Source organism: Salvelinus sp. IW2-2015, linkage group LG36, assembly GCF_002910315.2.
Source record: "Salvelinus sp. IW2-2015 linkage group LG36, ASM291031v2, whole genome shotgun sequence".
NCBI classification, from domain to species: Eukaryota; Metazoa; Chordata; class Actinopteri; order Salmoniformes; family Salmonidae; genus Salvelinus; species Salvelinus sp. IW2-2015.
The window spans coordinates 24048243-24120331 of NC_036875.1; the positions used below are offsets into that span (position 1 = coordinate 24048243).

The 72089-nt window shown below is 42.1% G+C and overlaps 2 protein-coding genes across 2 annotated transcripts in view; one reads left to right on the top strand and one right to left on the bottom strand.

The window, feature by feature from the left end:
* Nucleotides 1–5344: 5344 nt before the first annotated feature.
* Nucleotides 5345–57247, bottom strand: LOC111959703 (anosmin-1). The gene is made up of 14 exons (XM_023981470.2): nucleotides 56977–57247; nucleotides 50077–50124; nucleotides 24397–24459; nucleotides 23753–23975; nucleotides 19743–19927; nucleotides 19181–19310; nucleotides 16395–16600; nucleotides 15129–15276; nucleotides 14734–14877; nucleotides 11508–11596; nucleotides 8485–8656; nucleotides 8013–8230; nucleotides 6794–6935; nucleotides 5345–6545 (listed from the first exon to the last, which is right to left on the bottom strand). The coding sequence occupies exons 1-14, from the start codon at nucleotides 57169–57171 to the stop codon at nucleotides 6487–6489; spliced, it is 2022 nt and encodes a 673-aa protein (XP_023837238.1). The 5' UTR covers nucleotides 57172–57247; the 3' UTR covers nucleotides 5345–6486.
* A 13625-nt stretch (nucleotides 57248–70872) lies between these two features.
* LOC111959423 (F-box-like/WD repeat-containing protein TBL1X) overlaps nucleotides 70873–72089 on the top strand; it is a 29631-nt gene continuing 28414 nt past the window's right edge. Inside the window, exon 1 of the mRNA XM_023980951.2 lies at nucleotides 70873–71145. The gene's annotated coding sequence lies outside the window, so the exon portion shown is untranslated. The remainder of the gene's footprint in view (nucleotides 71146–72089) is intronic.

The window sequence follows — 72089 nt, forward strand, 5'->3', positions numbered from 1 at the left end:
GCCTAGGAACACACACACGATCATTCGCTATAGCATACATATACACACACGCAAATGGGGCAGGACTCAGACTGGGGATTCATTTTATAAACACTGTGGTTTGCCAGAGCCATGTGTTGGCTGCAGCCTGTCTTATATTTAGAAGCAGCAGCGTATGGGTACAATATAAAACACGTAAAATTACCCTGATGATGTTTTATTAGTGAAGTCAATCATTTCAGAGYGCCCCCTCCCTGTTTCCAATGACTTAATAGTTTAAGTGCCGAATAGTTTTGACATCCACGCTATTCTTTTACAGTGTAATCAATTTCATGCACCTTCTCTGTTCCTGCCTCCTGTTGGGTTCTCAGAAGGTAAAATGGCTTTAGCAGAGGTATAAAGCACAACAAAGGCTATAATTACAATATTATGAGTAATATCAACTTCTGTAGACCTCTTAATACACATAAACAAGTGACATTAATTTGTCTGGTTTTGAACCAGATGTGACCTGATCCTTAGCAGACCTTACATAAGGAACACCCAATTCCAAGCAGTGCAGACATGTGGATTGTATATTCTGATAGGCAGACTGTTCCTGACTGGAACAATCAGAAGTAAATAGAACAGCTTTTCTTTCTCTCTGTTACTTAGCAGAAACACAATGCTCTTTGAACCAACTAGATGTTATCACGGTGTATTACCTGTTTCCAGTTGCATGAGACAGATGCCAGATAAACAGATGCCAGGTTGCCCAATTCATTAGTTTATCAAAAGAAAAACAGGGAAGAAAGAGATGAACAGATGTTGTTGAATTGTCAATCATCTTTCCAAGCATTTTAAAGTATTTTCCATACAATCTTAGGACCAAATCCCTCCTCTTACAAGACAACCTCTCACGTAACAACAATCTGCTTGATATGATCACTTTGTGATTCAGGTGGAACTAAGGAGGTTGATCTTCTATCCATTCTAACATCCCGTGAGTGGATTCCCAACTTCTGAAGTCGACGACTGACCCGGCTCCTTGTCCCCCAGCCCCCACCCCAGGTCCTGCCCTGCCCCTTGAGCCTCCCACGGGCCCCGGCTGCAGTGTCTGTCCTCTGGGGGGACGGTGACCTCTGACCTGCCTTTGAGGCTCCTCTACCGTCCAGCTCTGTGACCCGGGGTCCTGCCACTGACTTCAGAGGACAGAGAGGAAACACTAGATCTAAAGTTGACTCCCTGGCCACCGGTCACTCCTAAAGCTTTAGGCAACTGTGACATGATGACAAGGGGAAATTATTCCATGACTAGTGGCTGTAACATGAGTTCAAATCAAATCACAGTTCCCTTTATCTAAACTTTCACTTAGCTTTACGGTACACATAATCTTACCTTTCACCTAGTACTACAGTACACAGAATTGTGTATTGACATTTACAGTATGTATTTTACTATCAATATCTGAACGTAACTGTGCTGAATGTTTGAGGAAGTGAGCATGCAAAGATAGATGGAATAGGCCAATAGGGCCTATTCCTAACCTCCTAAAGTCCTAACCTTCTAACCTTCAACATCCTAACCTCCTAACATCCTAACCTCCTAACGTCCTAACCTTCTAACCTCCTAACCTTCAACATCCTAAGATGTTATTAGGATGTTAAAGGTTAGGACGTTAAGAGGTTAGGATGTTAGGAGGTTAGGATGTTAGGAGGTTAGGATGTTAGGAGGTTAGGATGTTGAAGGTTAGGACGTTAGGAGGTTAGGATGTTAAGAGGTTAGGATGTTGAAGGTTAGATGGTTAGGATGTTAGGAGGTTAGGAGGTTAGGATGTTAGGAGGTTAGGATGTTGAAGGTTAGGACGTTAGGAGGTTAGGACGTTAGGAGGTTAGCTAACATCATTCATTATGAGCAGGTCACGTTGGTCAATATTTTTTCTTTCACAGGAAGGACCATTAAAAGTCCAAGTGCAATTCTGAGAAGATTATAAACCGCTATTATTCGTCTGGATGACTGATCTCAAACTGATCTCTCTCCACTATGTATGCCTGTTAGTTGAGAAGGATGGTTGGTTAGGAGAGAGGGATCTGGATAATGATTTCTCAGGGGAGGCTTTCTTAGTAAACACTTCTCAATGGACCTCTTGTTTACCTTTGACCCGAAGCTCGAGGAACTCAATGGCAGGTCCTCCTAACATTTYGTGTTTGTAATTCAACACATTAGGCTAGTGGGTGAAAAGTGAGAAGTGTTGCTCCCACAAAGAGGAGGATCACCTGTGTGATTAGAGAACAATATATAATTTATAAATKTAGAATTGATATAAGACCATAAACAGAGGGGTAAACAATGACTACTTTTTGTCATTTGAAATTTGTGTCAAATATAGGCTCAATAAAAACCTCTACCCTTCTCCACAAGTGTGCTGAGTTCTGAATATAGAGCTATCCAAATAAAGGGAATTCAGAAAGACATATATTAATATTATTTTTGTCTCTTTATGGGACCTTGAGGATCCATACACTATTATGTGTATAACAGAGTTATGTCCTGTGTGTGTCTACAGTGAAAGTGTGCCTTACAGAAATGAAAACTCTTGAAATTGGAAGGTCATCGAATCCGGMATGACCACAATACATTTGTAAAGTTACTTCCTAAGCCCAAGTAGAACTCCTAGTATATGTGCTAATCCTCCCCTCAGAAATATTATTTTGTATGTGTCATATAGTTGTATAATGTGTGCCATGCAGGTCTACCTACATCCATACATGTTCTGGTCTTCATTAGATTATGGCTGAACATCCTCCCGGCCTGACAGAGGTCTTTCATCTGCACCTCCCCAGCCTGGTCCTGCTCAACCAGAGTATAACTAGTAACACCCCACAGCCCCAGGCAAGGTCAGAGTTTGCACCAGCACACAACATTACAGCAACATTGCCTGCTCTAATGGAAAAATAACATTCAAGTTACCTTGCATCAATCTCATAGACAATGTATTCCAGTCCAACCATTCATATAAGTCCCAATGGAAATGGAATAGTTCCAGGTGGTTGTGATCTAAAAAGAATTAACAACGTACTCCGTCAATGGCAATGGAACTGATCTGGAACTCACATGGGAATAAACGTGTGAGCATTCAAATCATTAAGGTTACCAATCATAACTGGTAACGTCACGAATGACAATGAATGGGAAATTACTGTTTAGTGAGATGTCCTTTTAAGTTTGCCTAATGAAATGTAAATACTATATTAGGAGGGCYCCAACCCCAATACAGCAGGGCATGAAAACCATCTGAAATCCATTGATTTCTTATGARGTACGGCTGATATTGTTTGGGCAGTAGGGTGTGTGCATGCGTTAGGACGTGGCGAGTCTATTGTAAGTGAAAAGGGGAGACAGAACTAGCGTGCAAGGTTTGATAAATGGCGAAGCACGGCTCAGTGCAATGCTAATCTGCAGAACGGGTGCTGAGGGGTCAGAGGAAATGTGTGGGAAACAGACTATCGTTGTTGCTGTCCACTGAAAGGAGTTAGTGTTTTACATACCCCATWTTAATCAAAAAGACAAATGTCATCGAACAGAAGGGTAAATATTTGACTGATCGTGATTATGAGGGCCTAACGGACAATAATTGTTTACCAAAATATGTTTCAATTGGAAAACAATATCCCCTAGCCTGGAACAATGAGCTTGTAATGTCACGCAAAATGAATAAATGCTATCTGGGCTTGTAGAGTCTGAGACAAGCTTTGTGCCCGACAACGAGCCTTTTATTTAGTTGCAGTTTTTCTTTCATTTTATGTCCTCAGAGACTTGGACTTAGTGCAGAGTGGCTCAAAGGAGGATGGAGGCCTTTGTTTTTACATTTTCACACTTGAGGGCTGTGGTATTTGGTGTGTGTGTAGAGAGGACTGTGACAGGCTGAAAGGGAGAGGGGCTGGCTCACAGAGAAAGGAGGCMTTGGCTAAACACTGGCCATGGTCCTGGAGCACAGAGCAGCACAGGGAAGGATTAGTGTGCATGGACTGAGATGAACTAATCTCTTGTGACATAATAGAACTGTACATAAACAACATCCTGAGAGGAGAGTGGGCTGCCACTTCCATAGTCTCAGCCACATCCAAAGACAGCCTCTGACTGACTGGAGAGGAGAGGGCCTGAGTGGGTGAAAAGCAGGATTCTGAATAATTAGCTAGCTGCCGACTGGAAAGACCGGATTGGTTCTTGACCACTTGGAAATTTGGACGTCCTTAGAGGCCCAGCAGCCAATCGTCTACAGTCTAGACTTCTAGGGTCTCGGTTGTCACAGAGAAAGTTGTTCAAGCACAGTGCGCACACACACACACGGAAAAGCATACACGCGCACATGGCAAYTGGGATTGAAGACTTGGCAATATACAGTACACTAATCCAATAATCTTGAACATGAATCTTGATATACCACAAAACAGTGCAATCATACTTTTCACAGATTCATGATATTGCACTAATAAACAGTAATAGATCCCATAATAGCTTGAGACCATACCATTGTATAAAACCCATATGCAGAGAACACTTAGCGGTCTGTGGGAGAGCTACAGTAAATCGGCTGTCTGTCAGTTGAGTATATGAAARGCAAACCAGAATTTGAGGTCTAAAACAGCACTGTAGACATTACAAGGGACATAAGGGCTAACCAAGTGTAACATGCTGCGTCGTCCAAAACAAATGTCAGGATGTCCAGACTATGTAAAACTACATCAGTCAACAGACTTGGCCAGCGCTGATGGGTGTTGTATGGGTGTTACTGGCACAACAAGCGTAGAAGGTATGAGTCAGCCGCAGATAGCTGACTAACTCGTCACAGCCAACAAATAACCATTAAGTAGCACTAGCATCTGTGAGGTATGATTAATATCAAAACTCAAGGAAAACACCTCAAACCTCTGGCCTATCCTAATTTTAGTCGATTTCACACAGTTTACTGTATTCTCTCTCATACCAGAATAATTTAAGTACTCACAAAAATTTCAACATTCCACAGCGTATTGAAAAAGTGAAGGGATTGAGACAAAAAGGATTTAAAGCTGTTCRAATACAAACAGCACACTTTACGCAACTGGCAGGGCACAATACTGTAGTCTAAAGGAGAGTATTATGTCCAGGGCACCCAACTCCAGCCATGGCTTGCTGGTAAGCTCTGAATGACCTGTTTATTTGGACTATATGTCTCAAGCTTCTGGGGAGATCAGTGAATATGTTGTGTTGGAGTCTGGCGTTATGGACTACACAGCCAACATAAGCACCAGTATCTGCCAAATAGTCCAATGTTTAGACAATATACACTATTTCATATTGACTCCTCACAGCAATTTTAATTAAGCGGATAAAGCATAAGGAATAGGTTAAGGATTATTTTATTACTTACCAGTTTGTACAGTTTCTACCATGGAAAAATAACATGTAACATGAGACTATATTTACAATTCCATTTTTACAAAATGTCTTTACAAGATGTTTTGCCGGTTCAAAAACACTAGACTAAAACACAACACAAATCAAACTTTGTAATACACACACAAATAAATAGACATTCACTGACTGTTCCACAACAAATATTTCTACAGTCAAGAACATAAAATTCCATAATTTCCACATAAAAGTTATAATTTCATTAATAAACATGACATATTATTCCCCATATAATTATCTGTTAATGAAACATTGCTAACATATCCAAAAGAGGTAACAGACATGTTCATGCCTACAGAACACTAACGTTTGACATGCAAAACCATTACAAGCATTCAATTTGAAGCTTGTAATTTATTTACAGTTTAAATTCAAATGTACTTCTACATGCAACATACTATGAGAAATATTCTGGGTTAAACTACACTGGTTTTAGTTACATTATTCATCAGTACATAGGGTATGTCTAAGCGACATCTTTTTACTTGGTAAAACAAAATAAATAGGTGAACACGCGCCTTTCTCAATGAATACATGATTGTGTTTTACAATTGTATGCCGTTCTCTCCACTGTTATTAACGTGTCTTCAGTTTAGTTACCATGATATTCAAACAAAATGTGATTTACTTTTTTCTTGTCCTTTTATAATCTAACAATCTTTGAGTTCTAGATATACAAAGATAAACAATTGGAATTGATAATATACTGTTGGTTTGTTATTGTTTCTATTGGAACAAACAGTTTGAGAATTCCTAAACTCCTTAACCAACTTAGTCTTAGTGTCCCATAAATAACAGGAGAATGAACCAACCAGTCCTAAAGAAAAGAGTCCTACATATCAGTATGCATCTAACCGTATGGTGCAGAGAGTCCAGTCAGTGGATGGAATCAGGAAGGACTGAGGGAAAGCATATGCTGTGCAGCCTGAAGATGAACCCATTTCACATAGGTTGGGGTCAGATTTCATGGTCTGCTGTGTTGCTGTTTGGTTCCACACTGTATTCCCTCCCTGGGTGAAGGTGCTGAGAGACATTGGTTCCTGTCCCACTGGGTCTGATGGGTCAGGGGTCTCAATGTCTCTCCGCTGAGGACTTCTGGTGATGTGGATGGTGCTGCCTGAGTCTGGGTCCTACAACACACAAAATACATGTCAATTTCAGTTCCTAATGGTACTACAGAATAATGATCAAAATAGAGCAATGTGTGGTCATGCAAGAAATATACTGGTCATTGATGACCTCAGAAGATGTCACTGGAGAGTCACAGATTTGCTCAAATGAGCTATGGTATCTCTGTTTAAATCTAGCTGGACACAGTCATGTGGCTCACTAGAGGAGAGCAACAGTTGTAGTCAGTGGTCAGTGAGTTGGTACTTACGGTGTTGAAGGACTGGTAACACACTTGGGGTCTGGAAGGTCTTAATGGTGGCAGGACCCTCACCTCCTGACGTTATYACCTGGACCTCCAGTCTGTAGTACGTGGCTGGCCGCAGGTTAGACACCACCAGCAGACTATGGTCCTGAAAGGGTTAACAGCACAAGAGAAGACCATTAACCCTCGTTGGTGCCACTGTAGAAAACATTATTTGACATACCAAATGTTGTATGTAAGAAGCATTCAGACAAGGATAAATCAAAGTTGATCTACTTTTTGGGGTCAAGAACTCACACTAATGACATTTTCTATCAGCTTCCATTTTCTTTTGTGAAACATTTTCTACAACTGTAAAGGATTTGAGCAGCAATGTTGTATCAACTTTTAATTGTCCTCCAAGACTGGCTGAATACCTTTCTCACAGGCAGACAGTTGTTTAAAGCTTTAATCTTGGTTGGACTTCAGGGCTAGTATCACTTTCTGGTACCTGTATAACTTTTTTCACATAGAAGTCTAGAGTTTTTGTCCGTTCTGATGTTAACATGTTGAATTATCTGTTAGGTAAACCTGGGCTATATCCCATCCACCATCTGCTCTCTATTCAGCCACAGAGGTAAATAAACACATMTTCTGTTTTCTCTCTTTCCCTGCCTGATAAACTGAGTGTAGTGATGAGTGTTTTTATTTTTAGAGCTGCGAGCGGCTCACTGGGTGGCGCAGACAGGCGGAACGTGTTGTTGATCGATTAGATTATGTAAAACAGTGGGTTTTTCAGCACGCTCATACAGGATGAAAGAGGAAGCAGGGAAGGTAGATGAAACACAGGAGGAGGAGAACTTCTAACGGGACCCCTCCCTCAGATCTCTGTGTATGATTGCACACCACTGCTTATCTAGTTCTTCATGTAAAGAGGGCAATGCAGTGTATCCTTAAAATACCTCCACTCCTGGCAGGCATTGTATAATGAAATGCTGAAGATCACACTTATTTTTTCAGCACACAGAGGGCAGTGTCCCTGGGAAAAGTACAATATATTCTTGATAACATTTTCCTTCAAATTCTTGCGAAGCTTTTGTGTCCTACAGCAAAAGCAAATACATTACAATAGCCACTTCCTGGTATAACCAATTCTAAAGTGAATGACTGCATGTACCTTTCCAAACAAGRATTATCGCTACAGGAATAATAGTTATTTGAATATAACGGAGTTGAATAGACTTACTGGAGGCAGGATCTGGGACTGGGAGATGATGCTGTTGGGCAGGCTGTTTTGTCGGCTCTCAGTGGTGACCTCGGCCCAGGTGACCTGGAAGCCTGTGATTCGTTGATGGGCCAGGATCTGTGASACCCGCCACAGAAAGTTGCCCGTGACGTTTCCCTCGTGGATGGAGAAGGACGCCGTCAGATTCTCMGACTTAGCCAACACTTTGGGAAGTGGGGCTGCAGAGAGAGATCGGAATAACTATGTTGAAAAACACTCGTCTGATGGACATGTATTCTTGGCATAATGTAAACTRTAAGTGCTAGGCTGGGAAGAAAGTCATAGTAAATAAATAAGGCAAAAATCTACTATAACATGAGAAGAAGCCTCTTTCAACAACCGTGTGGAGAGTCGTGGAGTCGGRCACATAATGCAACATGATAATAAGAGTATGAACATAACATGACCTGGTTGTACTGGGCAGCTGACTCACCTTCCTCCCCAGGACAGGGGATGTGTTTGTGGCTCTTGCTCCTGATGGTGGTGCAGGACGGGGTGAGGAAGGTGGTGCTCTCGTCCTTGGCGCGCCTCTTGGACTTGAGCATGTGAACAGTGACTTTRTACTTGCAGGAGAAGAGCAGGCCTGGGAGGTTGATGTAGTTCTCCTGAGCCAAGAGACACATTAAACGTTCAGAGCCCTGACATGATATCGCCCAGGTCACGTCCCAGGAAACCACCACAGATAATTAAATCCATGGAGCCAAGAGAGGATCAGGTTCCCTCCCTATGCCCTGGAACATGGCCCACATTACTGAACCACTTTGAACATTCACATGTTAGGGGTTAACCCACTASTCCTCCATWCAAACTACAATGAAAAAAATATTWGATTATTTTGATGGGTTYCAAGTGTAACACAAATATAAAAGGAGGTATCTGATAAAGACGAGGGGACAAGAATGCATTTCRGGGTCATTTGAAACGAAAATGACATGTTAAATGAATTATTCCAGAATTTTTTTCCAGGAAACATGAAGATTTCCTGCTGAGTGGCTGATCTTTTTTATGATGATTTCTTCAAATTAAAACAACAACAATACAATATAATATGAATGGCCGCTCCCATCAGTCTGTTCATTGGGTGAGCTCGTCCCCAGACGCCAGCAGGGCAAAGCCCCCGCCCCGAAGGGATTTTCCAATGGCGGGAAGGACCAAGCCCCGCCCAACGCCCGGGAGGGCATGGAAGCGAGCATAACCAACGCCCGGGAGGGCATGGAAGCGAGCATACCCAACGCCCGGGAGGGCATGGAAGCGAGCATACCCAACGCCCGGGAGGGCATGGAAGCGAGCATACCCAACCACCAGGACCAGCACACACACTGCTCACAGCGTGAAACCAAAACACAAAACAGAACTAAATGCAAAACATACAATAATCACAYCCCCACCCTCACACCTGATTGGAGGACCTCAAACATCATACTGTGCATGTGTGTATGTATTTATTCCCACACTCATTAATTACAACCTTCAGATAGCCACAGATCAACCCATCTTTCTCATTAAATCATCATTCTACCATTTCCTCTTGCAATACATAACTTCATTCTACCACGGTGTCTCACCAGGGACTTCAAACTCTCCATCTGCAACATTTCAGTCCAAATGTTCCCAAAAATAAACATTTTACCCAAGAGCACAATAATATTTCCTATTGACTGACTGTGGTCCAACCGGGCTCTGATAGTATGACATAACAATCATTCCTGGACCCGACTCCAAAAACAAGCCACCGATGGACAGTACCAAAAGATGTTCAATTGCTTCGGTTTCCTCGTGGCATAGTCTGCACAAGGCTGACTGACTCTTTTCATAGTCTGCACAAGGCTGACTGACTCTTTTCATAGTCTGCACAAGGCTGACTGACTCTTTTCTAAGTCATGCACAAGGCCTGACTGACTCTTTTCATAGTCTGCACAAGGCTGACTGACTCTTTTTGTAGCAAGAATTTTATATAATAGCTTAAATTGAAAAGAAAGGATTGATGTGTCAATTGTTGTTTGGTATATCAGTTCATAAACCCGATGCCATGGTATTGGGACATCGTAAATCTGTTCCCAACCATCTTGAAMTTTATGTGRSATAGTTGTTAACCCTCTTGACCGTAAGTGAAACTGACACATTTTACATTGGTCATTTTAAGCCATTTATGATTMAAACATTTTGGCAGACAAACTAATTATCTCTTTTCTATTTAAGTAATTGCCTCTTTCAATTTTGTGACAGAACTGCGAAGAGTTGTTATCATTTTGTATTGAGCATACATCTCCATACACCTTGATTAACTGCTGGTATGAGAATTTTAACATAGTTGTTTCCAAGGTACATTATAAACATGATACCTTATACTATACATTATCTTGAAAACATTGGTTTACCCTCTATCAGTACATTGAAGCCATTTAATTTGCTGTAATAAATGTTCTGCCTCTTCTGGAGGATAACATTTGAATTGTAGCCAACTCTGTATGGCTTCATTTAAAAAGGAGGATACTTTAAACAGGGTTCTATTGTCAATCCACCGAAAATTGATGGTTTTAATCTGTATAACAGCAAAGAGACCACTTTTAAGGATTGGACGTGCCTCTCTTAGTGGCTCACTGGAATTAAATCTTCCATTTGTAATAATGACATTCTACACTAATAGTCGTGAACTCAGAGGGCGAGTGTTCTCTCTCTGATATGCAACAGCCCTGATTAAAAATGAACCAAGGCGCCATGTTCACACACAAGAGACAAGGACAGCGCTGTGCTGGAATCCTTCCCAGGGACCTATAGAAAAAGGATGTGTATTTCCTAGCAACCAGAGAAGGGCTCCCTGAAGAATGTGTTGCTTGCCAGGCCTATGCCATCCTGGAACAGCGCTGAGTTCAATCAGCCCCCCCCCCCCACACACACACACACCCAGCCCCTGCACCCAATGTGCTCATGCTGGGGGTGCATGGTCCATCATTCCCGAAAACATTGTTTTAGTACAGCGCACCATGTTTGGGCAGTGCACCATGTTTGACCACACCGACTGAGTCATAATCAAAACAACAGTCGCTGATTTACCCGCTGCAAAGCTGCACAGCAGGACTGAGGCGCTGAGTGGGGCCCTTTTCTTTACACGAGATGTCTTTTCTTAGTGCCAGACAAAAGGCTGGCGGGCACTTTGCATACCACTGAGTTGTAGGGCTGTGACGATACCAGCATCGCTATATTTTTTCCTTGACAAAAATGAAAACACAAAGCAGACCAAACTCTTTGGTCCTTTAAAAACCTACTGTACGTCAAATATATTGGAAAATAAATACATGTGACTCTAGGTGACAACATGATGTTTGGTTCCGACACTAGAGCTGCTTTCCTAAAGAAATKAAATCTGCTTCATGTTTTGAACAAGACACAGCCACACACACACTTGGAGCAATGAATGTACTTTGATAGAAGGATGATTTGGGGTATGAGACAGACCTGTGTGACTGACTTCTCTGGTCCTCTGGTCTCGTTGTGACTGCAGTACTCAGGCATCCACTGGACATGGTAACGACTCACCAAAGGATCTGGGAGTAGAGGAGGAAGAAGAGAGATGAGAGTAGTCAATGACCTGGTGCAAAAACAACAAAGAACCCAATGACAAAGACAATATCAGACATGATACTTGCTTGTTGGATAAAATGATCTTATCGTATAATACATTATCTTACAATAACACCCAGTCAGACTGTCTGAGTACTCTCTATTAGTGTCCCACCATCAGTCTGATCTTATCAGGCATTAACAGATGCTGCTGATACACTAGCTGGTGAAACGCATTAAAACCCGATTCTTACATTTCCTACTGTGACTCATCTCAACGTGACATTAATGTCAACATAATAAAATAAGAAATAAACTAAATACGTACATTCAAATATTTCTCCTAAATGTTGTGTTGAATCATYTCATCAGCGGAACGTGGCCATGTTTAAAGGCCTACCCTCAGCAATGCTGAACCAGCGCCAGTCTCAAACCCCGGGTCCCAGCCCCAGTTCGCTTCATTACTAAACCGTAGACCCTCATTGGCTAATCAGCGCTGTTTATGCTCCCATTGCCCCCTGATATTTTACAGGAATTATTATTCATCTGGCTGTGTGCGTTCAGATGTGAAATTATACTTCTCCGATTAATAATTGAGTTACGCTGTGTTAGCCCTTGGCAGGGGCCTGGATTGCGGTCGGGAGATAAAAGGAGGCCTTTGAAGGTTTCGACACGGATTTGGCGTGCTCAGCCTCCCAGCAGTTTGGAAGCAGAAGAGAGGAATTAAGGGGAAGCGGGAAATTAGGGGAAAATAAACAAGATATGCGTAGCCGAGCTGACAGAGAAGAAGAGGTACGTAAAAAAAGGGAAGGAACATTAAATCAGGTATAGAGCAGCACGGCAGAGTTACATAAATCAAGGCTGAGAGCTCGCCTCAGAAGTCTACTGATCACCGTCGCTTCTGTCTGTCTGTCTGTGTGTGTGTCTGTGTGTCAGGCAGTGATCCACTATCTCACCCTCTGAGACAGTCCTTTATAAACCTATGTCTCATGAAACAGTACAGATAGACATTCCTACTTGACCAGATGTGTCCCAATGTTGAGCTGCCTCAGAATGAGCGAGTGCAGTAATCAGCAGCGTTGAGTTAATCTGTCCCTCAGTCTGAAGTTCTGAACACAGTCTGATGAAGAGAAACCTGATCCTAGGCTATCAGGGACCAGGTTTCTCTCTCTCGCTCTCTTTCTTCCAGTATAACCCGGGTGGTCAGACGCAGACCGAGAGGCAGACCCAAAGGCAGGCATCCATCATCAGCCCAGTTAGAGGCTGAGTCTGAGCCCACCACACCATCACCCTGTCAGACTAGGACTGCTGCAGCGTAGTGTAGTGTAGTCATCCCCCCAGGCTAGTCCATGGAGCGAGCCCAGAACTAACTCCACAACACTGGGACTGAAAGCTTAGCCGACCCAGTCACAATCACTCAGCCTCCGGAGCCCGGGSCAGCCCTGCTAATCACTCTGGACCAGGAATACTTCCGTCTCTTCTCGGTCTCTTTCTCTCTCTGCGACTCAGCAGATGGCTTCTCCATCAGAAGCACCACTGGGCCTCTCCTCTCCTCAGCCAGGCCAGCCTGGGCATTCCTGCCTCCACTCTGTGGAGTTTGGCTTGGCGATGACATACACTACCGTTCAAAAGTTTGGGGTCACTTAGAAGTGTCCTTGTTTTTGAAAGAAAAGCAAAAAATTTTGTCCATTAAAATAACATCAAATGAATCAGAAATACAGTGTAGACATTGTTAATGTTGTAAATGACTATTGTAGCTGGAAACGGCAGATTTGTTATGGAAAATCTACATCGGTATACAGAGGCCCATTATCAGCAACCATCACTCCTGTGTTCCAACGGCACATTATGTTAGCTAATCCAAGTTTAGCATTTTAAAAGGCTAATTGATCATTAGAAAACCCTTTTGTAACTATGTTAGCAGAGCAGAAAACTGTTGTTCTGATTAAAGAAGCAATAAAACTGGCCTTCTTTAGACTAGTTGGGTATCTGGAGCATCAGCATTTGTGGGTTTGATTACAGGCTCAAAATGGCCAGAAACAAAGAACTTTCTTCTGAAACTCGTCAGTCTATTCTTAATTTGATAAATTAATGCTATTCCATGTGAGAAATTGCTAAGACACTGAAGATCTCGTACAACACTGTGTACTACTCCCTTCACAGAATAGCATTAGAGTGTCTAGTTTGAAAAAAAGACACCTCGCAAGTCCTCAACTAAAAGCTTCATTAAATAGTACCCTCAAAACACCAGTCTCAACGTCAACAGTGAAGAGGTGACTAGCCTTTTAAAATGAATAACTAACACAATGTGCCATTGGAACACAGGAGTGATGGTTGCTGATAATGGGCCTCTGTACGCCTATGTAGATATTCCAGAAAAAAATCTACCGTTTCCAGGTACAATAGTCATTTACAACATTAACAATGTCTACACTGTATTTCTGATCAATTTGATGTTATTTTAATGGACAAAAAATGTGMTTTTCTTTCAAAAACAAGGACATTTCTAAGTGACCCCAAACTTTTGAACGGTAGTGTATATTAGCAACATAACATAGTCCAGTGAATGGGACTTGACTGGCTACCTTTGGAGCATGCCTTTCAAGGTTTCCATATTTTCGTAGGGGAACGTGGTCTAAGGAGTTTGTGGACAATGCTGTGCGGTGAATGTTTTAACTCTTTCATGTCGTCCGTGTGTTTCTGGAGGGTGACGTCAGGTCTTGTAAAACAAAATTGACGGTTTCAACACTAATATATGAGAGAGGGCTCATTTTAACTACAGCTGTCAATAAACCCCAGCATACAGAGCCCCTCTCGTTCCCTGTGTTTACTGTTCTTCAGCTAACAGAACATCCTAGGCYGCCGCTCCTCCTGGTCCACAGTAGATTTAAACTCACCCTGAGCTCTTATTGCCCTTGTCAAAGACAACCCGTTTCATTTAGTTGATCTACAATATCCAGTARCTTTTCCTACAGATTTAACTCAATTGAGAACCAATCATTTCCCGACATTGATTAGCCAATAAAAGGATGCAGGATGCCTGATGAAGGGCAGAATGATGTGGTAATTACAGTAGGGTCGGCGCCAAGGCCCAAACACGCTACAATAATATGGTACGTACCCCCTCGGTTCTTCCAGTAGATGCGGACCTGTAGCTGGCCGTCCTGGTAGAAGGGTGTGCCCACCTCCAGAGGGCCGGCCGGGCGCTTGCCAAGGGTGGAGCCAACAGGCATCATAACCTCCTCCTTCTTGGACACTGGTTTCACTGGGTTGGAGAAGGAAAAGAGAAGTTAACATCAGATTTCTAGTCCAGCTAATCTCATAAAATCTCCAAATGCARCTCAAAGCTCTAATATGGGAAGGTTACAGTATGCTTAAAGATCTATGATCATATCAATAGTTATGCTAATAAATACTGTAAAATGAATTCATAAAAACTATTAAACAGTGTCATTATTTATCACTAAGTCAGATGGGTGCAGCCTTGTTTAGACTCGATGTCCCATGATGTCTTACCAGAGTCATTGTTCTGGGCAGCGGTGCTGAAGTGGAGTGATGCCTTGGAGCTCTTCAGACGCACCTGACCCCAGTAGGTGACTGCCTGCAGCTCCACTGTGTAGCTACTGTTGGTCAGCAGCCCCTCCAGATCCACCCAGCTCTGGGCCTGAAATCCCAGAGACAACACCACGTCAACCACAGCCAGAACACAATGTGGCCAGACCACAACCWTATCACTCAAACCAGATGACTCAGATCCCTGTCCCAGTCTAGTCCATTTCAGTCCCAGCCCAGGCTAGCCCAGTCCCAGCCGAAGCCAGGTCTGTGGGAATAAGAACCATCCTTATTGGGAACACGTGTGCTGGTCTAAACCAACATGGAGAGAGGAGATAGTAATAGAGTCTTAGGCCTGAGGCTTTACGCTCTGTGTGAGGGAGCAGTGTTATTCCCATCCCCTGGGGCTTCRTTACGGTGTGTTTAGGTCTCAGCATTCCTCCAGCAGCATGAGCCTGATAGGCTCCAGTTATGGACCAGTGCTTGTTTTGATATTCCACCATCAGCAGGTAGCTTTCAAAGCCCTGAGGTGCCAAAGTATCAAAATATATCTGGTGTCTCCCAGCTTTCTCACCTCCATGCCACATCTGCATCTGGTTACCAACACTAATTCCGGATCCTAAGTCAGCACAAGTGGAATGACTGTCTAGACAATAGCGTTTTTGCTTTATTCTTCATAGCGATGCTAAGCTAAACAGACATTTGATACTATTGCACTTGTTAAACCACTTCATTTGACAGCTTGTTAATCGTTATTCAATTAATAAGAAACCACTGGGCTAAAAGACCTTGACTTATCCTCGGTTACCAGTAGTCAATCAAAATAACAGTAACCTTGACAAATATGGGTTAGGTTATCCAAGGAACACATCCCTGTGACACTATCTAGCCGTAAATGAGGAATACATTAGATGTTATGTTTTCTTTCAAAGCTTAACCAAGCGTTTAAGGGGAATTTAATTTGTTTGAGGAAATAAAACAATGAAAAAGGCCTGCAGTGCGCCGTGCTGCATGAGCGATTACTTTAAGAGTTTATGTATTTAAATGCCTTACGTTGCTGATCTTTTTCCATTGTGGGGCCTGTGGTTCTTATTTACAGTGCAGAGACTAGGGGAGCGAGGCTGAGCTTGAGATGGGTCTGATCCAACCAGCCCATCCAGGCCCTCGGGTGTCTAGCCTCCCAACCTGCAGACACATCACCCAGACGGGAAGAGAAGAGCCGATGCTTACCCCGTTGGTGGTCTTCCTCCTCTTCTTCTTGGACGGCACCAGCGACTTGCCGGGAACAGTCCAGCTCCAGAAGACTTTGTAGTGATGGACGGGGATGTCGGGCTCCGAGGGCAGGGTCCAGTTAAGATGGGCTGTCACCGTCCCCTCAGCACCCAGCGTCATGTTAGTAACACGCAGGCTGGTTGGTCTGGGAGGGGCGGCGGGATCTGGAGAGAGACCAGGAACACAGTACTCTAATGTCATGTAATCCACAGCAGTTCTCCTTCTCTCTCCCCCCAGCTGTTAAGCTTTAATTCAGGGACTGACTGAGGAGGATAATGTTAGACACAGAAAGACTATTGTTTCATAATGGAAGACAGCAAGAGATCATGATAGAGCTGTTTTTGTTTGTACAATTTGGGAACGACCACAAATAACGGCGCCGGCAGAAAAGTGACAGCTGCGATGTTTTTTTGGTGCTAATAAGTGGCTGGAGGCTCACAGACCAATGAAAAAACACAAATCAACAAAATACTGAGATTCATTCAAATGGACGATCACTTAAACCACATTAATGTGTTTATCCTTGCTTAAAATCATATCAGACGTTTGGTTTAATGTGTCTAACCAGGATACATTTGCACCAGTTAAGACAGCTTTGCAGTGCAGCTGAGAGACCAGAATAAGGAGGGGCCCATATGAGAGGCCCAGCCAGTATGATGGTGTAAAGTCATTAGTCCACCACTGACAATCTGTCATGAAATGTTATGACAGGTGTCACGTCACGTCTACGACAGCRTTACACAGGACAGAGAGCTCGGCTCAATGGTCACCAAACACATGCTGCTCACTTTCACATTCCATCTTAACTTGAGTCTACCTAGCGTGCATGTGTGTGTGCATACGAGTGTGTGTGTAAGATGATGTTTCAGAGCTTGTTTAGAGCCTGGCCAGATGGGGTCTGCCCCAGGATTGCTGCCGGCTGCCGCATATAGTCAGTACTGATGTCAGGCCAGGGGTCCCAGGAAGGGCCAGGCAGAGGCAGGGCCAGGCAGAGGCAGGGCCAGGCAGAGCCAGGCAGGGCCAGGCCAGGCAGAGGCAGGGCCAGGCAGAGGCAGGGCCAGGCAGAGGCAGGGCCAGACGCCAGACCAGAGGGAAAGGCCTATTAATGAGAAAATGGAGACTACAGCCCTGTTACTGTTAGCTCAACTCCCCTTTCTTCCTTCTCCCACCTGAAACACATTTGAGGTGGTTTCAAAGCGCAATTGGACGCATCGTTTGAGTGAACCAGCTAATGTTATCCATGCTATATAAATAAGCAGTGAGTTTTTTGAAAATTGCCCAAACAAAGTATGGTGGTGCGAAATTGCAATCAGATGATCAGGCTGAGCTATGTAAGTAACAATGGAATGACAGAATCAATCGCTCATCAAGTGAMAGCTCTCATCCATCCATCAGCGTTGTGGGACTGATTGGAGGTCAGTTTCCAGGCCTGCAGCACAATCCTGTTTCCACCTGGTGTCTGGTGATGTCACGCAACCTGTCAGAACACCCAGGGGACTTCATGTTAGAATATAAATGACAAGGAAGGTCATTCAGGCAAGGTACTTTGTTTTGGTTCCCTGGTGAATATTGCACCACAATCTTGTCATAGACTATGCAAAAAAAAAATGCCTTCATTACTTCCTCAGCTATTCATATTGAAGATGAAGACAAAGGTGGTCCCTGCTAGACAAAATCTCTACCCAAAGCCATGTTGGTAAAGCAAACACACCACAAGAACTCAGACGAAGGGCCAAATCCGGAGCCAAATCAACTTGATCCCAGTGAACTGCAGAACGTTGCTCACAGCTCTGCCTCTACACCTCAAACCAAACTATCTGCTCTACCTCAGATGAAATCTAGACACAATATTACATTCATAAACCTGTAATCCAGACTAAAGGGTTGTTTAGAGTCATTCAACATAGAARCACTCAGAGTAGTACAGGCATCAGCACAGTCTCAGCCCACTATCAAACACAATGCTAATCTGTAACACAGATCTGAAGCACTGAGCAGCCTACCTTACCTCATTCTCCCTGGAAGCCAGACAATAACTTACATGCAGTTGAAACCTGCAATATCCTGACTAATTTGGACATATTACATTTTATACGGCTGTAAAGAGGGAAAGCCCCACCTTTGAAGAGTTAAACGTACAAAGGTGTGGTTGCATCGCTATGGAGAAAAGCACATGTTCTGCACGCACAGTGGTTTCTGATGACTTTCTGTGCTCTGTTTGGCATCAGTGTGCATCAATTTCCATTTAGCTCAGAGGACAACTTTAGGGACGGAGGGGCGAGGAATGCTTAATAATCTGACTTAAGGTTCAGGTTTGTTAGGTAGGGGAAAGAAAAAGAAACAGATKACATATGGTTGTGATGGATATTTAAAGACACCGTGCCAAAACCTTTTTGTTATTTGCTTTTAATAAATGTGAGCATTACGGGTGTAATCTTGCAGAATATTCCAGCACAGGAACAATGTTACGTTCCTGCAGTGTGGGTGTTTCCCCTCACTGCAGGATTGATTGAATTTCAGGCAAAAGTTAGACACACACAAACATGCAAAAAAACACAATTTGTCCATGAACAAAAATGGGGAAATTGGCCGTTACTGAGACAAATCAGGCTGTAATGGATTGTCCCAAAGTCTCCACCTGTTCATAGCCCTTGACTGTAGTAAATGGAAGGATAGGGTGTCACACAGGAACTGAGTAGGGGCCACACACACACAACCCCCACACTCTCCCAGACACAGCCTACCTCTGGAGGAGCGGAAGTGCTTGCTGGGGGCAGTAAACCCGCGGGTCCCGTGTACATTGACGGCAGCCACTCTGAACTGGTACCATCTGCTGGCTCTGATGTCGGCCAGTTGGATGCGCTCCTCTGTAGTCTGAGCGACAGATGGGAGAGAGCAGCCACACAGGGGTTAAAGGTCACACAGGGTCGCAGCTCATGTGAGTGTTGCTGCCACATCAGTCATCTGTCTGTTTCTCTTTGCCAAACTTTCAAAGACACTGCGACTAAGGAATGTGCAACAGTGTGCGACAGTGTGATTGAGTGCAGTGCTTCCACAGCTGTGGAGTACCACCCCGACATTGTTATGTCTCTTTTGTGGAGAACATATTTTGGTTTAGTTTTAGGGTTGGTTTTTCCACCAAATAATGCATCACTAATTCTTCATCTTCGTAAAAAGCAACCGTGTAATTAATTTAGGATAACTAAACATGAAATTATTTGATTATAATATACTGTATGTGAATGAAAGAGCAATCCTCCAGCAGCATTGAGGTAGTCAGAGAAGGAGCCTGGTGTGGTGCCCTACCTGTGCCACGGTCTCCCACTCTGTGGCGTCGTCCTCACTGGGGTGGATGCCATAGTTCCAGCGGCGCTGCACCACGTACAGGACAGGCTCCACAGAGATGTTGAACTTAGAGGACCAGCGGATCACCAGGCCTCCGGACGGCTGCTCCACAAACACCAGCTCCTTTCTGGGCTTCAGGGGTGCTCCTGAAAACATTCATTGACATCACTGTGAGACAGAGTTAGGGAGAGAATGGGGCATGACATCATCACTGTGAGTGACTTTAGRCAGAGAGGAAGAGGCGAAGCCAGATGATTTAGATAAGTCCTTTTTTTGTATGGAGGTCTATGAGCGTGTCGAATTACGTGATGCTTATTTGAATGAATATAAGTCTCGTAATGTTTAGGCTGTTAATGTACTAATATCACATGGCATTATGGCAACTTTGAGAAAAAACACTTAGTTATGCCTGTTGTTCACACCTGCCCTCATTGTCTAGAATTGTCCCACCTGATCTCGCCTGCCTTCAATCATTGAGGACATGTATTTCCATTGTCAGAGCGGTCACTTGGCTATCTTGTCAATATAATAGATMATCTTTGCTTGAGGACAGACATATAACATCATCACTGTGTGACTTTGGGAGAAACATTACAGATTTGAGATTGACAGACACTGTCCGAGACACTGTCCACTGGGTCAATATCATGGTCRTTGTGCTGTGACGGACCGTGATATACTCTTGGATAGAGAGAATGTGGTTTACCAGCTGTCTCTTTGGGGAGGACACAGATAGTTAGCCTCTGGGTATGTGAGGTAGTGGAAAGCCGAGGAGCTTAAATTATCTTCTCTCCATGTCAAAACACACTCAGATGCACACACACACACACACACACACACGTGTACAATCCATTTGCCTCATTGTCCCTCAGATTCAACCCATTTAAACTCTGTCAATGTGCCCATGTGCGATAAATCCGATTTATTAAGTGCGCAGTGTAGGGAAAAGTGAGTGTCCATGACAGACTAACTCTCTCCTGGAGGATTTATTTCAGCTGAGATGTAGTGAGTTGTTGATTGAGCATCGGGCTAAGTGTTAATGAGATGGAGATTGGAAACGCAGCGTTCAGGAGWACAGAAGAACACTGAATAAATCCCACACCTCTCAATAAATCACCTGCCGTTCTCACACACTTACTTACCCAAGGACCTCTCCCCTCGATCTGAGGAGAGCGAGCGCCTAGCGCTGCTCTGTATTCATGAAATGCACACAGTATAAACACACATACTCAAGTCAAAGTAACTGCAAACAAGGTGCTCAAAATAGTGTTGAATTGCCTGTGCTGCATAAGCAGGCTGCTTCAACGTGTTACATCTCTATTGAGTATTTTTAACGTGATTGATTGATACTCATTGTATGCCGGGTGGGAGATGAAGGTGGGCCCATTTGCCAGACACATATAGAGTCAGTCTTGAGTCTCATAGATAGAGGCTCGACACAGAGGAACAGCTGTGTGCCATTGTGCTGAGGTGTGTGTGTGTGTGTGTGTGTGTGTGTGTGTGTGTGTGTGTGAGACAAACACAATACCACAGCATTCCTACTCCCTCCGCCATGATTCATCTTCCCTCAGCTACACACACACACACACACACACACACATCCCGTCTCTTCATCCAACAACCATCCACACGCAGCAAAGTGACAAACCCTCTCTTAGCTCGCACCCCTACAAAGATTACCCCTATGCGGCTAGATCCCATCCAAGAATCGTACTAACAGGATTCATCTTCCAATGGCCACATGCTTGCTCTGCCCCATCCAAAAAAACATAACCATGAAGTTCGCCTTGATGAACAGTTATCAAGAGCGGAGCATTCATTCATGTATTGTGCATTCCAACAATAACGCTCCTGGATTATAATGCTGAGTGCTCACGCACACACTGTCAAAATGACCTGGCTAATTACAGGGGCCGTAGCAAACAAGCACCAATCAAGGTGGGAGGAACACATCCAACARTACATTCTTCAAAAGGTGATTGTAGTACAATGGCATCCCATAGTCTTCAAACACTGATGAGTGCTCAGTGTCATGCCATGGTTCCCAGAGTCATCAATATACATGGTTACATAGGTCTCTGACGGTTAACAATGAAGATATGCGTCATATTTTATGTGCATCAAATGACTGTCTTTGTTTTGGAGCACAGAGGCAGCAATACATCCATACCCCAGGATGGTCATGCACTGTTCAATCTTTTAAATACATTAGTGGTGTGGAGCTGTGAATGGCTGGGGAGGACGACGGCTGGCTGGCGARTGTGAGGATCAAGCATCACAGCGTCTCAAGAGGGAGAGAGACCATAAGTAAAGACTGACAGATTTACATAAGGACACGGGCTGAGAACAAGACTGCCTTTCCACACTGGTCTCTCAGTGATCACTATTATGGTGACAGAATAACCATCTATCACAAATGACTGCCAACCCATCATGGCTGAGGGAAAAGGGGGAGAGACATATCTTATTCAAAACTCCACTTTGCTAGTACAGCTTTGAACAAAAAAGAAGACGTTACAGTCTCGTGAGTAGTATGTAATATCACTGGGTTCTATTGATGTCAAGAGAAAAGCTCTACATATGGGACCAAGGCCCTGTAGTCATCTTCTGTGTATTTGTGTTCAAAAGACATAACACACACACAATGAGCTCTGCTTTCTACAGCGCACTCTTCCGCTGTCACACACTCGCTGGGGACCTTCACCTGCACACACACACAGGGCACACAAACACATCTGAGAGCGATCTCCGCGGGGGAAACGCTCCATTTCACCCGGCTCTCGTCAGAATAATGGCTTCCAGCATTATGGATCATCCTGAACACACACTTGTGCACATACAGAAACAATTACTCTCTCCACACTGTGAGCACATAATTACACCTTCAACAATGGAGATCAGGATTGGAATTCAATCATGACTTAAAGCAGACTGCTAATTAAAACATGTGCAAATCTGATACCAATACAGATCAATCATAGGCTGTGTTTGGATTTACAGGACAGTCAACTGTTTGGCTCTATATACGTTTGTCTGTTCTCTATGGTGAATGTATCTAAATGTACAGTATATTCAACTCCTCAATGATACCTCTCCTTTTATCTTTCTCCATCCACACAGGCTGTGAATCTCCAGGCCATGACACTGCCTTTACTGTACATCCATTCTTTCAGAATATATTAATGCATGCTTCAACACACCACCACCACCCCCCCCCCCCCCACACACACACACGTGTGTGTGCACTTCAAAAATAGCCACAGCTCTGTCACTGCATTGCTTCAAAGACTGAAAGAGGCAGGTTCCAGTCTTTCCACTGAGCCCAGTTCCACTTCTCCTGCCTTGTTATCAGTGTGCTGCTGACAAACACAACTGAAGAAGATCCAGCTTCCATCTCCTGGCCCAGAGGCACTGAGAGAGTCTTCTCTCGCTCTTCCACAATGGGCTGTGCACTCTCCTCTTGTCTCTGAACATCSAGACACCTCAGGCAGTGACATTAAAACAGTTTTACTGGAGGTCTCCCTCCCTCTCTGTGCATCTGTTCTTTTGTGAGCCTAAAGCTGATTTAGAACAATTTCACACACTGGATGTATCATAAAATACAGCATGTACAGAATGTGGGGATTGCGTGGAGACAAAGAAACTCAAGTGAAATATTGGTCTATTTTGAATAAAAATTAAATGTATGGTTCACTGCATAGCTAAATGGATTTTGCAGCACTACTAGTGAAACTTGGTATATCGTGTATACACAAACACATACCGCTAAAAAGGCATAGCCTTGCTAAATAATAACCGAAGATGATTTACAATATTCAAGGACAAAAGTTAAAGCACAGAAAGCTACTACTGCATTTGAATAACCGAATATGACAGAGTTCTGTGTACAGTAACTAGCTTTAGTGTTGTACCCAATGATGTCACATACGGCGCCTGTACAGTACATGTCATATTATGATGTGTCATTGTACCTTTGTAGAGGTTTTTGGGGGTCTGACAGGTGTGTCCGCAGCCATTGGAGCAGCACTTCTTGACAGCGGAGCACTCTCCATCCTCCTCACAGCTCTCCACGCAGGCTGCAGCGAAGCCACTGGCCTTCTCAGGGGCCGAGCAGTCCCCCTGTTTCACCCCTTCTACAGACTTCAGGAACTCACAGCTAGTCAAACACTCATAGTGCTTCTTGGGAAAGAGGGGCTGGAGGGTAGAGGGGAACAAGGAGGTGGTAGGAGGAGGAGAAGAGGAGGAAGAGGACGAGGTAGGAGGGGGAGGAGGAAGAGGAAAGGGAAGAGGTGGACAGGAGGAAAGGCAAATGAAAAATGTGTATCAGGTGACTTGTAACGTTGAGTGTGCCAGTGCTTGAACTGGCAGGTCAGCGAGCTAACAGGGATTGTCCTGTTTACATTGAACCTGCTGACTAATTTGAGTGGTGAGTAAGTTAAACAGCTTTGATTCAATCTTACACGGAGTGCCATTACATTACAGTAGAGAGAAAAAAAGAGCCTCCACTTTACTTTGCTTGACGCTCTTCGTTCCCTCAGACTTTCCCCTTATTGAATTTTCCCACTCCAGAGGGAGCACTCAAAATCCGAGGCGGTGGCAATAGTGACATACGTACCTCGCATAAGTCCTGGCACTGATTTTCCTTCAGGTCCCAGGATTCCTTGCAGGGCTCCAGGCACTGTGAAAGGGAGAAGGAAGGGTGTCAGTGCTTCAAAGAGCCAGCCACATTAAAGAGCTTAGTGTGAGCGAAGCCTGAGAGGGTGCTCTCTCTCGCTCTCCCTTGCTCTCTTTCTGTCTCACTCCCTCTCCTCTCTGACTGCCAAGCACCTCACACAGCCACTTCCACGGTACACACCACAATCAGCATTCACACCTCTTTGTTACAAAATCCCCACATACTTTCAAAGAACATCAACAATTTTCTACAAAAGAAGGTAACAGGCCAATGGCCAAAGCGGATTCGTTTCAGAATAGAGCAAAGAGCACAGTCGCTGTGACTCCCAAAATCCATTCAATAGCTATAATTTTTTGTCTGGCTCTTCTGCCCTTGACAAATTCCTTACGAAAATGCATCAGCATAACCCCCAACCCACCCTCACCAGCTCTCTCCTCCACCTCATGTCTGGACCCGATACAGCCCCTCTCTCTACCGCTCTCTCTCCCTCCCAACCTCTTCCAGTTGTACACAGAGAGGACGGTTAATAGATAATACATCCAGTTAAAATGTTCTTGGGATTCCCTTTTCAAACATGTGGAACTTATTTACTGGATGTTTGGCGCGGGCATGGGATCAAAGAGGATCCTAGAAGAGACTGCAGCGCAAGTCGTTTAGCCCAACATATCGGATGAAGAATTTAAAATGAAAATACACCAATAATGGTCAAATTCCTCTCGCTGTAAATWCAACAGCTTGCCCTCAACTAATCAAACTCAATAAGGCTAAATGTAATAAAACATGAAAGTTCATGCATGTCCAAGGGAATCAGGCATCAGATGCCACCGCAGAAAAAGGGGCATGTGTTCAGAACCTTCATAGGATAGAGTGGCTGGAGGCTGATGTGTTCCTGGTGCTGCTAGCTGGCTGCTACAGAACCAGTGGTACTGCTATAGCCAGTRGGAGAGTCTCCCAGAGAGGAATCACTGCTGGGCTGCTGCTTCTGGGCAGCCACTGGGACAGGCCCAAACCACAGTGACCATTCAGCCCCATTCAATTTAGACTCTCTGACCCAGCTAAAATACAGAGACCCAGCAGCTAACTGTCAGACTCCACCACCGCATTCCTCGTATGGGAAAGTCCAATATGTTGGTCAGCAGGGGGGAATCATCTTTGATGAACCAGAGATGGAGACCTTYCGTGAGAGGAGAAATGAGAGCTAGGGAGTGAACTTTTGGCCAGAGCATTCTGGATGTCTCACATCAATCTCAGAGAACATGACCTATTAGATATATATAGAGACAGTCATTCGATGAGCGTAAAACACAGTATGTGCCCATGTTTTACTGGTATGGTACAGAGACACTTGCATGAGAAAAAGATTGTCTTAAAAGGCAACAACATAAGAAATTACACCTGAGTCAGGGAGCTGTGTTAATGAGTCTTTAAATCAGCTCATTAGCAGCCTCTGTTTTTATTATGCCATTGCCAGTGAAAAGTTTACTTGCTTTTTATGGAGTGCGTAGGGCGGGCACATGTTRAAGCGTAAACCTGGCTTCTGGGAGGAACATGGAGCAATCAGGGCCCTACACTTGGGTTGCCTGACAGTTCTCAAACACATTGTGGTCTCTCAGTTAGCACTCGCTTTTACTCCACGGAGCAGGTTTGGGAGACCATCTGGACACAGGTGTTGAGGAGATACAGGGCTGAGAAAAGGGAGACAGGAGGCAGTGGGGAAGCAGTAGTTCATATTTCCCCTAAAAAAAGTATAGGCTATGGTATGTGATGAGCAGGAGTTCAGAATGAACCCCTGGAGATTCAAAAGAAACCATTGTGGGTTCCACAGAATTACACAGTGGGAAAAACTGAAATAAGTGTCTTGCAATGTCACTATCCCCACATACTGCATGGGAATATGATTTGATGAACACCTACAGTACATGAACGCTGAGTCAATTTCCACTGACAGTACGGTAGGCTTTACCTGGCGGTAGTAGCACTAATGGGCAGCCAGWCTTCCTTCCAGAGACACCATGCTGACACATTGAGGTGTTGAGGCAATGGCTTTTGCGCCAGCAGTYTCACTAGTCTAAAGGAACCTCTGCCAACAGACACAGCACATGCCAAAGGCCTAAAATCCCCTCTACAAATCACTGAGCATACACATGTAAGCTGCGGAATCAAGCCAATTTTCCCAATGAAAGATCTTGTGAGCATGGCAATGAATGCATTCCAGTTGTTGAAGAAAGGCTTTTCTTTGTGATCAGGCCCCTTTATGCTTCATCACAATTAGATCTATAGGGAAAGTGAAAATGGATTGAAACCTGCATTTGAAATGCTCGAGCTCGCGTGTGAAGGCAACCGGAATTAAGATTACATACCACGTTAAAAGATCMCAGATTCGACCTTGTATGGTTAGTGCATGAAGCCTACCCCTTCAATATGTTTCTCACACACACAACCCCGTCGGATAAATTATTTAGTCCAAAATAGATGTTTTCAATACAATAGAAAAAACGAAGGCGAATTACAAATAAAGGAAGTGCATTCCTATGGATTTTGCAAGTCTTTGCACTCTTTGAGGGAGTGGATATGAGGATCACAAATGAAGATAAGCATTCGAGTTCYTCACTGTGAGAGCTCTCCACAGGTGTGCTGATAACTGACAATCTGTCAGCGTTTTTCTCAGCCACACCCACATAACTGACATTTTAGTAGGAGGGGGCGTGAGCGACGACAGATGTCKTGCCAAAGCAAATAGGAGACGCTCCGTATAATTACAAAAAGGTGACTCAATCAAAAACCACAGTTGTATTGACACCGTTGTGCTGCTGAATCTRACAATATCTGCTTCTGTGAGTCTTTAACATGGGGTTTAACCATTACTGAACAAAAATATAAACGCAACATGTAAGGTGTGGTCCCATGTTTCATGACCTGAAATAAGATTCCAGAAATGTCCCATATGCACAAAAAGCTTATTTCTCTTAAATTTTGTGCATAAATTTGTTTACATCCCTGTTAGTGAGCATTTTATCCTTTGTCAAGATAATCCATCCACCTGAAAGGTGTGGAATATCAAGAAGCTGATAAAACAGCATGATCATTACACAGGTACACAAGTGCACCTTGTGCTGGGGACAATAAAAGGCCCCTCTAAAATGTGCAGTTGTGTCACACAACAGTTGAGAGAGCGTGCAATTGGCATGCTGACTGCAGGAATGTCCACCAGAGCTGTTGCCAGGGAATTTAACGTTMATTTMTCTCCCATTATCCGCCTCCAATGTTGTTTTAGAGAATTTGGCAGTACGTCCAACCGGCCTCACAACCACAGACTGTGTAACCACGCCAGCCCAGGACCTCCATTTCTGGCTTCTTCACCTGCAGGATGGTCTGAGACCAGCTAACCCAGGGATGGGCAACTCCARYCCTCGAGGGCCTGATTGGTGTCACACTTTTCTCCATCCCTAGCAAGCACAGCTGATTTAACTAATTGCATTCTAAACTGAAGATCATGATTAGGAGATTATTGGAGTCAGGTGTGTTAGTTGGGGCAAAACTGTGACACCAAATCAAGCCATCGAGGACTGGAATTGCCCACCCCTGAGCTAACTGGACAGCTGATGAAACTGTGGGTTTGCACAACCAAAGAAAGTTTGTGCAGACAGTCAGAAATCACCTCAGGGTAGCTCATTTGCATGCTCGTCRTCCTCAMCTGGGTCTTGACCTGACTGCAGTTCGGCGTCGTAACCAACTTCAGTGGGCAAATGCTCACCTTCGATGGCCACTGGCAKGCCGGAGAAGTGTGCTCTTCACTGATGAATCCCTGTTTCAACTGTAYTGGACAGATGGCAGACAGCGTCTATAGCTTCGTGTGGGYGAGCGGTTTACTGTCAACGTTGTGACAGATAACCCCATGATGAAGGTGGGGTTATGGTATGGGCAGCTATGGACATTGAACACAATTGCATTTTATCGATGGCAATTTGAATGCACAGAGATACCGTGACGCAATCCTGTGCCCCATTGTTGTGCCATTCATCCGCCGCCATCACCTCATGTTTAAGCATGATAATGCGCGGCCCGATGTCGCGAGGATCTGTACACAATTCCTGGAGGCTGAAAATGTCCCAGTTCTTCCATGACCTGCATACTCAGACATGTCACCCATTGAGCATGTTCGGGATGCTCTGGATCAACATGTACGACAGCGTGTTTGAGTTCCCGCCAATATCCAGCAACTTCACACAGCCATTGAAGAAGAGTGGGACAATATTCCACAGGCCACAATCAACAGCCTGATCAACTCTATGCGAATGAGATGTCGCACTGCATGAGGAAAATGGTGGTCACACCAGATGCTGACTGGTTGTTTTCTGACCCACACCCCTACAGGCACTGTATCTGTGACCAACAGATGCATATCTGTATTCCCAGTCAAGTGAAATCCATAGATTAGGGTCTAATTCATTCATTTCAATTGACTGATCTCCTTATATGAACTGTAACGCTGTAAAATCTTTGAAATTGTTGCATGTTGCATTTATATTTTTGTTCAGTGTAGGAGATCTCAGCTGGGCAGAGACAACATGGAAGGGAAAGTGGGTAATTGGGATAGACATGCTGCATCTGTCTAGTTAACCTGGGTGCCAGCCTGAGATGGTGTTGAAGCTAAAGTCTAAGACTGGCATCCAGGCTAACATATGTTGGAATAACAACACCACATGAAAATGTTCTATGATGCGTAAACATGCAAGTTAGTACACTAAATGATGTTGAACTGTTCTCACTCCCAGATGTATACAAGGACTTTCGCTATTGGTTGAGGCCAGAGCTCCACCAAAGCAGTTGGCTCTAGCAGTTTCCCAACAAAAGCATTTGTGCTCCCGACTCTCCCTTTGTGTCCTTATCGTCCTTCCAAAAAAGTGACACATTCTGCATGGGTAAGTAGGGCCAGCCTTGGAGCCCTTTCACTCCCCATTTCACGCTGTAATAAAACACAGCAGTTGTTGCACTGTGGAGCCCTGAAAGGCTTTCTGTGGGGCCGATGTGAGAGTCAGAGACTGAATGGCTGCCAATGCGACAGCACCGTCCTCACTTTGTCACGGCGAAGGGGGAGAGGGGGGAGAGACAACTCGGCTATGTGTGTGTGTGTGTGTGTGTACGCGTGCTTGTACGCGTGCTTGTGCACATGCGTGAGTGCATCTTAGAACTTCCACTTCCCCAGGCGGCTGGGGTAGGGGCGCGCTGGTTCTCGGTCCATCGTAAAAAAGACTCACTTCCCAATGGGGACAGCTGAAAAAACAAACTCTGACAAAATGTATTGTATAAAATGTCACAGAAAGTGTTTTGCTTCAGTTAATGAAGTGTGAACCGCTACCAGTCGAGATTGCCTCGGGCTTCACAATATGCACTGCAGACATAACAAAAGGCATGAACATCATTCATACTAATGTATTACRTATAGGAGACATTTTCCCATACCGCCTGAGCATATTTGTACAATCATAGGGCGGGTTTAGGAGAGATGAGTGGTTTTCCGACGACAAGCTATGATTGATTCCTTCATTTCGTTACCATACTGCGATCCATCAAATAATTTGCTATTTTATTAGGATCCCCATTAGTTGTTGTGAAAGCCGCAGCTACTTTTCCTGGGGTCCACACAGAACATGAAATATGACAGAACATTAATAGACAAGAACAGCTCAAGGACAGATCTACAGTGCATTCTGAAAGTATTCAGACACCTTGACTTTTTCCACATTGTTATGTTACAGCCTAATTCTAAAATTGATTAAATCGTTTTTTTCCAATCAATCTACACACAATACCCCATAATGACAAAAAAATGGTTTCTAGAATTCTAGAAAATATATTAAAATGATGCTACAAGCTTGGCATACACGTATTCTCCCATTGTTCTCTGCAGATCCTYTCAAGCTCTGTCAGGTTGGATGGGAAATGTCGCTGCACAGCTATKTTCAGGTCTCTCCAGAGATGTTCGATCGGGTTCAAGTCCGGGCTCTGCCTGGGCCACTCAAGGACATTCAGATACTTGTCCCAAAGCCACTCCTGTGTTGTCTTGGCTGTGTGCTTAGGGTCGTTGTCCTGTTGGAAGGTCTTTGCCGCAGTCTGAGTTCCTGAGCRCTCTGGAGCAGGTTTCATCAAGGATCTCTCTGTACTTTGCTCTGTTCATCTTTCCCTCAATCCTGACTAGTCTCCCAGTCTCTGCCGCTGAAAACATCCCCACAGCATGATGTTGCCATAACCATGCTTCACAGTAGGGATGGTGCCAGGGTTCCTCCAGAAGTGACGCTTGGCATTCAGGCCAAAGAGTTCAATCTTGGTTTCATCAGACCAGAGCATCTTGTTTCTAAWGGTCAGAGTCCTTTAGTTGCCTTTTGGCAAACTTCAAGCGGGCTGTCATATGCCGTTTACTGAGGAGTGGCTTCAGATTGGGCCTCCTTTTATAAAGGCCTGATTGGTGGAGTGCTGCAGAGATGGGAGAACCTTCCAGAAGGACAACCATCTCCACAGAGGAACTCTGGAGCTCTGTCAGAGTGACCGTCGGGTTCTTGGTCACCTCCCCCGCTCTAGGAAGAGTCTTGGTGGTTCAAAACGTCTTCCATTTAAGAATGAAGGCCACTGTGTTCTTGGGGACTTTCAATGCTGCAGAAATGTTTTGGTACCCTTCCCCAGATCTAAGCCTCGACACAATCCCGTCTCGGAGCTCTATGGACAATTCCTTTGACCTCATGGCTTGGTTTTTGCTCTGACATGCACTGTCAACAATCAATAGAATTTACCACAGGTGGACTCCAATCAAGTTGTACAAACATCTCAAGGATGATCAATGGAAACAGGATTCGCCTGAGCTCAATTTCAAGTCTCATAGCAAAGGGTCTGAATACCTTATTTACATAAGTATTTCTTTTTTTGTTTTGCAAAAATGTGTAAACCTGTTTTTGCTTTGTCATTATGGGCTATTGTGTATAGATTGATGAGGGAAAAAAGTATTTTATCCATTTTAGAATAAGGCTGTAACATACCAAAACGTGGAAAAAGTCAAGGGTCTGACTACTTTCTGAATACACTGTATATACACACACACACACACACATTTAAAAGCAGCACACATAGCCTACATATCACACAAAATATCTAGGTCAGATACGGGAGTGGCGCTGTGCAGTGAGGTGTTGCTTTATCTGGGTTTTCTTTTTACCAGGTTTGCTGTTCATTTGAGCAATATGAGATGGAAGGGAGTTCCATGCAATAATGGCTCTATATAACATGGTACACTTTCTTGAATTTGTTCTGGATTTGGGAAATATGAAAAGACTCCTGGTGGCATGTCTGGTGGGGTAAGTGTGTGTGTCAGAGCTGTGCGTAAGTTGACTATGCAAACAATTTGGAATTTTCAACATAGTTTCTTATAAAAAGAAGTGATGCAGTCAGTCTCTCATCAACTCCTAGGCAAGAGAGACGGGCATGCCTGGTATTTAAATTATATCAGCCCTCTGATTACAATGAATAGCAAGATGTGCCACTCTGTTCTAGACCAGCTGCAGCTTAACTAGGTMTTTCTTAGCAGCACTTGACCACATGGCTGGACAATAATCAAGGTAAGACAAAACTAGAGCTTGCAAAATATGCTTTGTGGAGTGTGGTGTCAAAAAGCTCTATTATGGACAGACCTCTCCCCATCTTTAAAACCACTGAATCTACATGTTTTGACCATGACAGTTTACAGTCTACGGTAATGCCAAGTAATTTAGTCTCCTCACACAATATTGACACTTTGGGCCCAATTTGGACATTTTCACTTAGGGGTGTACTCACTTTTGTTGCCAGCGGTTTAGACATTAATGGCTGTGTGTTGAGTTATTTTGGGCCCAATTTGGACATTTTCACTTAGGGGTGTACTCACTTTTGTTGCCAGCGGTTTAGACATTAATGGCTGTGTGTTGAGTTATTTTGGAGGGGACAGCAAATTTACACTGTTATACAAGCTGTACACTCACTACTTTACATTGTAGCAAAGTGTCATTTCTTCAGTGTTGTCACATGAAAAGATATACTCAAATATTTACAAAAATGTGAGGGGTGTACTCACTTTTGTGATATACTGTATATGGTTGAATCATCAGCATACATGGACACACAGGCTTTGTTTAATGCCAGTGGCATGTCATTGGTAAAAATAGAAAAGAAAAAAAGAGGGCCTAGAGAACTTCTCTGCGGTACACCACACCCTACATGTTTGACAGAGATGCTTCCATTAAAGAAAGCTCTGAATCCACGATATAGCAGAAGTTGAAAAGCCATAACACAAGTTCTCAACAACAGGTTATGGTCAATAATATCAAAGGCTACACTGAAAACAGTACAGCTCCCACAATCTTCTTATCACTTTCAACCAATCATCAGTCGTTTGTGTAGTATATGTTGAGTGTCCTTCTCTATAAGCATGCTGAAAGTCTGTTGTCAATTTGTTTACAGAGAAATAGCATTGTATTTGGTCAAACACCATTTTTTCCCCAACAGTTTGCTAAGAGCTGGCAGCAAGCTGATTGGTCTGCGGTTAGAACCAGCGAAGTCCGCTTTACCACTCTTGGGTAGCRGAATGACTTTGGCTTCCCTCCTGGCCTGAGGACAAAAACCTTCCTCTAGACTCAGATGAAAAGATATGACAGATAGATGGAAGTCTACTGTGGATGGCCACTCCTAAGTTGTCAATGCCAGGAGGTTTGTCATTTGYAATCGATAACAATAATCTTTCCACCTGTCCCACACTAACTTTGCAAAATTCTAACTTACAATGCTTTTCTTTCATTATTAGTTTTTTTATGCATGAATACGATGGCTCACTGTTCGTTGTTGGCATTTCCCGCTCAAGTTTGCCAAATAATTGGCAACATCAAATGGTTTTGTGATGAGTAAGCTATCTGATTCATTGAAAGATGAAGTTGAATGTCTTTTTGCCCATAATATCATTTAAAATTTGCTAAAGTTTTTTGATCATTGTTCTTGGCTTCATAAGTTTCTTATTATTATTGCTGAGTTTAGTCGCATCATTTCTCAATTTGCAGTAAGTCAGGTGTGCATTCAGACTTATTAGCCAYTCCTTTTGCCCCATCTCTTTCAACCATACAGTTTTTCAATTCCTCATCAATCCACGGAGCCATAACAGTAYTAACAGTCAGTTTCTTAACATATGCATATTTATCAATAATTGAAAGCAGCAATTTCAATAATTCATCAAGTGCAGCGTCTGGATGCTCCTTATTAATCACATCAGACCAACAAATATGTTTTACACCATCCACATAAGAGTCACAGAAAAAAAACTTTTGATGATCTCTTATGCCCAGCTTTTGGAACCTTGGTTCTCCTAGATATAGCCACTATATTGTGATCACTGCATCCAATGGGTACAGATACAACATAATATTTCTACACATGAATAACCAAATGTGAGAGCTTGCCATACATCCCTTCAAATATGAAGTTGACTATAAAGTCACGTAGCCACTATGCATACATAACAGGCCTCCCAATCCATTGTATAAGTTTTCCCCCCATCTATCCCATAAAGGAAAGATGGCTGGGGCCAGTAGAAACTGTCGATCGTGGTCCTGAAGTTTAGTGTCAGCTTGGCGAGGCGGTGGGGATATTTACAAGGCATGTCTGGAGTCCCTGTGAGTGTGCAGAGCTGCAGCAGGAGTGACCAGACTCCTCTGGGATAGAGTGATAGGGAGGGGCTCTCTGTTGATCACACACTGTAAATATCACCTTCTATCTATTCTGCTGCCCTTGCGCTTTTCATGCACACCACCAGACTCAATTACTCCAGCGGCGCTTGTTAGACGCCCCGCTCATATTTATCGACCCACACAGAAGCTACCACTGGTCACCAGGACCTACTCTGGTGTTGTGGTTAAARTGCTCTCTTTTTAATCTCTCTCKCTCTCTGTATATCTTTCTCCCCCATGGTCTCTTTCTCTCTCCCTCCATCACTCCCTTGCTATGAGCACCATTACTCTTAATGGTTCCCTACATCCCTCCTCATTCTTATTCATGGCAGAAGGCCCACTTCAAACTGCATTAGATAATTCAAAGTCAGCTTGATTTACACTGAACAAAAAAATTAAAGCAACATGTAAAGTGTTGGTCCCATGTTTCATGAGCTGAAATTTAAAAAAAAAACTGATATTTTCCATACACACAAAAAGCTATTTTCTCTAAATGTTTGTGCACAAATATGTTTACATCCCTGTTAGTGAGCATTTCTCCTTTGCCAAGATAATCTATCCATGCCACAGATGTCTTAAATTTTGAGGGATCATGCAATTGGCATGCTGACTGCAGGATAGTCCAACTGAGCTGTTCCAGAGAATTGAATGTTCATTTCTCTACTATAAGTTGCCTCCAATATCTTTTTAGACAATTTGGCAGTACGTCCAACCGGCCTCACAACCGCAGACCACGTGTAACCACGCCAGCCCATGCCCTCCACATCCGGCTTCTTCACCTGCAGGATCTTCTGAGGGGGGCTGGGGGGAGTGCTGAGGAGTTTCCCTGTCTGTAATAAAGCCCTTTTGTGGGGAATAACAAATTTAGCTTGACTGGGCCTGGCTCCCCAGTGGGTGGGCCCTATGCCCTCCCAGGCCAATCCCCTGCCCAGTCATGTGAAATCCATAGATTAGGGCCCACATCAATATTCAAGTCAAGTGTTTGTTTTCTACCATGTCCAAGAAAACATTCAAAAAGTGAATTCCGTGACATATTTGAAATTAATGAATTAAAGATGTACATCTGGTGAAGAGTTGCCTGTCGGCTGATGCACACTGGGAGTATCAAAACAAGCTGAGGTCAACAAATCAGAACAGTTTAAACATATTTCATTGAATGTTGGGTTGTGATGTGAATAAGTAGAACATTTTATTTCTAAAGGCTTTCCAATATGTCATTGACTTGTCATTAACTTTCGTACTATTGTATAAATGTGGAGAATAAATCGTGTGGAGTGATTGTACAGTGATTAATAAACAATAAAGTTCAGTGTACCTTCAACATTGTTCTTTCAGTGGACTGTGAGTAAGATGAGGTGTGGTCGTGCATAGGACTCTCCGGTTGTCTCTCTCTCTCTGTGCTTACAGTAAACCAACACAGGTGCTGGTTTGGAAAAGCAGTTGAGGCATGSTGCCACACTAGAGTGTGTGAGTGGATTAGATATTTCAAGGTTAGAGAAGGAGACAGATGAACTGCTCAAACTTGAAACATAGTTTCATACATTCATACATCCCTCTCCCCAGCACACACACAMACACACCTTTCATCTCAATTMATGTCCTGGTTGGACTCAAGAAAACTCAGACTTCAAAGGCCATCCCATGGGTTTGTGTTGGTTATGATGTTTACCATGGATGACATGACTCATGTCACCATACGCCCTCTCATTAGTTCACAGCACAGAGCAAGGATAACAGACATGCCTCTTCTCAATGTCTGTCATATAACAGACTAGGAGAGGAAAAAACGTCTGGTTTCCATCTCTCTCTTCCTATGGAGATCGTCAACTCCTTTCATAAGGCCCTTGGTCTTTCTCAAATCTTTTCCAAAACTCATTTATCAATCACTTGCTATCTGGGGAATTACATTTGAATTCAAATCACTTTTTGACAGCATCCCTTTTTATTTAAACAAAACTTTCCAARCATTGTTTGCCCATGGAAGAAGTGGTCAGAAAGTGACTTTTTGGACCTGAATGMSAAAACATTCAGGAGATAAAGGTGCTCAAAGTTGAGCCATTTAGCATACCATGAGACAGCCATGTCTTCTTCACTGGAAAATATAAAAATGGTTGGGATTGATTTCATTTAAAAACTTAGACAGGGTTGTCCAATTMTTTTATTATTTCTTGAAAAAAAWAATWATGTCAATTATCTAAAAACMCAAACTCGGATTTCATATTCGCATATGGCGTATCTTAAACTCTACTTCACATCATCTGAGGTTGTGTCCGCCAACGATTGAGACACCATRCTTTTGAAGAGGGTGGGTGTCATTTCAATCATATTAATATAATTCATAGAACGGACCTATCCCTTCAGACCACTGCAATTTAGCTGGTACAYCGTTGAAATGTAAATGTAAARCTTCTAGTTAGTACCACAAAAATTKTACAGATATTTCYATTCAAGTAAACATTATCTGATGTGTGGACTTCCAACCGTCTTTGTTGTACCATTTGAAAGTTGACATTTAAAAATTGTATTCACATTTTAGTACAYTTAWCAGCCAAAAYATGAYACCCACCTTGTATTCAAGAGCATGTTGTGTCTCAACCAATAGCGTACACAACACAAAAACCTTAGATGATATAAAATAGGGTCTAAGCTACAACATATGTTAATATCTAGGTCAGATAGGGGATTTACATTAAAAAAAGGTCAAATAAATAACAATTATTTGTAAAATATTTTTTTCCCCACCAGAAATTATAAAATAGTTTGACAACCCTGTCTGTAAGCTTTTAAATGATATMAATCCCAACCATTTATATTTTCCAGTGAAGAAGACATGGCTGTCTAATGCTATGGTGGGGTATGCAAAATGGATAAACTTTGAGCACCTTTATCTCTTGAAGGTTTTGGCATTCAGGTTTAAAAAGTCACTTTCTGGTCATTTCTACAATAAGCAAATATGTAATGGAAGATTTCAGTCAAATCAAAAGGTGAGCTGTCAAAAAGTGATTGAATTAAAATAGATGTACTCATTTACCATTTGTTGGGAGTCATAAGCTGTCAAGGCATAAAGCAATGAAATATTACCTGGAATATTTTTTATAGCTCATGCACCAATCGCAATTAACAGGGTAATAACAATGAAGACCTGCAGGTATGCATGCCAAGTAAGTCAACATTCCTTTAATGTTCTTTGACACAATTAGTGATTCATTACATGTCAACTCTAAATAGCATACGGCCTTGAAAGAGTAGTTTAAAACGTTGTGAATATCATTATTTATCCAATGTTTTCAAACCAACAAAAATAGCGCTGTGCTGCCACTAATGGGCTGAAATCTATATGGTTGAAGACCTGCTATTATGTTCTTCAATAGAGAGCGGGAAACGATGAGCAACCTAGCAGGTGGTATCACAGACATTCTTTGAGTTTCACTTTAATTATTCATTGAAATGCAGTTGAAGGGAACAGAGCCTTGGATGAATATGTTGCCAGAAAGGGAGAAAAACAAGAGGAGGAGGAGTTCATGCATTATAAATGTACCCCACAATCAAAGTTGCCTGCGTTATTTATGAGCTAAAATAAACACCCAGCCCAGCTAGGATCGGGGTTTTGTCTTTCTGCTGTGGAATGCAATAGCAGTTCACACTAATTACTTCATGACTGAMGTTTCACCCATAACAGCCATTCAACCAACCACTGACATCCCACTCACTACTATATTTCTGAAACATGCCTACCAACACAACAACCAAAGCGGCAACGAAGCTGACGTGACTCATTAAGTTCTGGTCCTTTGGAACGGTTGTTACATTACGCCACCAGCCAGACAAGAGATGGATATTACAGTGGCCGGTAACGTGAGCCTCACTTATCACCCTTCTCAGGGCTCGGTTGACACGTCATGACAAATAGACTCAACAGGATGTCTCAATCAGACGGGGTCAGATGGGTTAAAAACATGTTTAGTTGTCCTTTTACTGTGCTGCGGTGGCCTGGGAAAGAGTTGGGCCCTCTGTGACTCTGTGTGCCCTGCGGCTGTCCCACACCACTCTGCTTAACGTCCCTTCTGATTTACTGTACTCTAGTCGCTCCCCCATACCAATGATGATGGGAACCACCACATCATCCTGCCTGATGGACGGATGAAAGCGTAGCGTAGAATGGGAGTACGAGCTAATGCACTTTCCCAGCATCACTGAGTCATTTGTTTAGGTTTTGTTCRCAATGCAAGATTTCAAGTTGTGATTATCAGATCATATTTTCCACAGAGTAGAAGTGAGAGAAAATACAATTTCTGTTATGGGCAGTGTAGTCAGTGGTGAATTGGGGAGATAGTGGGCGATTAAATGAATTTAGGCTTCGTTAAAACATGCTCCTGCTGGGCCCATACACGCTATGCGGTGGAATTGTGTCTGGACTGGGACTCGAGGAATTAGAAATGAAATGTGAAGGATTTGGAGTCAGGAGACTTCAGACCACTCTCCCTATCTAGGTCAGAAATATCTGCAACATGAAAAGTCTTCAGAGGGAGTGAGACTGACCTGATAACATTCCACTGCCATCTCCTGTTGTTTGAGGTTAAAGAAACACTTCAAATCCACTAATCCCACTCAACCAGCCCYCACTAACATTCACAAATGGTAGTAGTCTTCCTCAAAAATAAAATGTGATCTGTATCATCTCTACCAATGAGAATATATTGAGGAACACAAACGCCAGAATATCAATATTCAGAGAATGGGAGGCTTTACCCAGAGGGCCACAGGGCCAGGTCGAAGGTCACTGGATTTACACTGCTGCGTGTTTGTAGGGATCAAGTGAGAGCTTAGAACAGAATGGTCGATTTCTCGATTAGAGAGACATTTGGAGCCTTTGGAAATCCTAGCTGTGTAAATTACTCCTCTGCTGACATACTGACCACACTAACGCCCACATTATCAGAGCATTACTATGGACGTCATCATACCAGTGATGCCCAAATGAATGTCACAGAAGATCTGTGCAGTTTGATTTCAGGATTTGGCCATCTCGAACATGACGTGATTGACTCAAAGAAATATCCATAGTCAAAAACACCCTCCTGGTGATGACTGTGTAACAAACTAACAATCCAACCTTTCCTTCAGAGATCATTATAATCTAAGATCTCTCAAAGTAGAGATGGCAACATCAGGAGAGGAGAGTACTAAGCTATGGGCTGAGCTTGTGGGTGCTGATAAGCCAGGCGGCCAATAGAAAACAGCACAGAGCTCCTCGTCCGCAGAATGGGAATAAACAACTTGGATTAGAGCAGATTGTCTCGGCTTGACAGGTCATTATTGCTTGAAAAGGATTTGACAAGCAGTTGGGATTACAATGATCCTTCTAGAAAAGCAAGAACATGAAGGAAAAAAGCCTGACATTTGACAAGGAGATGTGTCGTTGTAGCTGTATAAGCTTATTTCTGTTTAACAGTTTTAGGGCATTTGAAGATGCTTTCTGCACATTAAAAACATGAATTGATGCATGGTTGAACAGGAAGTGATCCAAATAGCTTCTTGAAATGAAAAAACAAATACCTGTTTATATTAGTGACTCGCATTTCCAAGCGATGCCTTAGAGGAGACAYCCATGGTAATGCAACTTTTTCCTTCAGCTATTCACCATTGAGTCCTCACCTCCTCAGAATCATTGGAATGTTCAGAAGGGAACTATCACCACTAGAGAACGTCTAGGGGCTGTAACCTCAGTGAGGAGAGAATGCGCGTCTCCAGCGTCGATGGTCTGGTGTTTCTGTGGTGGGGGGGGGGGGTTCTCTCCCTGCCACCCACATTGTGAATAATGAGCTCCACAGATAGCAGGCAATGGAGCAACCCCCCTCAGTCAATGAAACTTAACAGCCATGTCCAGATCCTTCCTGCTAGAACTGACCAGCCTTGCTTCACACTCCACCTCACACACAGGCCTCAGACTCAAACACCCTTCAATTATAAAAGTGCAGGCAGAGAGTGGAATGATTAAAAACAGTAAGAGATGTACACAGAGATTAACCTAAATAAAAATTGTCCTCAAACAACTACCACCACTGTCCAATGAGAAAAATAAGCGGTGTGAAGGAATACCAGGGATAATAATTGTGCATTSGGAAAGTACTGAGACACCTTGACTTTTTCCACATTTTGTTACGTTACAGCCTTATTCTAAAAATTAATTAAATAYCACACAATACCCCATAATGACAAAGCAAAAACAGGTTTAGTCTATTTTACACATTTATAAAAATATAAAAAGTGGAATATCACATTTACATAAGTATTCAGACCCTTCGCCAAAGGTGCTTCAACAAAGTATTGAGTAGAGATTACAGCCTCGAGTCTTCTTGGGTATGACGCTACAAACTTGGCACACCTGTATTTGGGGAGTTTCTTTCATTCTTCTCTCCAGATCCTCTCAAGCTCTGTCAGGTTGGATGKGGAGCGTCACTGCACAGCTATTTTCAGGTCTGTCCAGAGATGTTCGATCGGGTTCAAGTCCAGGCTCTGGCTGGGCCACTCAAGGACATTCAGAGACTTGTCCCAAGGTTGTGTGCTTAGGGTTGTTCTCTTGTTGGAAGGTGAACCTTCGCCCCAGTCCGAGGTCCTGAGCACTCTGGGGCAGGTTATCATCAAGGATCTCTTTGTACTTTGCTCCATTCATATTTCCCCTCGATCCTGACTAGTCTCCCAGTCTCTGCCGCTGAAAAACATCCCCACAACATGATGCTGCCACAACCACGCGTCACCGTAGGGATGGTTCCAGGTTCTCCGGACGTGAAGCTTGGCATTCAGGCCAAAGAGTTCAATCTTGGTGTCATCAGACCAGAGAATCTTGTTTCTCATGGTCAGAGTCCTTTAGGTGCCTTTTAGCAAACTCCAAGCGGACTGTGAAGGGCCTTTTACTGAGGWGTGGCTTCCGTCTGGCAACTTTACCATAAAGGCCYGATTGGTGGAGTGCTGCAGAGATGGTTGTCCTTCTGGTAGGTTTTCCTATCTGCACAGAGGAACTCTGTAGCTCTGTCAGAGTGCCCATCGGGTTCTTGGTMAYCTCCCTGACCAAGGCCCTTCTCCCCCGATTGCTGAGTTTGGCCAGGCAGCCAGCTCTAGGGAGAGTCTTGGTAGTTCCAAACTTCTTCCATTTAAGAATGATGGAGGCCACTGTTTTCTTGGGGACCTTGAAGGCTGCAGAAATGTTTTGGTACCCTCGCCAAGATCTGTGCCCTGACAAAATCCTGTCTCGGAGCTCTACGGACAATTCCTTCGGCCTCATGGCTTGATTTTTGCTCTGACGTGCACTGTCAACTGAGGGACCTTATATAGACAGGGGTATGCACCTTTTCAAATCATGTCCATTCAATTGAATTTACCACAGGTGGACTCCAATCAAGTTGTAGAAACATCTCAAGGATGATCAATGGAAACAGGATGCAACATAACTAACTCCTCTTTCGAGTCTCATAGCAAAGGGTCTGAATACTTATTTACATAAGGTATCTGTTCATTTGTAATAAATGAGTTTACTTTGTCATTATGGGGTATTGTGTGTAGATTGATGAGRAAAAAWAATWATTTMATCATTTTTATAATAAGGCTATAACGTAACAAAATGTGGAAAAAGTCAAGGGGTCTGAATACTTTCCAAATACACTGKTCATCTCAATATTTGGTCTGTTTTAGTCTTCAGTCAGACTAGACATGACAGCACACCTGGAGGCTCCTCAGAGGAGGAAGGGGAGAACAATCCTCCTTATTGAATTTCAGAAAAAATKTAATAGTGAAACAAAGACAAAACTACCCTATATATATATTTACATGTCACTAATAATTGATTAAAACACTTTGTTTTTTGCAATGAAGGTCTACAGTAGCCTCAACAGCACTCTATAGGGTAGCACCATRGTGTAGCCGGAGGACAGCTAGTTTATCCTCTTCTGGGTACTTTGACTTCAATACAAAACCTAGGAGGCTCATGGTTCTCACCCCCTTCCATAGACTTATACAGTAATTATGTCAACTTCTGGAGGACGTYCKCCAACCTATCAGAGCTTTTACAGCATGAACTGACAGTTTATCAACTCAACTGAAAGGATCAGAGAATGAATCAAGTACTGAAAGCATAAGCTATAGCGAGCTAGCAGTGTAGTGCATAAAATGTGATGAGTAGTTGATTCAAAGAGAGAGAAAGACATGTTGAACAGTTGATCACATTAATTTATTTAAAAAAAAATGGAGAAGCAAGAGCGAGAGAGCGACCTAGTTATATTTTGTTGTATTTTCACTCTTCCACTAACTTAGTGAATCTATCTAGTTTAGCCTACTCAAACACCCGGCTCAAACAGAGAGGGATGCTATGTTAGCTAGCCCGGCTATGGCTATCCAACACTGGAACTCGTCCAAGTCAAGGTAAGCTTGTGGATTTATTAATTGATTTCCACYGGGGCCTGCCTGTGTAACTACTAAACTGCTTGCTGACWGTACTGCATGATTGTAGCKGGTTTACAAACGTGTTAGTTCTAGTAGCTATGTTAACTACGACGTTAGCTAATATGGTGACAACGATGTAGCCTGTGTGTAGCAGTTATGATATGAAGGTTTGGCTTGGGAAAAAAATGTCAGACTGGTCACAGACAGCTGATGTGTTGTGCACTGAAGTCCACAAGTGAAGGGAAATAGTGAAAGGAGGAGAGCGCATAGATCCGAGAAGGAATGAGCAGATCATGCTGTTTGTATGTAGCTGCTATGAATGTGAACTGTGTTTGCGTGTGATCAGGGGTGTATTCAATCCACCAATTCTGTTGAAAAACCCTTACTTAAACAGAAGCAAACGGAATGAAAATGGGGATAAACATACCCACATTTGTCCAATAGAAACTCTCGTTTGCAACTTTTGGATGAATGATTACACCCTAGATCAGCTAGATGCAAGCAAGAGTGTGCAAGGCTGTAGAGAATGTGTCACTGTCTGTCACCTTGATTACTCACATTTTTCTCTCGACGTTGTAAACTTTTCATAGGCTAGGTTGTAGCAACCTCATGATAGCTATAGGGAACATTTTAGTATCATGTAGTAGCCTAAAACTATCGATGTTAAATTGAGCTGTATGAATGGAATAGGAATGACAATATGCTGTAATAGAAATATGGCCATGCTGATTAAAAAAAAAAAATCGTCCTCCCTCATCTTAAAACGACACCGACCGCCACTGCAGCACACACTTGACAGTAATTGTCACCAAAAGGTGCTTTGAAGTGCATCCAATCAGAAAAAAGTCCCAGCCATGCCACGACCATAAACCATCCACACAAAATCAGATCTTTTCACTGCSCCTCCAAAATATACTGCCTGCCGCCAAATGACCTTAGTAAATTGCCATGACACACTTCAAGTTTGTAGCCAATGAGGAATGCTATATTTTCCCAGAACGCATGCCATTATTTTCTTTTTTAATGACGATTAATGCAGATTGAGGACCGAGCCAACACTACCAATAGACTGATTGACCTAGAAAAACACTACTGTTRGGGAAGTCAGATAAAAAAAATTGCCGTGAGAAAACTAGTGGGTAAGAAAGGGGGGTGACGGGTTTTGAAAGACACTTTTGAATGAGAGACATGCATAGCTCTCTAGTTCTTGCTATTCAGACAAACTGCACTGAAGCATTCTTCACAAAATGTAAAGGTTCGGTTGAGACATGTGTTATCCAATAGAATAAACAGATGTTTGTTCTTAATGCAGGGATGTCTAGCTCATTGGGTATGATGGGTAAGCAGAGTCAAAAGAGACACCTGGAGCATTACAGTTCCATGAAGGACATGCATTGACATTAAAAAGCTGTCCATACAATGTTGMTTCACAAAGCTTCTCTCTTGGCAAGCTCTGAAAACCTTGGTGGGTTGGTGATGTGGTGGGCCGGGAAAACAGAGAGGAGAAGTCGTCAGTTCACTGCTAAGGGATGTTAGACTAAAGATTAATGGATTACTTTTGTTCATCTTAGTGATGGGCTGAGCATTCTAGTTCACAGAGAAATCCATCTCCCTGGTCAACAAGTGCACATGGCAATACATCTTCATTTCAAAGCATGATTTTCTTCTTMAATCAAAAATACACTTTGGTCATACACCAAATAAAAAAAACTGGATATTGGAGAAACGGGTTGAAAACTGGTTATATTCCAACATCGCTCCAGACAAGTGTAACCAAGCGTAGCACACGTGTGGGTAATGAAGTGCATTGCTTATTTGCAAACTGGCATTTAACGGTCTCAAGTCAATCCTAGCATTTGATTTGGAGCATGGATCACACCCTTTGGGAAATCAGCCCCGTTAATGTCAGTCATACTCTGCATGTGGAAAGCTTTTTGGCTGACACACACATTCTTAGCACAAGGAGCAGGAAAAGAGAGAACGCCCTGTAGTTTGAAAACTTTCGATGAGTACCTTATCCAAATCTCTCAAGTGGGAAGCTATCAAAGCAGAGTAGACCAAATGACAATAGCTCATACAAATGCTGCCTGCGCTCCGCTCTATCCTCCTGGTGTCCCCCAACTGAATAGGGGCTAGCCTGGTGTTACGGCATGCTAATGACTCCGCCACCTCTCCCTGCCCCGGCAAGCGGGAAGGCGGGTTAATCACCATGACAAAGGGGGCTGCTGGGAGTTGGGAGGCAATGGGAGTGACTCCGGACGTTCCCCCGTCTAAGATGTAAACTGGGAGGCTTTGATTTCCTAAACCGCTGACAGATGGAGAGTCATAGCATCTTTGTCTAAATAATTAACCAGTCTTTACCACACATTGTCCACAAAGGAACCCCCACTATGGACTTGGATGGATAGAACACCGGTCCAGGGAGGGGGAGGACTTTTTATCCACTGCTTTTGTCCGTCTGTTTGACTGAGCTGTTCATGAAGTGAGGAGAAGCTAATCAGAGTCCGTAGAGCCATCCAAACAGAGGCACTGTACAAAATGGGCCATTTGTAGTRATTGTTTGAGCTGACACAATGGCCCCTGTGCTTTGAGAGGCTCAGAGAGAGACTCTGTAAACACTCCACTCAATTATGTCGATATGAAGTGTGTGTGCATGTATGCTCATCAAACAAGACAGAGATGTARGGTTCTAGTCCTTGTTTGAATACCTGAACTCTTATTTGCTCAGTTCTAAAATAAACCAGAGGGATACAGGTCTCTCATCAACAAATTGGAGTTCAGTATTATGATGGTGAACTTTGAATATTACTTTGTAAGATGCTACATCATGTTCACACTCCAATAAATCATGTCTGAAGGTACAGGCTAAACAAGTGCAAACTGATATGTAACACCACGCGCACACACACAAAGAGAGGGTAAATGAGTGCAAAGTCACATGCTTGTCAAGAGAACAAGATGTCCATTAAAGAATCTCTGGCATTTTCAGAGATTCAGCCATGTAGCCGGTTGATTATGAAAACAGTATGCTGTGCATGGACTTGCAGCCAGCAAAAGCCTTTTCAAACATAAAACTCATGATGAATGACAAGGGAATGGCTGGTGCCAAGAACCGATGTTGGCCATCACTATGGAAAGGAAAGAAACAAGTTGAGCTGCATTATAGTGAAAACAATGGAGGCTCTACTTTAAAAAAGGCATATCCTTTAAAACACCCCGACGAGGTCATTACAAATTACCTCAAAACGTAATCTTCTGGAGCACAGAAATATTAACTTTGAATTTACATTTTAGTCATTTAGCAGATCCTACTTATAAGCACGTATACATGTCGTACTGTACAGTATAATGTACTGATACTATGCATATGATCACATAGATTGGTATCCACACACACTGTACCAGTCAAAAGTWTGGACATACCTACTCATTCAAGGGTTTYTYTWTWTKTRYMMYWTTYTSYRYWKTRKARWAWWAKWGAAGACATCAAAACTATGAAATAACACATATGGAATCATGTAGTAACCAAAAAAGTGCTAAAATATATTGTATATTTGAGATTCTTCAATGTAGTCACCCTTTGCCTTGACAGCTTTGCATGCTCTTGGCATTCTCTCAACCAGCGTCATGAGGTAGTCACCTGGAATGCATTTCAATGTGTGCCTTGTAACAGTKAATTTGTGGAATTTCTTTCCTTCTTAATGTGTTTGAGCCAATCAGTTGTGTTGTGACAAGGTAGGGGTGGTATACGGAAAATAGCCATATTTGGTAAAAGACCAAGTTCATATTTTGGCAAGAACAGCTCAAATAAGCAAAGAGAAATGACAGTCCATCATTACTTTAAGACATGAAGGTCAGTCAATAAGGAAAATGTCAAGAACTTTGAAAGTTTCTTCAAGTGCAGTCGCAAAAACCATCAAGTGCTATGATGAAACTGGCTCTAATGAAGACCGCCTCAGGAAAGGAATACCTAGAGATTTACCTATGCTGCAGAGGATAAGTTCATTAGAGTTACCTGCACCTCAGATTGCAGCCCAAATAAATGCTTCACATAGTTCCAGTAACAGACATATCTCATCATCAACTGTTCAGAGGAGACTGTGTGAATCAGGCTTCATGGTCGAATTGCTGCAAAGATACCACTACTAAAGGACACCAATAAGAAGAAGAGAATTTGCTTGGGCCAAGAAACACGAGCAATGGACATTAGACCGGTGGAAATCTTCCTTTGTCTGAGTCCAAATTTGCGATTTTTGGTCTGCTGAGTCCAAATTTGCGATTTTTGTTCCAACCGCATGTCTTTGCGAGACGCAGAGTAGGTGAACGGATGATCTCCGCATGTTGGTTCCCACTGTGAAGCATGGAGGTGGTGGTGCGGTGGTGCTTTGCTGGTGACACTAGGGTGATTTACTTAGAATTCAGGCACACTTAACCAGCATGGCACCACAGCGTTCAGCAGCGATACGCCATCCCATCTGGTTTATGCTTAGTGGGACTATCATTTGTTTTTCAACAGGACAATGACCCAATACACCTCCAGGCTGTGTAAGGGCTATTTGACCAAGGAGAGTGATGGAGTGCTGCATCAGATGACCTGGCCACAATACCCGACCTCAACCCAATTAAGATGGTTTAGGATGAGTTGGACCGCAGAGTGAAGGAAAAGCTTCTAACGTGCTCAGCATGTGGGAACTCCTTCAACACGGTTGAAAAGCATTCCTCATGAAGCTGGTTGAGAGAACGAGTGTGCAAAGCTGTCAAGTCAAAGGGTGGCTACTTATAAATATATTTGATTTGTTTAAACACTTTTTTTGGTTACTACATGATTCCATATGTGTTATTTCATAGTTTTGATGTCTTCACTATTATTCTACAATGTAGAAAATATAAAAAATAAAGAAAAACCCTGGAATGAGTAGGTGTGTTCAAAATTCTGACTGGTCTAGTATTTTATACACTGCCGATTTTGCAGGTTTTCCTACTTACAAAGCATGTAGAGGTCTGTAATTTTTATCATAGGTACACTTCAACTGTGAGAGACAGAATCTAAAACAAAAATCCAGAAAATCACATTGTATGATTTTTAAGTAATTAATTAGCATTTTATTGCATACCTAACCTATTTCAACTTGACTGCTGGCGCACAGTAATGAGCCAAGTCAAGAAGCGCACAGCACGGCAGTGCATGGATGACAATCTGAATAAACTGCCTATATTCCCATTTGCTATAGACTATTACAATAAATGTGTTATATTTACAGAATGCAAGAGAACAATGTAGACAGAGCTTAGAGTTTTACCAAAGCAGCACAGAATGTCCGGTCAGAAAATGTGTTTTCGTTTTTTCTCTCGAATGATCTGGGTCAAAAGCCGAAGTTCATTTTTTACAGCAGACGCTCTGGTGTCTTATTGTTATAGAAACCAAATGTTCTGTTTTCTCTCAATTTGATATCAATATGACTTTTAAGACACTTTTTCAGTTTAACGCATACTGGATTTCTCCCGCCACACTATTTCATGATCAAACAATGAATGAATCTAATGGAGTTCTAGGCTATTTAAGGAAGTTTAAGTTGTTTTTGAATAACCTAAAACCATGGTAGTCCTAAACGAAGGTAATATTGAGGGAGATGGAACAACCAATAGCAATGAGCAAGATAGAAAAAAACAAATTATATATTTGAACAAACCTTACAGTATAAGACAGAAATGCATGCGAGGCCAGACAAAATCCCTCCTTGCCGTTGCAAACCAAACAGCCAAATGCCTTATCCTACTAATGGAAATATCATAAAAGCATTTAGACAAATTAAAATTATGAAGAGTATTTCCTAAACATTCCAATAAAGTGTTTAATGTCCTAAAGTTGCAGCTTTTAAATGGGAACAATTATGAAAGTCAGTCTATGCTATTCTCAATCACAGCTTTATTTTGAAAGACAAATATTTCAGGCCACAAGAAGTCAAATTGAGCAAACAATGTCAAGATGGAAAAATCTAATGAGAAGTCAAAAGAGCTGTGACCTAAGTTCTGAAAGAAACGATACGTATCCTGTAGGCATATTATTCTAGCAATATGCTACCTACAACACATAGTACCCTAGGCCTAATAAGATATGAAACTGGTATTATCATTATCCAGTTCTGGGGACAGCAGAGTTGCTTGCTCTGCACCCTATGATGATTGACAGCGTGTCACTCGCTCCGCGCTTTGGCACACACAGACAGGCCTAGGCTACCCATATATTTTTTTATTTTTTGGGGATCTAATGATGATATAGCCCAACCCTAGACACATCATCATTAATAAATCATTGAACACTGATTGGGCCCAAATGWTCAGTATACAGGCTCTAACAAATAAACTGGGTGTCCTTGGACATTTCCAAATATATGATTTATAATAAAACCTCAATAAAACAGTGTAAGAAACGTAAACAATGACTCAGGAGAGTAATTGTTTTYTCTACCTGTGCTGCATGAACAAGCCATACGAGTAAGTAGTCAGTACAGACAAGGATGAGATCCAATTTGTCATCGCCTCCGCAATAGCACACTTCCCATAAGCTATTAAGACAACGTTTTATAATGCAAAGGAAAACACGGGAGAGATGAAAAACAAACAGAGACACGCTCTCGCGAAAGAGAAAACTGTAGGCATCCGTAGAAGTGTGAATGACAACACTCGGCTAGACTATTTACATCCTGGGTGGAATTTAGTCCTCAGACTATGACATCAGGACCAACGTGTAGGCTGGTTGCTGCTGTCCTGGTTGATGTGAACAGAAGAGTCTGACAGAGATAGGGTATAAGTTACTGTCCCAAATAGCACCATAATTGCAGTACCCTAATCTTGGCCAGAGTCACATAGGGACAAGCTGAAAGGTAGTCCACTATTTAGTGAATAGGGTTCAAAGTTGCCCCATGTCTTTGATCCCCACTGTTGTGTCATCATCATCATCCTCCCTCCTGGTTGTCCTCCCAGAATGTCCTGGGCTGAGCCTGTCCTCAGTATACTGTCTGCTCAGTGGGCTCAGCACCACAGTGAGGGGCTTGTCAACAGCTCCCAGAGAAGCTGAGAGGACGTGTCAGCACCATCCTTTTAGAGACCTGTCAACACCATCTTTGTGCCAACTGTCTTTGGGACAGGGCACAAAGATGTTTGGTTGACAACCAAACAAGACCTTCAGGAAACACTGGATAAAATGGACTACTGTAATTCTAATGAACAGGGGTTTAGTGGTGTCASAGACGGGTGGTGGAATCTCAATAACCCTATAACAACTTGACTGATGAAAAGGTGAAGTGTGTTCACATAACGGCTATCATGGTTTCAAATTGTTCACCTAAAACTTCTATAAAAGTTTGGGTATAGACAGGTATCTCAAACTTGCTTTGTAAGTTTGTTATTTCATTTAAAGCACATGTAGTCAATACTTGTTACATACCTTTGAGCACTGTTTGTGATTCTGACACCAAACCAAGGATCCATTATTCTGTAATGAAAATAGAGAGCAGATGAGTTACAATTTTCAATTAAAGAATGATCAATGAAATGCTAAACACATCAGAATTCAGTCCAGTACAGTAGCTATTCACACAATAATTCATAAGAACATCTGAAAAACAGAAAGAATGCGCTGAATCAGTTTCACCACAAAACTTTCTAATTTCTTTATTTAGAAGCCAATTACCATGGGAAATGTATCAAAACTCAGTTGAGAGTCTTTGAATGGAGCAATACACCCCTACGTGTACCCTAAGGAAGCAAGGTCAGAGAGGGGTGGGGGCAGATCTCTGGTCAGTTTCAGTGTCGTTCAGCAGAGCACTGTGACCTCAACTCTTATCAGCCTGCGTTTGATCTCACAACAGACATCCCAGAGGTCACTCACACAGGAACTGATGTCAGCACTCTTGTGTAGACTGCAGACACCTCCAATTCCCCCTAATTGCTGTGGAAGTGCCACCTTCTGGGTTCCATGAAGCCAAACATTTGGTCCTAATTGTGTCGGGTAAAGACAGAGTGTCTCCCTGTCATCTTGAGAAGTTCCAATGGGCTAAATGCCTGGCTCAAGTGTCCATTTCCTGAGCTCCAAAAAAACACAAGGCTATTATCTTCAATTATGGTTTCACTTGGACATTAAATGTAAGATAAATGATCGCCCAGACAAATTGCCCATTTGATTAATTCGCTGGTGGGGGTAATTCCATGGTAACAGAATGATGCTGATTCTCAGATTTTTCACTTTAAAATGTATGCWAAAAAAAAAAAGATTTTGTTTGACATACATTTTAAAGTGAAAAATCTGAGTCTCAGCATCATTCTGTTACCATGGACTAAAATTGTGCTATGGTTCTAGGTATGAAGGCTTGGGTGCAAGTGTTTCATTGATTCGCTCAAATCCCCATTGAAGTTTGTCTGCCATTATGAATAGTTGGGAAATTCCAAATGTAGAGAAAGGAAACCTTCTCAATAAAGGCAATGAGTCTGAATTTCCATTACCAGACATATGTTAAAAATGAAAGGTCACCGATAAACATGAATCAGTGCTTTGTTCCTTACAATAAGACACTGCACCAGGAATGACTGACTAGCCAAACCTTAAGGGTCTGTGAACCAGAAAGTCTGCATAAGTTCAATGTCAAGTTCAAAGTATTCTCAAACAATGTAATCCAGTGGAAATTCCCAGTGAGACCTCGGGAAAGAACTTCTCATTAAAGGATTTAATTTGCCATCCAGTACCAGTGAGTGTTGTGTGTTAGGTGTCAAGGATAATGGTCAGCCAGTTTAAAAACATCCATGGTGCACCGGGAAGWCTAGAGCAGAGACTTAACAGCAATTCCACGGTAACAGAGTGACAGTGAGACGCTGACTTTTCACTTTAAAATGTATATGTCAAATAAAAAGCAATGATTGCAAAGTTAGGCAAAACAATTTCCACTGATTTCCATTTGACAGAAATATATTTACTTGAAGAACAATGCAGATAGAAAGTTTGGTAACAAAGTAAAACTGAAGGAGATTTGCCCTACTGCTAATTGTAATAACATCAGAAAGAAATCCATGTTACTAATGAATAGGATGCAAGCTTACATTTCATARTCAGCCCTAGTTTGGAACAGGAAAACTTGAAGAATTCACCTTAAAAGGCAGGCTGCAGCAGGGAATGAAACGTTTTCTTCTGTAGTACTCTCAGTACTGTATTTTGATTGAAATGTTGTGCTCTATAACATGATGAATGTACATGTGTAATAACATGATGTACATCTAAAACATGTACATTTTTTACATGTGTAATACAAATCTAATGGCACTAAATATACCCAAACAGATCAATCAAACATGTCAAAATAATATATCRGTGCCACAGTGCCACTGATATATCAGTGCCAGGTAAATAAAACCCTGGCAATCACTCAAGATAATTTATACACATTGGCATGACTCCAGCCTGCTCCTAAATCACAGGCCCGTTTTTTTTTATTATTTTTTTTACACCTTTTCTTGCCCATCCGTCAGTGGCAACAGAAAGAGATCTGTGGAGGGGCTAATTTTGCTCAGTGACAGCATCTCTGCAGCCCCGGCGGGGCTCTGTGGGATGTTGCCCCAGCTGTCCAGGCCTGACCTCAGCATGTCATGGACCAATGGGGAATAATTATAGGTCAGGACTTCATCCCAACAACTCAGTGGCATTCCTCAGCAGTTTCAATATTATGCAGTGCTGCCGAGAAACTGTTAAAGACTCCGGTCGATGAATGCTTTCCAGATCCGGATATTCACTAAAACGACTTGGAGAAARAAAATAAGCCAAATAGTTGCTCTGTGTGTCTGAACGCAGAGGTGAACTCACAGCTTTCTCTGTGTCACTGGTAGTCATGTAAACAGATTCACCTCAGAGATGTATTCTGGCTTGTGCCAGCTGAGAAGGCAGAGCAGGTGACCAGGGCCATGTTGTATTTCTAGACATCTGAGGAACATAGACAAAAATCCTGCTCTGCTTTTGAGTACAGCATTCCTTCTTTTGAAAACAGCTATACATTTTGTTTCCCATTCATCTCTGATTTGTGGTGCCATCTCTGTTCAGTGTTCACTTTCTGAAACCATTTTATTCTTTATCAACTATGGTGTCGCTGTAGGCCTACATTACATCACGCAGTGCTGATGAGCAATGAATGTCCTGCTTATTTAAGTTTTCAGCTCTTCTGCAAAGAAATTACAATAGGTCTCTTATACATCACTGACATTGGTAAATCCCTGACAAAAATCTATTTGGATCAAAACATYGTCAACCAATAAAACATGTGTAGCACATATGGATGTGTAGACCATGTTTTTTTATATTATGGATTTTAAAAAATGGCCAAGCACCCCATGCAAAGTAAAGTGTTTGATGTCATAGGCAATTGGAACCCCAGGTAGAGACAGTTCAAAGAGCTGGCAACCTCCTTATATGTCTATCAACAACCCAGAAGTCTCCCCGGACCAAAATAACTAAGCAACCCTTCAGGTTCCCCTATTGACTGTTCAAATAGCTGTGGGCTCRAAGCAAATCAAATCAGGGAATTGACATCCATGGATTGCGACAGCGAGGTTCCTCAGTCATATTCTTCAGYATCAAGGTTAATGTGAAAGTGAAAGTTGTATCAAATTGAAATGGTGAAGATGTTGAGCCTGTATCCCGTTAGGAATGTGTAATGTTTGTCTGAGGAGGCACTAGAGGGTGTAGCAGGCAGTAGCACTCACTGGGAGCTGAGATTTACAGACACGACTGTCGTGGTTTAAAAGCTTTTACAGAGAGGTGAGGCCAAGCTACACAGAGCCCTATTCATCCCCTGTCTTCACTAATGAAAAAGTCCACACATGAGACGAGCAGTGGCTGTGGTTTGATTCCACCCCAACTTATTTAATATCAAAAGACAAAAACAAGGGGATACGGAAAAACTACTTTCCCATGTTTTTCTTTCCTTCGCTATGAACACAGGTCTCACAAGTGCAATACTTTAACTTTCAGCACCCCCGCTCACTGGGTATGAACGACCGAATTTAAAATGTTATATTTTTATGACTTAAAATGTAATAACAAGACCACACCTTGTTTTTTGGCTTCATCGGTAGTCATAAATAATCCACTACAAGACTGATGATTTCAGAATGCATTAGTGAACAGAGGCCCCAGTTCACTCCTAATATTTTAAATGTCCAGTGACCATATTTATAACTGGGTTTTCCCCTTTCTCTGTCTATTGTACCATGGTGACAAGTCCCCCAAATATGAAGTAAAATGTCAATAAATACATCTGTATTTTGGAAGTTCTTCTACATTTATAAATCCTAAATTGCCATAAATCCAAAGACCAAAAGGTCATGCCTTTTTCCAACTCTGTATCTGTTCCTGCTGAGCTCAGTAACTCATCACTGACAATTATTCCTTGGATCCTGATTCAGGCCAAGTTCAAAGGAGGACTTGTGTGGGAGTTTACAGCTTCAACTGCTAAAATGTTTTATTTCAATATGCAAAAAATGTATGTATAACTTCTACAAAAGACAATATAAAAAACATACACCCCCTTGAACTTTTTTCACATTAAGCTTCCTTAATTTTTTCTAAAAAGGGATTCAATTCGATTTTTTCATACAGATCTACATAACCTAACCCTGAGATAGGGTTCTATTTGTTCTGGGGGAACCAATCTAAAACCAATCTATTCATCTCAGCCTTCTCCATAAGATCCTAGACCTAGGGAAACGTTATGGGGAGGAAAATAGCTTGATGAAAAGAGTCACTTCTATTAATAATTTTTCTGTTGATGTTGTGCAGAATTATAACCACCCATTAAACACATTTTTATGCAAAATATACCAGAGTTGCTTTCCAAGAGGTGTTGAATGTTCCTGACCGGTCAAGTCTCAGACTTAAATCTGCTTTAAAAAAATWAAATTAAATWAAATTAAAAGAATCAAACACACAGTTTAAATATCACTGTCCATCGATGATCGCCATACAAATTTACTGCGTCTGAGCAATTGTGACAAAAAAGATGGATATATGATGCCCTAAGAGTTGTGCAAAGTTGGTAAAATATTTATAAAAATTATTCACAGCTGTAATGGCTACCAAAGGTGCTTCCACCAAGTATTAACTCAGGGGGGTGGAGACTTATCCAATTATGATATTTCAGGGGAGGTGTTTCTTAATTTGTAAMATTTTCAAAAAACTTTCTTTCACTTTGAAAATTTGTTGTAAGTTGTGTAGATTTTTAAAAATAATTAAGTCAGTAAACTTTAAAAAAGAAAGTTTCTATAGGCGTATTGCTGAAAGGGTCTATTTCCATGAAACTGGAAACGTTGTGTGTCTTGGAGTTTAAATTAAATTAATCCTAAGCATGAATGCTTTCTGAGTTGAATTAAGAGGTCTGCAGTCTCAATCATGTTAGAGGTTGGAGGCAAGCCCCCGCCCAGCTGGGCCTTCTCTGTAATAAGATCTGTCAGAGGAAGCAGATCCACCTGTAGGTCGCAGCACGTTGAGCGCTGACTGGGCAGGCTCCAGTGTAATGGCAACAGTACATTAGAGCTTATCACATTTAGCCAAAGTGGGCCTCTGCGTTTAGCAGGAAGGTGACCTCACTGGGGATAGCATCAGTGGGCCAGTGTCCCCGCTATGATATGAGGTGTGATGCTGGCATTTGGTGGCAAGGGTTAGGGCCATGGGCTAGAGCAGGGGGAAGCATGTTTTTCCAGCTGACCAGACCTCCCATTGCCACATGAAAGAGCCTGCTGAGAACACAATGCATTTAACAGTACTCAGCGTATCAACAACAATTGGCTTCTATTCTTGGAGCTCCAAGCATGCTCAACCAGTCCCTTATCACTGAGCAAAAATGCATCTCTCTTTTATAAACACATCCTCCTCATTTCCTGCCTTCTGAACACAACAGAGGTTGAATGCAACTTCTGGGGCTCAGCAGTCAATTATCAGACAATTAACCCATTATAATTGCAGGGGAGTTAATACATTTAATCTCAATCTCTAAGACTTTTCAGTCAAATAGTTATTGATTTATAGGCCTTCGTATTAAGAACATGGGCAGTGCCGAGAAGTTGTTGAAATTATCTTCAAATTAATTTCGGTGAACTTTACTAGATTAAATGGTCTAATAAAGAATCTGAAATAAAATATATCAATGCTTCCTAACATAAAACCAACTAATATAAAAAGAGAAGACAGGAGAGGGAGACAAAGCACTCAATGAGAGTTAATAACAGTTGGCGAGCTCTCCCAACATTGATTGCAAAACACACAGCAATCAGTAATTAAATAGAATAGAGAGTATAAGCCCAGACTTCATCCTGCAAATGTTCTTAAGTAAAAACTAAAAACTGAGTACAGATAGGTGGTGAAAGACAGTTGGGGGAAGAGAAGGATCTTTTTACTGTGTCCTGGGAGAGAACAATGTGTCTAGTGGAGGATGAAAAACAACTTCTGCCACCACATACCAAATCACCCAATTAAAAGGCTAATTCCACAGCAAATCACTTCTTCCAACTCAAATTCTAGAAGATCATCGAAACATGCTTGGTGGTCATCTTCGGTATGTATAATCATATTGTGATCTATTTTCTGGGTTATTGTGGGTGCTAATTGTGAGGTAATTGAATATATGGGGTGAAAAATAAAACTGGCCCATTTTGATAGAGGGCTATAAACAAATCAGATCAAACATCTAACCACAACATTCTTAAAAAGCCTCAAAATCAAGAGCAGCCCTCACATTTCTTACTATGGAGAATTAATGAACCAGTTTGACAAAAAAGGGCATCACATGCACAAAATAGCAAGGCTATAATTTCCTTCCACTATAATAATAATAATAATAAGTGTCCACAATACAGTATGTACACAATATGCATCAAATTTGCAGCTGTGGAAAGCAAAACTAATAGACTCCTAGTCCTATAGGGTCATCAGCTGCCACTGTTTTAGTCACTCTGTGTGACAAGTTAAGTCCAACAAAACTATCAGTAGACTATTCTGTCAGAGAAGAGGCCAAATTGTTTACATTGACATTTCAGAACCACTTCATTTATGCCTTGTCTCATTTGTAATGTGACAGACTCATTCATGTCCAATAGCCTCACTCAACTCACCCATATGGGGGGGACCCACACACACACAACACACAACACACACACACACACACACACACCACACACACACACACACACACACACACACACACACACACACACACACACACACACACACACACACACACACACACACACACACTTTATTTTGGGGGACACATGAAGCGTAAAAGTGGACAGACTGTGTGCAACACGCTCCTACCTGGGAGTGCTTGAAAAAAGCAGAGATGCGAGTGATATGCAGGCTGAGACATCTCGAGGCGCATCTTGCTCGGTAAATGCTAGCAGTGAAGAACGAGTCATCCTGCCTGGTCCTCGCAGCGAAGGTTCCATGGGTCGACAACACTGTAATCCATAGACACAGGGTCACACATACAGTTACGCTCCTGRGCAACATTGTCCGACAACGGGTGCTGCTTTTTATCCGTTCACTGATCGGGCTACACTGCGTGTTGACTCCGCTGTAGAAACTAAAGAAACTTCAATTATACACTGGGGAGGAGTCAGAACCGCGTGCGCTTTGTGATTGGCGGATACCGTGGTGATTGGCAAATACAGCGAGTGCCTTGTAGCAGGTAGAGGTTATGGACTCGATATCAAGGATTTAGAAATTATGAATTCTATTTGAGTAGATGGTTTGAATGATTTTGTGCYGAAAATCAATTAGGACAATTGCTATGAATAACATTTTTATTCAATGTCACCTCAAATGTATTGAAATATATAGGTTCTATTTTGCTGCATGTACCAGTGGGTAACCTGTCAGGTGTGAAATGGGAAATGTGTTCCCCCTGAAACACTCTCAGAGAGTGGCCTCACAGTCAGGTACTCTATAAGAATGATTGACAGTGACCCTGGAGCAATTAGGGTTAAGTGCCTTGTTCAAGGGCAGATCAACAGATTTTTCATCTTGTCAGCTCAGGGATTCAAGCTAGCAACCTTTTGGTGACTGGGCCAACGCTCTAACCACTAGGCTACCTGCCACCTCATGACATTGTAATACTGCATGATAAACAGGGTAGCCTAGTTTATCAGGTCCACTTGGAAAACCTCTATCCTAGTGTGTGCAATGAGACGTTCAGCAGATCTTAATTATAGACAATCTCTCCAAAACATAAATGGCTCATACATAAGCAACACCATTTATAGGAAGCTCCACATTTCATGTGTGCAGCGGATTGCAGGAAGTATTCGACCTACTGCCACCTACTGATGACACAATACATCAGAAATGCAGAATAGACATGTTGTCTAAACCAAGCCCCCCACATATGGCCCCTGGAAAGCCTGCCAACATATCAGGGAAACCCTTTCCACCAGTCTGTGCCTCACCGTTAAACAGTAGCTTGGAAAAACTCTTCTACCTGGAAAAAATGTAAACCTCCCTAAAACAAATTCCTCAACACRGTCTCCCAAAATTTGGCATTGTTTCATAGCCCAGGGAATGGAGMAAATATGACATGTAGGAAAAGGTTGAAATCTTTGAAGAAGAAGAAAAACAACTTCCATCTTTAAGAAGAAAGTTCCCTAAGGGGTCTACTAGACATTCTTTCTCTGCTGTTCTCAGCTTATGGAGTACTTTCCTGTACACCATTACAGARGTACTGTAATGAGCTTTTATAAGTGTTGCTCTTAAACAGTCTGCAGAATGGGATCCAAACGGAGACTTACACAATCATTAGATTTTGGCTCAGGTAGCCATGCAKCTCGCCCTAGGCCAGCGATGCTCTGTGCCAAGTACTTCAGCCCTTACCTCGCTCTCTCTAATGAAATGGGTCTGTTAATACGGCCATACAAATACATCCTGGAAAGCATGAGGCTGCCAGTGCCAAGGATGGGGATCACCCCCAAAATACTAGTTTCTGTTTCCAATAACAATGCAGTTTTTATCATTTAAATATTCTATAGCCTCCTGTAGGTTATTAACCCTCTAGACATGTATGCTAGTGTATGATTTGTGATTATAGAAGAGATAAGGCTACCACTTTTCTGATACTGCTGCATGGTGTGTAAACACATCCCCGTGGCTGCAGAACCCCTATCTGAATGGGTGTTCATTTCCCTGGTGGTCCCAGAGCACAATGTAACTTGTGGTGAGAGATCCCTTGCCACTCTTAAAATATTTAAACACGGATGTCTGTGTACCTTAAAAATGGTGTAATGGCTTAATTTTCTGGCTTATTACAGCCATGTGTGGTAGGGGTTTTATGGTGTGTGGTGAAGGAAACACAGTGCCTGTGTGCGGTCCTAATGTCTCCTACAGCCTAGGACACGCATGCATCCCTCCTCCAACCGATTCCAGTGTTTCATTGACTGGGAAAAATCTGCCAATACTGAACTCAGGTCATAAAGCCAGAGTAGGAGCGGAGGTGTTTGTCTGGGCAGAGGTGGAACCTGATTTTTCAGCTACCCACGTCACTGTGTTAATTCRCTCCATTAATTACTGTGGGGGTCTCTACTGGCAACTGATGTTTACASACATAAATAAACCAGTGTGTACTTGGCTCAGAAGTCTGAATTCTCTATAATGAGCCATCTATAAGGTAACTACCTAGAAAGTATAAAGACACTGTTTTGTATTGTTGGATATAGAATTTGTATGATTGCCCTGTTGGCATTYTTCTCTAAAAGGAGATGGGTGAGAGCATAATGCTATCATTGCAATCATTGTTTAGAATCTTTGTGTGTTGATATATTCCAGGACAATGTCAACTGAAGCCCATTAACCAGAACTTCCTTTCTAAAATCCTCTAATCCCTGCATCACCTCTGAATGGCCTGACCCTAACCACCACACCCCATGACCTCTGTTCTGACCTCAACCTTTGACCTCAAGCTGTAGACCCATACAMAAAATGGTGCCTTAACACAAACAAAATATCAAYGGTAAACCAAACACTGAGAATTGATGTGAAGTACCCTAATTTTCTAGTATCTTGGAGATGATTGAGTGTGACATGCCAGGTTGTTATGGGTACACTTCCTTGCCTGCAAAATATGTGGAAATAGTGGTGTTTCATCCAGTTGAGGGCTTCTATATAGGAAACCCTCTGTCAAACTGTCAATCTCACTGAGCATGACTTCTAAGCTGCCGTAGTCTGGTATATTCCACTGGTTGCATTGTCTGCTTTTTTCCCCAGGTTACACAAATATGGGCTTTGACACATGATATGGAAAAAAAAACGTTTTTGAATTGATAACAAACCAGCATCCGTTTTCACCCAGTATTGATGTTGTTGAGCGAAGAAGTGCTCAGCACCTATCTTTGATCCCAAAGGCTGCAGGTGTAGTCATTGTTACACACACCTGTGACTGCAGTGGTATGAAGATCAGAAGGGACAAGCAKGTACAGGATACTGACTGATGATCAAGAACAAGATAGCTTGTGTTATTTTAGTGAGGTATGGGCAGACTAAGTACATAAGCTGTAAAATACTCTAGTGTTCAAGCAGTAGCCTATACAATGCATGAAACAAAAGCACACAGATTGAAAGTTGCCTRCCTCTATCTATCAAATTAAATGAGGTCATTTCGTTTGTATAGGTTCTGATAGTGATTGTGATCATGTTGATCGTTGCTCTTGTTACTTATCCTGTAAAGTTCACATTTGATTATTTTATAACTAGCRTCTTTGGTTATGATTAACTGAAATACATCAAGGTATTAACAGTCCTATGGACCTCCTCACTTTGCCATCTGCCAGTATTCTTCATTGAAGCCCATGTTCAGGTCATACAGACACTGTCAGTCAGTAGCCTAGTCAACACCAACAGTGGTATTATAGATGAGTATCTCTGAACCATAATGGCCTCTGCTACAACCATCACAAACACAATATATAGAGGTCGATGTGGAATGAGTCACACATATCTTATAAACCCAGTGCAATCAAAATTCAAAATGTATGTCCTATGGTACAACAGCTTATAAAACTAACACTGTAAAAGTGTTAAAAACTGTGATCAGTGTTATTTCCTTATAGTTGCTGGGTGATAATACAATCTACACGGGATCTTCTAATCAGTAGGTTTGCATGGGCGGGAATTTCGGCTTTCCATGGTGACATCACCTTGCGGTAAATTGGTTAATAGACTCCCCACTCAGACCAATTCCAGACATTCTTATTAAAATACTTGCTTGAGAAATAGTTTTTTGCTAGAAAGCTATTTTTGCCCATTTTAATGGAAATCTATTACAGTAAGGTACTTAATTGTTACCCAGAAACTGTTTGATATTGATATAAAAACAGCTGTATTGGGCCTTTAACCWTAACCCCTCCAATAAATCCAACACTTTCTGTTGTGGAATGAATACAGACCACCTTTACATAGCTGGCTCACCTTTCATTTTCCCTTCTTCCCCCCCAACACTTTCTATATGGTCTCAGAGCAGACAATACTATCTATAGCCATTGCATGATATTCTTCAGCCTACTGCACAGAAAACAGACCATTGGCAAAAGAAAGGGACCATTCCCATACCTCCCATACAAACTATAGGTCTTTCATCGCTACAGATGATCCCTTATTCATCTAAAAGCACGAGATGATTGCACATTGCTGAGGTCTCTGGGATGATATTGAGATACTGTATAAGCTGCTCAAAAGCCAAAAATAACAACAAACATGATGACGTCTCATGGCATCATGAGTGCTAACACCTGGGATGACATCATTACAACAGATGCACGTATATCTTCCAAGTGGAGGCAAGTAGGGCTGAAATGGTGCCATTGAAAACACAAACACTACAGTATCTTAAATTATATAACGGTTAGATCTAGACTCTAGATTCTAGTCTAGTCACGAAATGTATTTAATTCTTGACATGGCGGTTTTATTTCCTACAACCAGGGGGAATCATTTGAGAGAATGTATTTTGGCTTCTTTTGGACCATTTCAATATGCATTGATGACTGTTATCAAGTCTTTGCCAATACTACAGACTTTAATCTTGGTTTATTTTACAGATTTAAAACCCATTACTTAAATTAGTGTCTTTTTTTCCATTGGCCAGATATTCAACTGTGAGAGCTGGCTTCATTTCACGGGGTTCTAATAAATAAACTGAGTATGTCACAATTCCAGTCTTAGGAAATGATTACACTCTCCTCAGACTTACAATGGCCCCTCTCAATTTGGTACAGTAGTCTTTGTTTGTAACTCTAGAGTCTAAACTGGACTTAATAGGCAGTATCTATTCACAAGACTTTCCCATATTCCCTGTGACAATATTTATCCTCTATATGAGGTCGGAAAAACTGTTCAGTGTGAAAGAGTTCTAAACATAGACGCCCTTGGAACATTGTTCTGACAATCACCAGCAGCTCCCTAAACAACACTGCRTTGTGCAGCACTGTAGGCACTCAGATCAGCGTGCTGCTATTCTCATCTCGACCAAAGTGGACAGCTTCCCAAAGTGCTTCCAAAGTGCACAGCTTCATTTAGTTATATCCAATAACTGTAGAATTTAAATATATACTTTAATGTGCTCAATGTATTTTGATTGATGTGTGAGTGTCCCTCAGCGGCAGTCAGCCGGGTAGACAGAGAAACTCAATGTTTATTATTTTGCTGGGTGGGCTAACCTTGACTTGTCCACTCTAGCGTTAGCGCATTTAGTGTCCACTAGATGGCAATGCTGCCACACACAACTTTTGGATGCTGAGACCTCTACTTTGTTTCGTACTTTTTATTTGGAAATAATTATTTCCAGGAGAATATTCAGCATTAATAGTAAACAATGGATAATTACTTTTGTTTTTCTTGTCTGAGGATCATAATGACCAAAATAAGATATATAATTCTAAATGTGTTTTGTTTTCTCTCTCCTTCTCTCTTACACACACACACACACACACACACACATTTGTATAATGATTTTATGACCTATTTTGCTAGATGATATAATGATAGAACAATGCCAATCACTCTCGTCTCACCTGGTAAAAGATCATCAGGAAGGGCTTGTCAACCTCATATGAATGACCTTTATCATGACGAGATAAATACTGCTTGTCTTTTACTCCAGTCCACCTTACACAACACCTTTCCTCTGCCACATGCAAAATCCCTGGCCCATACCGCATACACCCAGTGTCATTGATATGTATCTTTGTAGGGACTAGGGSATGCAACTCAGTAATTAAGTAGACCCAATGCATACAAACAATCCTGTAAGTAAAGCCAGGTGATAGTGTGGGGTGACAGCTCACTTAGCTGCATTACAACTGTCATTGGCTGCCTGGACTGAGTGGATGGCCCCATTACACTCAATATGCTGACATGACAAATGTCATGAATCCACTGACTACACAGCAGTAACTAGCTATAGCATACATCCCCATCCCCAAGCAAACAATACATTGTCAGTATCAGATCTCCAGTGAGATTTACATTTACTAATTTCTCTCTGTATAAATCATAAATTGTTTAAGAATTATCCAGGCTGTTAGGTGAAAATCATTAACCATATCCGAAGCATTTAGTTGCCCATAGGGGGCATTGTGGAAGGTAAAAACCAGACACTATTGGTTGAAATATGTCATGTTAGTACTGTTTGAGGCTTGCTTTTCTCTTTTATGAAATTGAATCCTGTTTTATGATGTATAAATATCATCAAGGTCTAATAGCATACTAAAACAGGTTTCGTCCTTCACAATGTTGTTATTGGATAGCATTGCGGTGGTGGTACACATTGGTTTGAATTAAAGTTAGGGCAAACTATGGTTTTGAGTGAGCTGTGTCACCTCCGTGGACAGTGAATAAGAACAGAACATTTACATTTCTATTTAGCTACTGAGTGTGAAGGGTGTATCTCCATGGAAACCTGGAATTGCTGACATTTCAACTAGCAGTACCATTAAAGTAATCTGCATTGCACATGCTGGGGCACACTTCATGCTATAGCAAACACATACATACCCTATGACGCCAGTGCTCTTTTCAGACATATTCTATTTTGGCTGTTGAAATCAGAGACAACGTCACCAAATATCATGTCTGGCTGTGGAAAAGGACCTTTAATATTAATTTAGCCTATATTACAATCTAAAAGCGTTTTTATGTTTACTTTCCAACAAGACTATGTATACAATTAATGTCGATATCATTGCAAATATTGGGCTTCATTTAGCSTTTCTGACATTTTCTTGACCCAAGACATCTTGAGCAGTATTAGATTAGTATTATGCACAGATTATGAGTAAACAGACTGCAGTTTGGATACTGATTGTTGTTGTAATAGAGCCAAATAAAGATAGATTTTCTATAAGAGACAACTTCTCAATCATGAAGGGAATCAAGTTGCTTCTCATCCACAGCTATTACCTGTTTTCCACATTCTTTTCTACAATCACAGTACATTAGAATAAATAACCTCCTAGAGACACAAACTGTAATGCCCTTCTGTAGCACTTACTGCTTGAGTGCCTGGTGAGGGAGGGGAAGGAGGAGGGAGGAGATGGAGGGAGGAGAGGAGGGGAAGCAGCAGGATCCAYAGGTCATCAACCCTTGACCCCTGACCTCAGCCCTTCAATCTCTGACATCTGTCTGCTTTTCCCGCCTTTTCTCTCCCTCTCTCCTTCCCTTTGGTCTGTAAGGAATTTGACTATAGCCAGAAAGAATGCACTGGAGTAACCCTTTGCATTCCTCAGTGTGTGAACATATGTACAGTACCAGTCAAACGTTTGGATAATCATTCAAGGGTTTTTCTTTATTTTTACTATTTTCTACAATGTAGAATAATAGTGAAGACATCAAAACTATGAAATAACACATATGGAATCATATAGTAACCAAAACATTTTGATTATATTTGATATTATTCAAAGTAGCCACACTTTGCCTTGATGACAGCTTTGCACACTCTTGGCATTCTCTCAACCAGCTTCATGAGGAATGCTTTTCCAACAGTCTTGAAGKAGTTCCCACATATGCTGAGCACTTGGTAGCTGCTTTTACTTCACTCTGTGGTCCATCTAATCCCTAACCATCTCAATTGGGTTGAGGTTGGGGGATTGTAGTGGCCAGGTCATCTGATGCAGCACTCCATCCCTCTCCTTCTTGGTCAAGTAGCCCTTACACAGCCTGGAGGTGTGTTGGGTAATTGTCCTGATTAAAAACAAATGATAATCCCACTAAGCCCAAACCAGATGGGATGGTGTATAACTGCAGAATGCTGTGGTAGCCATGCTGGTTAAGTGTGCCTTGAATTCTAAATAAATAACCGACAGTGTCACCAGCAAAGCACCATCACACCTCCTCAATGTTTCAAGGTGGGAACCACACATACGAAGATCCGTTCACCTACATGTCTCACAAAGACACGGCGGTTGGAACCAAAAATCTCAAATTTGGACTCATCAGAGCAAAGGACGTTGATGTTGAGATGTGAAATATATTTTGATTTGTTTAACAATTTTTTGGTTACTACATGATTCCATATGTGATATTTCATAGTTTTGATGTATTTACTATTATTCTACAATGTAGAAAATAGTCAAAATAAAGATAAATCCTTGAATGACTAGGTGTGTCCAAACTTTTGACTGGTACTGTATATTTTTATTTTTATTTATCCGTTATTTTACCAGGTAAGTTGATTGAGAACACGTTCTCATTTACAGCAACRACCTGGGGAATAGTTACAGGGGAGAGGAGGGGGATGAMTGAGCCAATTGTAAACTGGGGTTTCTTAGCTGACCGTGATGGTTTGAGGGCCAGATTGGGAATTTAGCCAGGACACCGGGGTTAACACCCCTACTCTTACGATAAGTGCCATGGGATCTTTAATGACCTCAGAGAGTCAGGACACCCGTTTAAAGTCCCATCCGAAAGACGGCACCMTACACAGGGCAGTGTCCCCAATCACTGCCCTGGGGCATTGGGATTTTTWAAATATATTTCCTCCAGATAAACATCTTAGCAGAGAATTATTGTAGAGCGGCAGGTAGCCTAGTGGTTAAGCGTGTTGAGCCAATAACCCAAAGGTCGCTGGTTTGAATCCCTGAGCCAMCCCCATTCTCATCGACAGGGCTGTAGTGGAGCAGGTTGAGAGGTTCAAGTTCCTTGGTGTCCACATCACCAACAAACTATCATGGTCCAAACACACCAAGACAGTCGTGAAGAGGACACGCCTATTCCCCTTCAAGAGACTGGAAAGATTTGGCATCAAAAAGTTCTACAGCTGCACCATCGAGRGCATCTTGACTGGTTGCATCACCGCCTGGTATGGCAACTGCTCTGCCTCCGACCGCAAAGGGAGTGGGGGAGGGGTGGTACAGTGTTACTGAGTACACAAAGCCTTCCATCAGTGGAGTAATATCTAACAAATKACAGAACATATCCCCAATACACACAAATCTAAGTAGGAATGACTTAAGACTATATACATATGGACGAGCGATGTCMGAGCGGAACGGACTAAGATACAGTAGAATAGTACAGAAAAACAGTATATACATATGAGATGAGTAATGCAAGCTATGTATGCATTATTAAGTGAATGAGATACCATAGAATAGTTTAGAAAACAGTATATACACATGASAGGAGTAATGCCAGATATGTAAACATTAAGTGACTAAGATACCGTAGAATAGTATAGATGTCTGCTCCTGCTCCTCCCCTCCGGCGTACGACGTCGCCAGAGTACTAACCACCGGTCCTGGCACTCATCATTACGCACACCTGGCACTCATCATTAATGCGCACCTGTGATGAATCCCAGGACCGGTGGTTAGTACTCTGGCGACGTCGTACGCCGGAGGGGAGGAGCAGGAGCAGACGTGACAATAGAATACAGTATATACATATGAGATGAGTAATGCCAGATATGTAAATATTATTAAAGTGACTAGTTTTCCATTCCTTAAAGTGGCCAGGGATTCCTAGTCTATGCCTATAGGCAGCAGCCTCTAATGTGCTAGTGATGGCTGTTTAAGAGTCTGATGGCCTTGAGATAGAAGCTGTTTTTCAGTCTCTCGGTCTCAGCTTTGACGCACCTGTACTGACCTCGCCTTCTGGATGATAGTGGGGTGAACAGGCAGTGGCTCGGGTGATTGATATCCTTGATGATCTTTTTGGCCTTCCTGTGACATCGGGTGCTGTAGGTGTCCTGTACACCTGTTGTATTCAGCGCATGTGACAAATAAAATGTGATTTTGAGTAGGTGAGACATATCCTGTAAGTCGCTCCGGATAAGGGCATTTGCTAAATGACTAAAATAAATGTAATATGTAAGTATRGATCTATGTAAGAAGAAGGTTGTATACATTTGCAGGGAATTGTGTAGTCATATAAAAAGTATATTCCCTCTGTGAAGTCAAATTTCACATGAAGGTAAACATACTCAAATTCTGTGGCTGAAAATAGCTTTGTTTTTCTTGTACGATGTGTTGCTGTGACTGGAAAATGGGTCTGTATGACATAACAGCACCAAAGAAACCCTAATGCGTCTCCCGCCTGTGTGGCTGCTTGCAGTGGGGGATGGGAGGGATGGGAGTGGGGGAGGAGTGGTTCAGTGTTACTGAGTACACAAAGCCTTTCCTCACACACACACACACACAGACGCACGTGCATGCACTCACAGAGGCATACACATGTGCTGACTCGCGCACACACACTCTAACACACACACACACAGTAGGCTTTTGTGTTGGTGGGTGGATGGTCTTGGCCCTGCCAGACTGACTCACACCCTGCCTGTGCTCGTAATCTCTTTATGGTATGAATAAAGCAGGAGGGCTTGGGAGCTAAATCCAATATGTTGATGGTACTGCAGCACTGTGAGAAACAGAGACACAGCTGGATAATCCCAGCTAGAGGCTGTGCTTTGCCTGAGCTTCCCAGGCCTAATAACAGGCAAACAAGAGTGGTGTGACTATCAGCACCCTTCCCCCAAATCAACATATTACCATCCCCCGCTCTGTGCCGTCTAGAAAGGTCATGTGACCCTCATCAGTCTCCYGGGTTGGGGGAGGGGAARYAGATTGAACCTGTTCTTTGTTAGGAGGTCAGCCCCAGCTCCATGGCAGGAAGTGCTCTTTACCACACATACACTAATAGCTGTGCACACAGGCTACAAATAAAGCCCAGCTCTAAGAATTGGTGTACTTCAGGGCAGAACACTATAGCCCACTGGACATGTATCTCAGAACACAACATCACCAGAGGCCTGGAGAGTGTGGCTACACGTGCAGATATGAAAAGTCCATGTTTTTGCTAGTTTGACCCATAAATAAGGTAGGCAGGTAGCCTAGTGGTTAGAGCGTTGGGCCAGTAACCGAAAGGTCACTGGTTTGAATACCGAGCTGACAGGGTGAAAAATCTGTTGATGTGCCCTTGAGTAAGGAACTTAACACTAATTTGCTCCAAGGGCGCCATTCTACTATAGCTGACCCTGTAAAACAACACATTTCATTGCACCTATCCGGTGTATGTAAAAATAAATAAGGGGGTTATAATGTAATAAGACAATGTTTAGTTGAATATGATCAAACACTTTTTTTAATCAAATATCAACATAGGCGTACAGAGGCCCATTATCAGCAACCATCACTCCTGTGTTCCAATGGCACATTGTGTTAGCTAATCCAAGTTTATAATTTTTAAAGGCTAATTGATCATTAGAAAATCCTTTTGCAATTATGTTAGCACAGCTGAAAACTGATAATGGGCCTCTGTACGCCTATGTAGATATTCCCTAAAAAATCTGCCGTTTCCAGCTACAATAGTCATTTACAACATTAACAATGTCTAYACTGTATTTCTGAGCAATTTTATGTTATTTAAATGGACAAAAAATGTACTTTTCTTTCAAAAACAATGACATTTCTAAGTGGCTACAAACTTTTGAACGGTAGTGTATACTGAACAAAAATGTAAACGCAACATGTAAAGTGTTGGACCTATGTTCCATGAGCTGAAATAAATGATTCCAGAAATGTTCCATACACACAAAAAGCTTTTTTATCTCCAATTTTGTGCACAAATTTGTTTACATCCCTGTTAGTGAGCATTTCTCCTTCGCCAAAATAATCCATCCAGCTGACAAGTGTGCCATATCAAGAAGCTGATTAAACAACATGATCATTACACAGGTGCACCTTGTGCTGGGGACAATAAAAGGCCAATCTAAAATRTTCAGTTGTGTCCCACAACACAATGCCACAGATRTCTCAAGTTTTGAGGGAGTGTGCAATTGGCATGCTGACTGCAGGAATATCCACCTGAGCTGTTACCAGAGAATGTAATGTTGTTTTAGGGAATTTGGCAGTACGTCCAACCAGCCTCGCAACCACAGACCACGTATAACCAYGCCAGCCCATGACATTCCCTCCCGGATTCTTCACCTGCGGGATCATCTGAGACCAGCCACCCAGACAGCTGATGAAACTGAGGAGTATTTATGTCTGTAATAAAGCCCTTTTGTGGGGAAAAACTCATTCTGATTGGCTGGGCCTGGCTCCCCAGTGGGTGGGCCTATGCCTTCCCAGGTCCACCCATGGCTGTGCCCCTTCCCAGTCATGTGAAATCCATAAATTAGAGCCTAAGGAATTAATTTCAATTAATTGTTSCATGTAGCGTTTATATTTTTGTTCAGTATACATAGTCATTGAACACTGGTCATAGTAATAATGTTTGCATACTGTTTTACCCACTTCATATGTATATACTGTATTGTAGTCAAGGCCTATCCTATATAATTACTACAATGTTCTATTCAAATACTACCAATAATGTCTATACACACAATAATATACATATATATTTATATCCCGGACTCTGACATTGCCTGTTCTAATATTTCAATATTTCTTAATTCCCTTCTTTTTATTTTTGGGATTTACGCGTAATGGTTTGTATTGTCAGGTAGTACTGCACGGTTGGAGCTAGGAACATARGCATTTCGCTACACCTGCGATAACATCTGCTAAATATGTGTACGCGACCAATTACATTTTATTTTATGATTAAATTACATAATTCTGTAGTCTTTGTGCGCAAATATTCAAGCTCGTACGGTAACCAAAGGAATGTGTCACACCAATGTAGACCTGTAATGATGTCAACTTGTTATTTACTTTCCAAATCTGAATGACTGAGCAAGGCGAAAAGAGAATTAATCAACCACTATGTGACTCGGCAGGCGAAAAATACAGAACTGTGGGGGAGGGGTATTGACCGCTAAGGCCACATACAATGTCGGGTTGCACCATGAAAAGACTTCAGCTGCTGTAGCCCTTTTGTTTGACTAGATCCAACCAACCCAGGGTTTTTGGCCTTCGTGCATTTTAGTAATTTTTAACAAAACTAAGATTATAATGACTGCAATTCTTCAATCTTGGAATTCTGACTAATTTAAAATATATATTTTGKGATTACCGTTTAGCATATTCTTGATTGATGTCGATCTAAAGTAATACATAGGCCYAGTTTGAAATTATATCACAAAATACGTTTTATATTGGGTTGCAATGAAATTAATCAATAATTTATATTAGACTTTTAAAATGTTCAAATGCAATATAAAAAAGACAAGTAGGCTACCAAAGACAATACATTAATCTAGCCACAATGCTCTTTGATTGTAGTTTTGCAGTGCCCATGTTCTGAGACCACATGAAGGCCTACATTATGTACAAGGCAATATAATACAAATTACTTTTTTAAACCATAACAAATTGCACAATAAAGGTCAAACAAAGCCATTCACTAGCACTAGTTGCTCTAGCTGTAAAGGAAATTACTTGTGGTCAACATGATAATAACCACATGGTCATTTAGTTACATTTTACTGGAAGGAATTTCATGTTTTAAATAAGCAGGTTTAAGGTCAGGTGCTAGATAGATAGATAGACTGTCATGACCTACAATAAAATAAATTGTAGGTCATGACAGTCCCCCCCCCCTCCATTCAAGTCAATTCAAAGGGCATTATTGACATGGGAAACACGTGTTTACATTGTCAAAGCAAGTGGAATAGACAATAAACAAAAAGGGAAATAAACAACAAGGGAAATAATCTCTCTCTCTCCCCCCCCCTCTCTCTCTCTCTCTCTCGATGAGTGTTTGCTGCCGTCTCTTCGTTTCATTCTCAGAATCGCTGGAAACTCTATTCCACACATCCCCAGCGTTATTTAGACGTCAAGCTTCTTTAAACTTTACATCCCACACAAACATTCGCGAGGAAATATATTTTAGACCGTTTATGTTACCTTCGGAACGCAGAGATTGCACCGGTGTTCAGAACTTGAATTATGATAAGCAAAATGGGAGGAAAGTCGTTTCTTGCTCACTGAAGTTGGAGGCTATCCTAGTGGAAGAGGTGGCGGCAAGTCGGCAACACCACGAGCTCACCCTCTGAGAAAGGTAAGTTAAAACTTTCGCTCAAGTTTMATGAATTGTAACATTGTAATTTCATGAATGATACATTGTTGCATGTAATTACTTGCTGAACTTAGTAACACTGTTTATTATGAATCATTTACTGGGTCACATTAATCACTTTACATGTGTATAAATGTTTCCCGAAGGAACATTGTTCTTTATTTGTAATTTTATTAGTATTAGTAGTAACGAGCTAGGCTTATCAAAACSTTGCCCTTTTATTTTGACATAATAGTCGAAATATTGTATATTTGGGCATAAATGAACGCTTTTGTTTTGAACTACAAGACATAAAATGCATAAACTTTTGGTGGCTATTGTTTCCCAGATTTTTTATTATTAAGTTTGAGTATTTAAAGTTACTTCATCAGTTTTCTTTCTCATATACTCTGCAAACTGTAATGATATTGGCTACATTTAAAGGGTATTGCACATGCTGATAGTTCGCAATGAGTGGGGGAGGGGAAGTTGATCCAATACACCACCAGACGTTGGTTTCACTAGTAAGTAGCCTGCTGCCACGGTTACTTCTTGTTACAGTATCAGTCAAAATGGTGACATTTAGACCATGTACAAAAACAATCTTCACCCTCATGCCTATTCAAGAAATCATTTAGAATGCTAATTGGGCATTAGATTTTACAGTTGGTTTATTTCGTTATGTTTACACATGACATTACAWTAATCTTTAAAGAATGATTATACTGACTGTTGGCACTTTATTTCTGAAGGGTATTGGGGAAGCTTCAGGAACAAAGACTGGGAGGTTTGAAAGAGGCATCATCACGTCATGGGATGTAGCCTAGGCCTATATGGCACCACCTCTAACACCTGTTGATCTGGTGATTTATATGGTCGAGCTGTGATTTTTCTAGATCTAGGTCCTTACTTTAGACACAAAATATGGTGATGTAAAGACTACTTGG